The sequence below is a fragment of the Notolepis coatsorum genome (genome assembly GCF_963971535.1).
Source record: "Notolepis coatsorum genome assembly, chromosome: 8".
NCBI lineage: Eukaryota > Metazoa > Chordata > Actinopteri > Aulopiformes > Paralepididae > Notolepis > Notolepis coatsorum.
This window is the reverse complement of record NC_140172.1, coordinates 137367437-137439525: the sequence shown is the minus strand read 5'-3', so window position 1 is coordinate 137439525 and position 72089 is coordinate 137367437. Positions and strand designations below refer to the sequence as shown.

At 42.8% G+C, this 72089-nt stretch overlaps 2 protein-coding genes across 2 annotated transcripts; one reads left to right on the top strand and one right to left on the bottom strand.

Moving 5' to 3' along the window:
• Positions 1–23585: 23585 nt before the first annotated feature.
• LOC311233824 (N-acetylneuraminate-9-phosphate synthase-like) lies at positions 23586–34171 on the bottom strand (the record flags this gene model as incomplete). The annotated part of the gene is made up of 6 exons (XM_084320856.1): positions 33960–34171; positions 33591–33806; positions 32463–32562; positions 31258–31412; positions 29083–29349; positions 23586–23771 (listed from the first exon to the last, which is right to left on the bottom strand). Exons 1-6 carry the CDS (start codon positions 34089–34091, stop codon positions 23586–23588), a joined length of 1056 nt encoding a protein of 351 aa, XP_084176982.1. The 5' UTR covers positions 34092–34171.
• Positions 34172–42717: 8546 nt separating this feature from the next.
• Positions 42718–51447, top strand: LOC311233595 (peripherin-2-like; the record flags this gene model as incomplete). The annotated part of the gene is made up of 4 exons (XM_084320562.1): positions 42718–42726; positions 45952–46136; positions 48528–48774; positions 51244–51447. 4 exons carry the CDS (start codon positions 42718–42720, stop codon positions 51445–51447), a joined length of 645 nt encoding a protein of 214 aa, XP_084176688.1.
• Positions 51448–72089: the final 20642 nt, after the last annotated feature.

The window sequence follows — 72089 nt, the reverse complement described above, 5'->3', positions numbered from 1 at the left end:
TGTTCTGCATTTTGACAATACATTTTTCTCCAAATCAATTATCTATGTATTTCACAGCTTCTTACGTTAGCATTCAATCAAATCATCTTTGTCTCATTTCTTTTTGTGCTGTACTGTTTTACTAGATTCAATATCTCAAGATCAACACAACTACCTCCACCCTTGACAGTGGAATAACCATTATTTCACTTTCAAATACCTTGTTTCCCGACAGCTCCTCGGTCCGGACAGTCAGCTCTAGACGAGGCCAATCACCAACAGAACCTATGTGCATGGTCAACAAACCACAGTCCCTTCAAACACACATCACACACACTCCGCCAGCCTTCAACAAGCCGGTGCAGAGCCTCCCATAAGTCAATCATCAAATTCACATGTCTGCACTCTACACGAACACTGTCTGGCCAATTTGCGACCAAAAACCTACAGAGCTTTCTTATAGACAGAGAAATATGTTTCCCCAACACTTATCATAACCCAAAAAGTGACACAACCCTCCAGATTCTACATCTGGAGTCTTAATGAGCGGAAAACAAACCATGAACCAGCTCCCGTCCATTCTCAGTTTCCAGCTCATTATATCAGACCTCCTACCAGTCTCGCTGTGTCACCACCACCTGCTATCCCTGACTGGCGAGAGAACTCCCCCAGCCAGCCAGTTCCTATAACTATTAGAGTACCAAACAAAAACAAACAAATTAACAAAAAAATTGTGAGTGCCTACATGCTACACACCCATCCAACAGCTTTTTTTTTTTTTTTTTTTTTTTTTTTTAATTCCTTAATTCAACTTTGACCACCCTTTGATCAAGTATTGTAATCACTACTATAAATAGTCCTTTGTTTCTAACCCTGTCTAACATTAAATGTTCCATTGTTCCTGTCTAAAACCAACTGTTTAACCCTTCTCTGACACCGTCTGGTTCAGAGTTCACATGACCACAAGAGCCATTGCGGTGACCATTTTTCTCTCTCTCTCCAATCTGTGCAGCCGGGCCAGGCTGCACAGGTGGGAGATACCAAAAATCGTCCACCATACCATTCTCCCTTACGTTTTCCTCACTGCCACAGCAAGAGTTGATCAGACACACTGTAGCAAAAAGGAAAACCCATGATTTGTCTATTAATTAACTGTTAGTACGATTGGCTCATGCATCTGTCAGTCATTTCATCTCTCCCTGTTAGTTGCACATCCATCTTAGTCGCTTCCACTCATAATCTAATGTACCAACGCTTCTATATATTTTTTATTCTATTTTTTGTTCCAATCAGTCCTTCTTCCCATTTCAACTTATTAATAACTCTACTTTCCCGAGCACTATTAGCTCCGCTTGTGCATTCCTGCCTCGTTCTTAATTAACCTATGACCTATGCAGACACCCCCTCTGACAATGTCCCAACTCTCCACATTTCCAGCAACCCTGTTTGGACTCTCGCTCCTTACTGGACGTTCGCTGAGTCCTCCACCCTTTGTAACATGACCGAGCGAAATGGCCAACCTCCCCACAATTCCAGCACACAGCCGACGCCGGCCATCCCAGGGGTTCCAGTTCACCCAGTTTACCACGACTCCCACAGTCTCTCGGCTGGCCTCCCACAGTCCTCGCCAGGTCCACCCCTCTCCCGTCCTCTGGTCGCATGTCCTGTTGCCTGGAGGAGAGAGGGGCATACCTGTCCTTTCCTGCTGCCTCTCCTCGGGCCTTCTCTTGTTGGGAGGGGCCTGGAAACTCACCCCTCCTGCGGTTCTGCTCACCCTGTTGCGGCCCAGCTCCCTGTCCGGGCAACGGAGCACAGGGCACTCTTTGATCACGGCGGCCTAGGTCAGACGCTCGAAGCATGATCTCAACAGCTGTCGCTTCTAGTAGCACAGTCTTTCTCGCCAGTTCTCGTCCCAGTCTCTGAGTCTCGTGTGCGGCTTGACCGATCTCCAGCTGTGTCTTCATCAGATCTCGATGAACTGCCTCGTGTTGTTCGAACGCTGTCACAAACGCTCTCTGTTGTCTATAGTATGCTGCCTCTTCCCCCATCTCAGCACTGGCGGTTTGACGTCCCATCGTTGGGCTCCGCCTCTCATCTTGGCTTTGGTGCTGAGGGCAGGGTAGACATGGGAAACGGGTGGGCTGTAGAAACTGTTCGTGTATTCCATACCTGCTGTCGGTCTCAGTTCCAGCCATCCGGCCAGAGTGGACTTCGTGGGACTGCTGTAACCTCAGTCTCTTTTTCTGCCCCTTGGTTAAACCGCAGTCGCCTGCAATGGACACTCCAGCTTGAATCGGTTCTGGTTGGAGTAACACCGTTGTCACTGGTTCACTCCCCTGTATTGGAACCAAAGTCAACATTGCAAGTCCTTCTGTCGTACTGGTCACATGAGAGAAGTCCATATCAATCAGATCATCACTGGTAAAGTCTATCTGGGAAATGTCTGCAGAGGCTCTCGGCCTACTCCCCCCAATGGCCCGATCACTAAGGCCCTCCTCCATATCGTTGTTGTTGTTATTCTATTGTTACTGCATTTAACGCTTCAGTTGTTCCTATCAATTTTCCACTAAGGTGAACTTCCTATGTTACTGTCATTCATTCCACTTTCAACACACTCTTGTAATCACCGTTTGAAAAAACAAGTTTCTCTGTCTTCCACTACTTCTACTTACTTGAGTTAAAACACTCACACTGTCAAATCTTTACTGTGCAGACAAGGATTGATAACTGGCTTATCATTCATACTTATACCAAGGCGCATTAAAGCCGTTTTCCCTAGATGGTTATGGAAGTCGTTAGAGCTCCTGTCCGGCCGAGCACCTGTACAGAAAGAAAGCAGAAATATCCAGACTTAATACAGTGGCATTTCCCTTATTATTTCCACTCTTCGTTATGCATTGGAAATGTCGGGCAACACTTATACTAATATATTTAAAGAGACACAGTGTGATTTGTTTGAAAAAATAACGATACAGCTTATCTTGTTTTTCGTCCGTTCCTTCAACAGGAACACTGGAGGTTTCCAATCCCCTGTGTGCTCTCTCCACCTGATTTCCTGGGAAATATAATCATTAATCCCCTTCCTATCCATTGTCTAATAATCCTTTGTAAACCTGGTCTTCCATCCGTTCCAACCTCTCTTTGCTTGATGAATCTGTTCATCCTAACCTTATTTCTTACTTTTAAATGCCCGATTAGCGTATCGACTAAATGTATTATTCGCTTTTGCTTCACTCTTCATACAACATCAATTTCATTCACTCCTTACACACACATACCCCCTCACAACACTTAATAAAAATCAATCAGTGTTGTCACTGCTACCAACCACCTAATCAGGGAAAACAATAAACTTTTAGCAACTTAGATCACTAAAACCCTGACCGACACATAGTACAGCTGGCCACGTTAATAAATTCATGGACACCCGCACCATGCCACCGCAATATCCTTTAGATCCTCGAATACACAAAGAACCGTCATCCTACAGCCCAAAGCGTTTTCCCCCAGTCGCGAATCCGAACGAAAACACCCCAAGCTTCCCTTCCAAGGAATATCACAAATCCTCCTACCACCACCAGCACCTAGACAGGCCAGCGCCCATCCGGTACCTACCTCACATACACAATAACAACGTAGTTCAAATAAACCTACAACCAAATGCCCCACAACATGCCACAAACCTAGGGATGGCGAAATACAAGGAGAGACAGAGAAGGGAAAAGAAAAAAGGAGGGAGGGATACAGGGATACAGGGACTAAGGGGAGGAAAGGGGGGGGGGGGGGGGGGGGGGGGGCACACAATGCAACATTAACTATTACCAAAACCGTCTACACTCAATCAGCAGATTACCCCGTATTGTCTGGTCCCGTTTACTCCAAACACTATCACCATCACCTGCTGCCAACTTTAACTTAAATCAACCTTAACTTCAATCAGACTAAAAGAGTCCGCATGGAGAGACATAGAGGGAGGGGGGGGAGGGCTCCAAAATAACCATGAATATCCTATTTACCCTTACGCAATAATTTAGCAAGTAACACTATTCCAATATAACCACTATACCACGCCCATGATGAATTGAAAATGGGGGACCCTGATGTAAACAAGACGAAAGTCTTTCTCCGGTCTGCATCCCCTTAACAATTGTGTGTATTGAGCTGTACTGTACTGCACCCATTCTACAATCTGTTAATAAAGTACTCAATCAAACAATCAATCAGGCAATCCATCCTAAACAAAACTTCCTTTGTGCACCCGTCATCTCACAAAGTTAAGCTGGGAGACAGGGATGGAGCGGAGGGGGGCGGGGTGGAGGGGGGGGGGAGGGAGAGAGGGAGGGAGGGAGGGAGGGAGGGAAGGAAGGAGGGAGGGAGGGAGGGAGGGAGGGAGGGAAGGAGGGAGAGAGGGAGGGAGGGAGGGAGGGAGAGAGTGTGAACGAGGGAGGAAGAGACAGAGGAAAAAAGGGGGGGGGGGGGTTCACGCCAAATCCCATCAGCGCCATTTCACCTGGCCCATAACAAATACAGATTTATAATCAAACAAGAACTTACATCCATCATCAACAACAGAAAAAAAAACCTAATATAAAGAATTTACAAATCCCCACAAATGGTCGCTACTCCAAACCTATAACAATCACAAACCCTTCTCTACTGCCTACTGCACCTCGTTTTACCTGTAAAGGTGAAACTATAAAAGAGGCAACAGCGCCCTCCGCTGGAACGTACGCTCATCACCACCATTGCACTACAGCACTCACCACTTCCTGTAGGAGGCGCCCACGCCTCCCCCGCAAGTGCGTCATTACGTAAACCACCCCAAGACGTCAACTTGACGTTCTACCTCAACCACAAACTACAATTCCCAGAACCCTCTACACCGGAAGTCCCTGTCCACCGCCCCTCTAAGATCCCGCACTAGCAAAGAGTAGCAACACGCGAGATTCCCCGAGAGTTCAATCATGCTATATTGTTAGCACAGGTAGCTTAGCATCTTAGCTTCGTTAGCTCAGTACCGCTCGCACCAGCTTAGCTTAGCATCCAACATCACTCCTCCTAAACGGCCCCTTCTCCTGTTGATCCGAGCGGCACAACACATTGCGACGTTTACACAACCCCAGCTATACCCCATAACATAACTTTAATCCTATCTAGCCCCCGTTCACAGAACATATATTATTATCTTTATCCCAGTACGCTCGCCCGATTGGCCCCGGCCGGCTCCGTATTTTAAACCTAACGCTCCCGATCCAGCCCCGTATTTCAAATCTAACGCACCCCAAGCTCCGACGCTTCCAGTGACGTCATTAGCTCCAAAATCCCAGTTTTCTTTGATCTTTACTACATTACTTTTAGACTTCTACAGCCCCGATTTAAAAAATTTCAACGAACATTACACATCTCCTAGGTTCCATCTCACATGTCATTCATTCAATTCACTCGACAACGCAACACAGCGACCACACGCTAGTCCCGTCGCGCCAGCTAATGCTGGCAGGACAGGGGTGTGGTTTCTCCCCGCTGCAGCCTTGGCCACCTGGTTCATAATAATACAAAAAATACCTTGACATTCACTCAGAGCTCCTAACATTCATCCATTCAAACACATATACTCAGCAAAACAATGTCTCATTCATACGCATACCATTCATTTATGCACACATTCCTTCCAAACGCATTTCCTTGCTTTTTTCACACAATATCCTCCTATGTTCTAATCCCCTGTGCAATATCTATTTCCAAAGTGCTTCATATATCTACTGAGTCCGACTTGCTATACCCCTGAGAAACCCACTCCATTCATGTATTGTAGCCCGTGAAAAGTTTCAGCAGCGCCCTATGTTGGCTTGTATCGGAGTGTTATATGGCCAAATCGTGTGTTCGACCGTACTCCCCGCCACCCGTAGAGCCCCTTGCATTCATTTCACGCGGCTGATGTTCATCAGATATCGACCTTAGCCAATCTGAGCCTAAATGACATCGGACTAGAAGTGGTAATTCGCTTATGGAACGTCTTCCAAAGTCCATTACTCCGTCGCACCGATTCTAAGTGTGGTTTCTACAGCATTCTAGCCCGAACCTTATAATCTCTTCTCATCTCCCTGTTCTCTGTTTCTCTTCGCGGAACCAGGCTACCCCTGAACTTCACCACGGAACTTTTATTCTACTCTACACTCCGTTTTCTGTTCTCTTCGTGGAACCAGGCTACCCCTGTGCTACACCACGGTTTTCTCATTAAACTCTTTACCTTACCCTCTAATGAACCACTCCGTCACTCACAGTCCCACGTCCCGCTATCTGTGACTAATCTCCGTTCTACTGCTCCTACGCCGGTCCCCTCAAATATTTTACCTAATCCCTAGCCTATCCCCTAAGCTGATATAACTAAATACAGACATCTATTTCCTCTCTTCACTTGGCCTTGTACCAATTATAGGCATCCTAACTGAACATCCCCTTACCCCTTCCTAAGTGCAGCGCTGGTGTGTGGCTGAGACCAGAGCCAGGTTGTGAAACCTGGACCCCGGTATTCCTCCAACACCAATATTATCCTGGTCCATTTACAACTCATTCCTACCTAATGCAATAGCAACCCCAAAATGCGAGACTGCTTCGACCATTTACCAATTTTAAACACATTAGTACTACTTACCTATTCCCACTGGCCTCGGTCGAAACGGTGACGATCCTCAGTCCTCAGTCGTAGAGAGCATCGATGAAGGGGAGAGAACCTCTCCGTGTCCTTGAGAAGTGGCTGCTGTCGTTTTTCAACCGGTACTGGCCGAATGCAGGACGGGTCACGGACCAATTGAAGTGTCTTTTCTTAGCTTCATTTATCTCTATTTGTTCATTGATCGTATAGTCTTCTATATCACCCTTTCCTCTGCATTGGTTTAGGTATTTTCTCAGATGTTCGGTTCAAGTAAGAGGAGACTGACGATATGGTCAAAATCAACGGGCGGCGGTTGTTTATTAATAAAACAGCTTAGGAATCAACCAGTACATCGTCAATCTAATTGTCTCTTTCATTCAGTCTAATCGTCTCTTTCATGTGGCTGTTGTCCATGATCTGATCAGCTAGGGCCGATCAGAGCCGTTTCTCCGGTGGTGGTGTTGTTGTCTCTTTCATTCAATCTAATCGTCTCTCGGTGCTGTTCTCTGTCTCAGGTTGTCCATGGCAACAACGAGTCCTCTCTTAGTGGTTTGCTGGTCTGGTTGTCAAGCGCTTCCCCTGATGCGAAGTGATTTCGTCTGTCATCGGGTCTCAGTCCCTCTGTGTCACGGCTTGGCTCTCAGGATCCTTCTCCGTCTCCTCTGAGTGTCTTGCTCGGCTCTCGAGTTCTGTGTGTCTCTCCAGGTCCTTTCTGGTGTGTCTGTCTCCAGTCTCCAAGTTTCCAGGTTTCCTTCTGGTCTCCTCCTCCCGTCACCGGGTGTGTGTCTGCGCTTCCCCAGGTCCCTTCTGGGTGTGAGTCGTGTGTCTAGTGTGTCGCCATCAGCCCTTTTTATCAGAGCAAGAGAGAGAGAGAGAGAGGGGGAGGGGGAGACAGAGAGCGAGAGGGGGAGAGAGAGAGGGGGAGAGAGAGGGAGCCCTGCCTGCCTATTCACGTTTCACATTCCAGCAGAAGCTTGTCTGCTGGTCTGGTTACAACATGTTACACAATTTCTTCTGCTGACACAACCGTTTTTACCATAGAACCTTGCCGGCCTGTTTAATCATTGATTAGTTTAATGCGTGCCATCTCTTCATGCTTCTTGTGACAAAATGTTTACCTAGTGTAGATAAGAAACAGACTACTTTGTGTCCTGACAACAAACCCTATATATCCGTCCTTTAATAGAACACCTTATTTACTGATTAAATAATGTGACCAATATTTGTATAGTTTTACCTTCTAATATTTAAGAGTTTCTATTCTTTATTGTGACTAAGTTATTCTAATTGTTCTAAGAGTTATGCCTACATGTAACTTATGAAATTGCTAAATCTTTTAGTATATCATTGCTTTGCATTGTTCTTTCAACTAGTGGCAGTTCTCTGTGTAATGGGAAATTTCCAAATAGCCTGTGTCACCTTTCTGACCTCTGGGTTAGTCAGCAGCTGCCGTGTTGTAACCTGAAGTTTCCTTCCGTAGGGTAAATATGACCTTTATGATCTCAACGGTTATTCTCAGTTTGTTTTAGTTCTCAACGATAGTTCTCCTTTCGGCCCGTCTTACTATAGTCCTGAGGGGTCAGTTTTATTGTCTTAAGGTCAGCCATCTGTTTTCTGGGGAGTCAACCTGCCTCTTACCCTCTGTAGCCTAGGGTCTCAGAAATAACTTCACATGGTGTACTCTCAATCAGCATTTTTGTCTTTCTAATCTTTTTCCTTGTACATTTCACTTGCATTTATTCATGTTTTCATTTAGAAATATACGACACAAGCAACGTGCCTCCTTGACAAATGAGCATTTGCATCACTGTTTGCGGGTAGCCCTCACTTCCTATGAACCCTGATGTTTGAGAGTTAAGAGTGGACAATAAGTGCTAATAAGATGCTGTGATTTGCTGTTGTTGCACAGACATGAAGCACTTTTTCAAAAGCTCAGCTGCACTATAAATGTGTTTTTTTGTTCAAGTGTTGATGTTAGAATGTTCAGATGCACATCATGCACTTGTTTGTTTTTTATTTTATTTTTATATTGAAATGTTGAAGAGGAGATGTTGCAGTTGTTGCACAGTCATAAATGAAGCACTTTCTGCAGGAGATGTTGCAGATGTGGCACATAAATGAAGCACTTTTTTTGAAAAGTATACTACTTTTGCAATGTAGTTAAATAAAAGTTGTGAAAATGTGGTTGCGTGTTGTGTCAAGTGTACATATATTCATAGCACGGGGAGGCGCCGTGGCAGCCCGGCCCCTGGCCCCTTGGGTTTCTGACAATGTGGCCCCCTGAACAATTTAGTTGAATAGCCCTGCCCTAGTGTCTCAATTGTTTGAGCATGGACCACACATATTTGAGCATTTCGAGGGGGAAACATAAAAGAGGCAGATAAAATGCTGATGTAAGGACTGCCACATCGCCAGGATGTTGCTAACAACAAGTTATGGTTAGTTGGTTACCGGTGCTGTGCTTACGGTAATGTTGCCAAAGACAGGGCGGTAATGGCTAGAAGGCATCAACAGTACAGCCGACTACGTTGCATTTTGAACTCCTCACATGACCCACATGACGTCACGGCAGCTTCATGGAACTTGACCATTGCTTCTGTCAAGTTTGGTGGCTGGAAATACCCCCATTATTTTCTGAACGTTATTAACTATATTGAGTGATACTCCTTTCTTTTTAGTGGTCAGGACTGAGTTAGACCCCGGGTCAACATTGACCCACTAACAACGGTCAGTGGTGCCAATTCCTAACACAACATGAGGGTTAAGGTATAAGGTCCCCCGAGTACAGTCTGAATTTGTAAAGTCAGCCTTTTATTTTAATGCCCAAACTGCTTGGAATGATCTTCAACACACTTTAAAAATCCATACTCTAAACTATGGACATTTAAAAATCACTATCACAAACCGCCCTGCTCCAATATGTAAGCTTTATTTATATTTCATGTGTTTTGTCTTTTATTCTATATGTAACTGTTTTAACAGATTTCTTTCTTTATTTTTCATCTGTGTTTTCACCTATTTATTTGTACTTGCCTGTAACTTGACATAATTGAAAGTTATGGCAACTTCAATGATTTTTTCCGAGTGCTAATAAAGGTTTGAAATCAAATTAAAGTAAATAATAGCAGTTAAATATCACAATGGTTATTGAATAAATTATTTTACATTATAAATCAAATTCCCCATTCTGACTCTCTTGGGCAAAATAATATTTTCTCTTTTCAGTGTATCCGCACTAAGAATCGTGTTTCTCAGATGTCAGTTTGAAGCAAAAGTCAAAAGCCTTCTGTTACATAGAAACTTAAAAAACGTGATCTTCCTCATCTTCTTCTCAATGGAGGAGTTCCATAAAGCTGCCATGAGGTCAGGATGGTCATGTGAGGAGTCCATGATGCAACACAGTCGACTGTAATGTGGATGCCTTCTAGCCATTACCTTCCTGTATTGGTAACACTTGCCCTAGCGTCTCAATAGTTTGAGCACGGACCACACATATTTGAGCATTTCGAGGGGAAACATAGAAAAGAGGCAGATAAAATGCTGATGTAAGGACTGCCACATCGCCAGGATGTTGCTAGCTAACAAGTTATGGTTAGTTGGTTACCGGTTAAAACCAGAACCAGATTGTACCGGATCTCCTCTCTGGTAAACAAGAATACCCTGAAGACTCTGGTAGGAGCACTCATTCAAGGGTACTACGACTATGCTTGCACCTCATGGTAAAAAGCACCTCAAAGGTGCTAAAAACAAGATTACAAACATCACAAAACAAACTGGTCAGACTTCTACTTGACCTTACCCATAGAACCCACCTCACCCCTGCCCACTTTGACAACCTAGGATGGCTTAGAGTAGACGACAGAGTACAGCAACTTGCAATGGGCCTGGTCTACAAGATACACTATACGACTAAGGTACCCATGTACATGTCAAAATACTTCCCAAAGGTCAGTGAATACCACGACCACAACACCAGAGGAAGCTCAACAAATCATGTTAAACCCAGATTCGGCTCAAACAAGGGACTAAACACGTGTAGTATTCAAAGGGGATCCATTATTATACAGCGACTGGAAACTATCATTTCAAACTCTGATAGATCAGAAGAACATCAAGGAAAATGAAAAGATCTACTATCTCTGCAAGTATGTAGATGGAGATGCAAGAAAAGCGATCAATGGCTATTTCCTACTCGACACAGAGACCGCTTATGTTGCAGCGTGGAAGCTTTTGAACGAGAGGTATGGAAACCCATTCACTATCGCACAGTCCTATAGAGAGAAGCTCAACGAGTGGCCCAAGATCGGACACAAAGACAGCCTCGAGCTCAGAAGTTTCGTTGATTTTCTCCGCAGTTGTGAGGCAGCTATGATTCACATAAAAGCCCTGGAAATCCTGAATGAGAATACGAAGATTATCTCCAAGCTTCCAGTGATGATGGCGCTGCTCCGACCGGCTGCCTCTCTGTTCGCTCCGTCGAGACTGTGTTTACTTTTGTTAATATTTATAGTTTTTAGAGTTTTGTTCGTACCAACTGTTGGTGCATTTAATGTATATGACCGTCAGTCACTCATAGACATTGGATTACGGGAAACTTACCAACTGGATTACTCACTGGATCAGCTTTCCGAACCGCATCAATGGCCTGAAGAAATTCTCCGGAGATCAGGACCAGATCCTTTGTTCCTAGACCGCAGGAACAGAGGAACCAGACGGCGAGGGAAGAGGGCTGGGATCCGTAACAGGCTGAGATCCAGACGCCACCGTACACCACTGCCCAGTATATTGCTAGCCAATGTACAATCAATTGACAATAAACTGGATGACATCCGAGCAAGGATTCAATATCAAAGAGACGTTAGGGACTGCAACGTCCTCTGCTTCACCGAGACGTGGTTGACGCCGGACGTCCCAGACCACGCAATTCAACCAGCGGATCACTTCTTTATCCATCGCAAGGATCGGTCATCAGAGTCCGGTAAACAACGTGGAGGAGGTATTGCCTTCATGTTTAACAAAAATTGGAGCGACCCAACTAACGTGAAGGAATTATCCAACCACTGCTCCCCAGAACTGGAATATATAACCATCAAGTGTCGTCCTTTCTTCCTCCCGAGGGAGTTAACGGCGATCGTCCTGGTCGGAGTGTATATTCCACCGCAAGCCAGCAACAAGGTTGCGCTCTCCAGACTACACGACGAGGTAAATAGAATCCAAGTGGCGAATGTTAACGCCGCCATTTTAGTTATGGGAGATTTCAATAGCGCCAATCTGAGAAAGGTATTGCCTGACTTCTATCAGCATGTGACTTGCAACACCAGAGGCGGTAACATCCTAGATCACTGTTACACGCAATTTAAAGGTGGCTACAAGGCTCATTCTGATAGTGGCTTCGGTAAGTCAGATCACGCAGCCATTTTTCTTTCACCAAAGTACAGACAGAGAATTAAAAGTACTCCCGTAGTCTCGCGAGAGGTGCAGAAATGGGATGTGACGTCAGAGGAGACGATCCGGTCAGTGTTTCACCACACAGACTGGAATGTGTTCCGCGACACAGATAACATTAATGCCTACACGGAGACAGTGCTGGACTATGTTTGTACTAGGGTGAAAGAAACAATCCCCACTACCAAAATGAAAGTTTACCCAAATCAAAAACCCTGGGTAGACAAATCCGTCCGTGAAGCTCTGAGAGAGCGCACCAAAGCATACAACGACGGCCTAGAGGCAGGCAACATGAATGACCACAAGGTGGCGCGATACAACGTAAGGAGGACAGTGTCAGAGGCCAAACGACGCTACAGGGATAAAATTGAACTCCAGTTTGAACAAGCTGACTCTAGAGCTATGTGGCAGGGGCTCAAAACGATGACAGACTACAAAGGCGCCTCCCTCAAACTGAACAGTGACATCTCCTTAGCAAATGACCTCAATACCTTCTATGCGAGGTTTGATGCTGGTAATAACAACACCAGCTCACAAGCCTCGGCAATGGGGGGGGGGGGGGGGGTCGGCTGCTGATGGAGGCGCAGTGTTCAGGGTAACAGAGCATGAGGTGAGGCGGACCTTTAAAAAAGTGAATATCAGGAAGGCAGCAGGTCCAGACGGCATCCCCGGCCGCGTCCTAAAAGTCTGTGCCGACCAACTGGCCCCAGTATTCACTGACATATTTAACCTGTCCTTAGAACAGGCTGTCATCCCCACCTGCCTGAAGAAGTCCACTATTATCCCTGTACCCAAAAAATCCAAGCCTGCTTGCCTCAACGACTACCGCCCTGTAGCTCTCACCTCCATAGCCATGAAGTGCTTCGAGAAGCTAGTAAAGGGCTACATCTGCTCCTCCCTCCCCATCAACATGGACCCCCTGCAATTTGCATACCGCCCCAACAGGTCCACGGAGGACGCCATATCCCATGTGCTGCACACAGCAGCATCACACCTGGACAAGAGGCAGGGGAACTATGTGAGAATGCTATTCATCGACTACAGCTCGGCATTCAATACCATAGTCCCCTCCATACTCATAGCCAAGCTCAGGGACCTGGGCTTGGGCTATGACCTCTGCCAGTGGGTCTTGGACTTCCTGACTGGCAGACCCCAGGTGGTGAGAGCAGGCAACTGCACCTCCTCATCCATCACCCTCAACATAGGGGCCCCCCAGGGCTGTGTTCTGAGTCCCCTCCTCTACTCCCTGTACACACACGACTGTGTGGCTCAGCGGAGTAGCAATACAATCGTCAAATTTGCTGACGACACAGTGGTGGTGGGCCTGATCTCTGCCAACGACGAGAGGGCCTACCTGGAAGAGGTCAAGGTCCTGGCGGGATGGTGCCAGGAAAACAGCCTCTCCCTGAACGTCAGCAAAACAAAGGAGATGATTGTGGACTTCAGGAGGTCGGGGGTCAAGGACTACAGCCCCCTCAGCATCGACGGGGCACCGGTTGAGAGAGTCAACAGCTTTAAGTACCTCGGAGCCTACATATCCGAGGACTTGACATGGACCACACACATTAACAGTGCTGTGAAGAAGGCACGACAACGCCTCTACTTCCTCAGGTGCCTAAGGAAGTTCCAAGTCAGCCAGAAGATCCTTAAGAACTTCTACTCATGTACAATAGAGAGCATCTTGACCGGCAACATCACCTCCTGGTTTGGGAATAGCACTGCACAAGACCAAAGCAGACTACAAAGAGTGACACGTTCAGCCGAACGCACAATTGGAGGGGGGCTCCCCACCCTCCAGAACATTTACTACAAGCGTTGCAAGGGCAAGGCTAAGAGAATCATTAAAGACTCCAGTCACCCGAACAACTGCCTCTTTGAACTGCTGCGGTCAGGCAAGCGATACAGGAGTCTCAAGGCGAGCACAGAAAGACTCAGAAGAAGCTTCTATCCCCAGGCCATCAGGCTGCTAAACGAACAATGAATGAACACTACACAACAACAACCACCAAACGCACATAGCACACACATCCACACGCACACACTCACTTTAAACAAACACACTGTAGCACCCACTCCACACACTTATAGCACACACCCACTTTAAACAAACACACTGTAGCACCCACTCCCCACACTTTATATTTATGGATGAAGGATTGCACTACAACTCGTACACCTTACTGTAAATTGTACCTAAAATTGTACCTCATCCCATTTCTGCTTTGCACTAGATAGTACTGTACATTAGTACACTGCATAGTATTGTGTATTGTATATTATATGGTAACTCAGAACATTGTACATATGTCTATACCGAACACTGTGACCTCATTTTCTTCTTCTAAATTCATGCTATATTATGTTATTATGTTATTTGATACTATCTTGTCTAGCACAGTCTCTGGAGCGTAACAGTAAGAAGCATTTTGTATGAAAGTATTCTGTACTTCTGTATGACAACTATTAAAGAACTTGAACTTGAAGTTGACTGGTTGATGGCCAGGTGGAGTAGAAAGTCTGTTGAAATGGAAGATCGGAATGGCCATTTCCCAACTTTCAGCCAGTTCATCGCATTCCTGAATTACGAAGTAAGGATCGCCTGTCACCCAATTACCTCCATGCATTCAATCAAACAAGGCGAAGCAGAGCACCCAAAAGACAGAAGAAATAGGACCGTCAGAGCAAAGGTACTGGCTACAAGCTTCAACGAGAAGACGGTCATGACATGTGTCTTCTGCAAGATGGATGGACACACCTTGCTCAAATGCATTAGGTTCATGAAAGAAGAAGAACAAGAAAAAACCTCCTTCGTTAAAGAGAACAGGCTGTGTTTCGGTTGCTTTAAGCCTGGCCATCTCTCAAAGAACTGTAGCAAAAAGAGTGAATGCGACGTGTGCCACAAGCGGCACCCTACATCACTCGGATAGAGCCAAGGAATACACGAAACCTACACACGTCAGAAAAAGGGAGTACCAAGATAAAGAGGAAACTAAATCGAAGCCTCCTGAAATACCCATTACAGCGGCTACGACTCACAGAGCTATCGTTGGTAATGTTGGCGCGATCACCTCTGCAATCATCCCAGTCTGGCTCTCGTCAACAACCTGCCCAGCAGAAGAAGTCCTTGTGTACGCGCTGCTGGACTCCCAGAGCGACTCGACCTTCATTCTAAGGGAAGTCGCCGACACGTTGAAAGCCAACAAAGACCAGATCAACCTACGACTCACCACGATGACTGCAACCTCTACAGTAAACTCTCTAAAAGTGAGTAATCTACAAGTCCGTGGCTACAATACAGGCAAGACGATATCCCTGCCACCAGCCTATACAAGAGAGTTCATCCCAGTCAACAGAGCTCACATTCCAACGAGAGAAAAAGCAAAGTCCTGGTCCCACCTGGAGCACCTTCAGAAAGACATAGCACCTCTGTTGGACTGCGAAGTAGGCCTGCTCATCAGGTACAACTGCTCCTAAGCGCTTCTACCAAGGGAAGTTGTATCCGGCAAATCGAACCAGCCCTACGCACAACGGACGGACCTAGGATGGAGCATCGTGGGATGTGGAAGTCCCTGTGTTGATTTCGGAGATACCATCGGAACGAGTCATCATATAGAAGTAAAACAAGTGACACCGGATGTTGATTCTTCAATCAACCTTCGAACAGAAGTACACTATGTAAATCGGCTCAAAGTGAAAGAAGTGACCCCTACAGAAATACTAAAAGCCCTAGAGTCCGACTTCTCAGAAAGGTTCAAAGAAGATAATCCCATCTCACAAGATGACCTGAAGTTCTTATCAAAGCTGAATGACAACATCACACAGAAGGAAAACGGTCACTTTGAGATGCCCTTGCCGTTAAAAAAAAAACGCTTCCGAAAGGGCTCTGTCGCAGTCATGTGCGACATCGAGAAAATGTTCCACCAGTTTCAAGTAAAAAAAGAGGATCAAGATTATCTACGCTTCTTATGGTGGGAGAATGGCAAAATGGATACAGCACCATCAGTCTACAGAATGAAGGTCCACTTGTTTGGGGCAGCCTCGTCCCCAGGCTGTGCCAAATTCGGCCTAAAACATCTGGCAGCGCATGGAAAAGGCCAGTTCAACAAGGAAACCAGACGCTTCATCCAAAGGGATTTCTATGTGGATGATGGTCTGGCAAGACAAGGCTATAAGACTTGTCCAAGAGTCAAGAGAACTCTGCAGCACTGGGAGGTTGAGACTGCACAAGTTTGTCTCTAACAACAAAAACGTCATGGCAAGCATCCCAGAAGAAGAATGTGCTATAGTTAAGGAACAAGACATGGACTTAGGAGAACTACATGTGGAAAGAGCTCTTGGAGTAGAGTGGTGTGTTACATCCGACACCTTCCAGTTCAGAGTCCAAGTAAAGCCCCATCCACTGACAAGACGAGGCGTGCTCTCTACCGTAGCCTCCATATATGACCCCCTGGGGTTCGTGGCACCCTTCGTCCTCCTCGGGAAGCAAGTTCTCCAGCAGATGTGCAGAGACAAAGTCGACTGGGACGATGAACTACCAGAAGCCCTAAGACCTCAGTGGGAGTCATGGCTCAGCGACCTCCCCAACTTGTCCGAGACACACGTACAAAGATGCTACGTACCTCCAGATTTCGGCGATGTCAAAGGCTACGAACTTCACCACTTTGCAGATGCAAGCGTCACAGGATACGGCGGATGTTCCTACCTTCGAACAATCAACGAGTCTGATGAAGTCCATTGCTGTCTAGTAATGGGAAAGGCAAGAGTTACTCCAACGAAAGTTACAACAATACCAAGACTCGAACTCGCTGCAGCAGTTGTTGCCGTTCGAACCAGCGACATGCTCCGGAATTAGCTTGAAATCCAAGATCTACAAGAGTCCTTCTGGACGGATTCCCAAGTTGTTCTTGGCTACATAAACAACGATGCTAGAAGATTTCAAACCTTCGTAGCCAACCGCATCGAAAGAATTAAGTCAAGTACAAAACCTGAACAGTGGTTCTATGTTGCTTCTGAGGATCACGCTTCTCGAGGTTTAACTGCAGATCAACTTAAGTCCTCAAACTGGTTCACCGGACCAAAGTTTCTTTGGCAAAAGGGTCCACTCCTCAGAGAATGCAAGAAGGGAGAGGTCAACGAAGATGACCCAGAACTTCGCAAGGCTCTCGTGTGTAACACTGAGACAAAAGAAGAGAGATCTTTACTAGACAACCTGAAGAAGTTCTCTGACTGGACAAGAGCTGTAAAGGCAGTGGCAAGGTTAAAACGAATGGCCAAAGAACATAAAGGTCTGAAAGAACGCACCAACGAGTTTTGGACAAGATGGAGGTAAGAATATCTTCTCAACTTACAACAGAGACAGAAGTGGTGTAAAACCAGAAGGAACTCCAAAGTCAACGATATCGTCCTTCTCCAAGATGAATTGACACCACGCAACGAATGGCGACTAGCAAGAGTCACTGAAGTCTACCCAGGACAAGATGGTAGAGTCAGAAAGTTGAAGCTGCTAGTAAGCCACACCACATACGATAGCAAAGGGAGAGCTACAACCAGTACGGTGTATTTAGAGAGACCAATACACATAATTACATTGAAGCAGACTAGAGCACTAGTGAGTCATTTAACACTAAGTTGTTTTGGCACTTACCCATTTTCTGCTTGCCTTTACTCTAAAATAGGAGTTTGTTTTTTGTTTTTTGTTTTGCACTAAAGGGAGATACTTACCTGGTTGAATCCAATTGATCCTAGAGACATATTCTTTGAAGTATCCACAATAAGAAATTCCACATTCTATAAGTATGTGCAATAAGACATTCCACATTTATTGGTATGTGTAATTGGTGGGAATGTAACTGCAGCTATGGTTAACAGTTGGTTAATATAGTTATTTATGTTTACAATTTATATGCTTATTTTGTATAATAGTAATAATACACTCAATTGCTTTTCAATGTATTTCTTATTTGTTTTATATAAGATATATATTAGTGGCGCACTGTTTTCTATTTTATTTGTGCAATTACCACATCTCACGAGAGTTGACACACCTGGTATCCGGTGACGTGTTTCCACCTTCTCTCTCTTGCGTTGGACCATGAACTTGAATGGTAATGGAATTACCTGGCGTTCTAATAAGTAAAGAACAATCCATCACGCCAACGTAACAAGACAATCTTCCAAGAAACTGACAGAAGACATACTACAGTAACACATCGATGTTCTCATGTACTGGCACGCAGCCAATAAGGTATTGATTGATGGAGATAATAATGTGGTATATGTTTAGTGACGTTCCGACCATTGGTAATGGACTTGTGATAGTAATAGTATCTTTTGTATGCATTTGTATTTCATACAGATTTTACGGTTTGGATGAAGGTTTGGATGAGGTTGGATCAAGCTTCTTCATTAACATCAGTCCAAGAAATCAACTTGTGTTTTGCGTCGTGCCGAGGATGTCACACCCTGGGTCTCTTCTTTCTTACAGTAGGACTACAACGATTTCATGAGTGTTTTTTCTTCTTGCGTCTAAATCGTCCATTTTCCGGTGCAATGCGCAGAGTTTTCTATAAGCTCCATATTTCCCTAATAACACTTACAATCATTGGTAAACCAATGTAGTGCTGAAAATATACACTTTCACTGCTGTTTTGATAGGGTTAGGGTCTTTACTCTTGGCTACATTTGAAAAAGAAATGCAACATTACTTAATACAGACTGTATTGATCTATTTATGACGTGAAATAAATATCGTACCGGGCCAATCATCTACTGACATTAATATAGCCCAGTCAAATGAAGTCATATAGTTTAGTACATCTTCACTGGATTAAAAAGAATTCGTCTCAACGATTCAACTAAGCAAACTATTATTTAGGGCCCCCCTGTCTCAGGATGGCTGCAGTGCAGGTTGACTATAACTATTATTGTATCGCATGTGGTGAGCACACGCATGCATGCACAACGAAGACAGAAGATTGCGTTGTCTCAATCATTTTAACTATAAAATGAGCTCAAAGTATGAGCTCACTGACTGAAATTTCCAACAAAAAGCATCAATTGTCAAATAATATTGATCACATTAACTAGACTAGATGTTTTTGAGGAAATTAGAAAGGGAACAACAACTTAACCCTTGTGTCTGATCAGATTCTTATTTTTTTTGATAACTTTGCAGTGATTATGTTTGTAGCCAATGTGGCAAAGGTGTGTAATCTTTGAATTATCTTGGAATTATTTTGACTTTCTCTTTCATACATTGTTTATTCAACTTCAGCCCCAATCATAACCACCACATATTGTTTTTTGTAATGTCAGATTTAACAGTTGTACAGTGTTTCCCCCCCCCCAACCCCTCCCTACCCAACCCCCACCACACAACCCCACCCAACCTCCTCCAATGTACAGATTTCACGTCAAATGTATATACTCCCTTTTCTGTACTCTTTTTGTATCACAAACAGTACTGTATTTGCAAATCTGGTATGTCATAAATGTATAGATGTAGCAGTACTGTCTATCTGTATGTCATGTATGTCATGTCCTGATGAATTGAAAATGGGGGACCCTGATGACGAAAGTCTTTCTCTGGTCTGCATCCCCTTAACAATTGTGTGTATTGAGCTGTACTGTATTGTACCCATTCTGCAATCTGTTAATAAAGTTTTCAATCAATCAATCAATCAACAACTCCTTTCAGAAAAGTGGGTGTGCCATCTGCCATTCCATTCGCCGCCTCCGCTGTCAATCAGTTGTATCGCCTAGTCCCGCCTCCACCAATCACAAGCGGCAGCACGGCTCCATTGTGTGTGTGAGAGAGAGAGTAGTTCTCCAACTCTGTCGCAGACAGTGAAATCCTGGTTGTTCCCCACCCACCTAGGTTATCTAACTATCGCGCAGCGCCGCCGCCACAACTAGAAACAATGGCCTGACAAAAAAAAAAAAAAAAAAGTATAATAAAAACATATATATATATATTTTTTTTTATATATAATTTTTTTTTTTTATCTGTGCAGGCCAGGCCACCGGGAAAACTCCCGGTGCTCCCGATGGCCAGTCCGGGCCTGGACAAGGCTTGACAACAGAGGTTCAAATATAACTTCATATTGGCAATTTGTTCATTTTATATCAGCATCCAGAGTCCGCAGTCGTGTTAAGACATTCCTGTTTACATTTTCGAACGTGACATCATCGCCTATGGCAAGCGTAAACGCTCAAAAGGCAAACCGTAAACAGAACCCGAAGCGAACCAAGACTGCAGTGTGTACACAAACTAGAGGGGGGAGAGGGGGGGGGGGGGGTTCGCACTCTGACCCGGAATGAGGGCGGTACGCGACCGGTACGGACAGAATGAGTGAGTGAGAAAGGGCCCTCAGAAGAAGCTTCTATCCCCAGGCCATCAGGTTGCTCAACGAACAATAACACTATGCAACAACCATCAAAAGCACTCACAGCACACACATCCACACGCACACACTCACTTTAAACAAACAACTCAATGCAGCACCCACTCTACACATCTTTAGAACACCTAAACACACTTTATATTTATTGGCCCAAGAGCGAGAGCGCCTTTGTAAAGGAGACAGGCTTTTCCAATTGGAGGAAAGCAATGGAGAAATTACGGGACCATGAGAAATCTCGCATTCATTCAGATGCGAGTAAAAAATGTGCAGCGCTGAAAAGTAAGCCAATTAATGCACTGGTTTCCGAAACGATTGCAAAAAAACAAATGACAGCGAGGAAAATGCTAGAGCTGCAGTTCAGCTGCATACGATTCCTCGGGCGCCAGGGGCTTCCACTGAGGGGTGATGCAAATATGCCCATGATATTCAGCGACAAATTAGAGGCAAAGCATCCTTTGGCTTGAGCGCTGACGGAACCAAGTTCCAACGTGCCTGCCTGCGCGTGATGTAATGCTTAACTAGCCTATACAAAAACCTAGGGGTCCGCAAAGACGACTTCAAACTTGAAATGGTAACAAAAGATGAGGTACTCAAAAAACTGAGCGCCCTCCAACCTAACAAGGCCACTGGCCATGACCATATCCCCTCCAAATTCCTCAGAGACTCAGCAGCCGCCATCACCCCAGTCATCACACACATAATACACCTCTCCATAAAACAGGGACACGTCCCCAAAGACTTCAAAATTGTGAGAGTGACCCCCCTGCACAAAAAAGGCAGCAATTAGACCCAGGCAACTACCGCCCTGTTTCTATTCTTACCTCCATCTCGAAAGTCATCATCATAATTTTATAGTCCAATGGATGGTCCAATGGATCGCAGCAAATAGAGTAAGCAGAAAAAAGGGTTTAAGAACCAAAGAAATGTGTTCTATTTTTAGTTTGAGCTGTATTTTCTTTTCTCCATTTGGCTGTATAGAATATCTATTTACAGTTTAGTAATGTTGATTATATTTACTTCTTGATAACAGACTGTACACTAGTCATTTTGTTCATTGTGTTGCCTGGACTTTGTTCTTCAATAAAATTCATATTTGGTTACCGGGTTTTCTGTGACTGAACCCTCATTTGCTCAATCTGTTTTATGTTGCACCCTGATACCTTGGTCCACCTGGGGGCGTAACATTATTCACTTTTCATGTAATTCACTTCAGATAGTAACAATACATAAAAAGTCTCAACTCTTGTTTAAGATATTGTTTAGATGCAAGAAAACACGCTTAATCCCATTTGGAAGGGTAATGCTGCAAGTTCAGTTTTCTCATATTAATTTGAGGTACAGTGTGGAGAACTTTGGTCATAGCAGGTGTAATACTCTAGATAGAAAGGTCATCTTGGACTTAAATTGAAGCTTATAAATGTGGGAAGTGTTTCATATCCATGTGAGGCAGCAACATGTATAATAAAATACTTGAAACAATTTGTCAGGCAGACAGAAGTTTTTTTGTCTTTTGAGGTATTCTGAGGGTTATATTTGACAATAGAAAGGTAGTAAGCCAGAGAGTATTATTCTGGTACTTTCCCCTGTGTCAGGATACACCATGCAAAGGTTCAGACTTATCTGACCATTTATGCAGTTGCAGTACCAATATTTGCAATTACATAATTTAGCCAGAAGCTTTTCCCAAAAAATAGTTTTTTTGGCCCCTGAGGCCAAACGGGGATGAGTTGGGGGTGGTCATTATCAACTGATGGCCCAATGTATAGGATAACAGGAAATGATACTGAAAAAAAGGTAGCAAAAAACATCCTGAGGGGTGGAACTGGCTCTCTGCCTACTAGTGCTCCCTATTGCTTTGGTTGCTCTCACTGAACTGGCCCTAGTTCATAAGGTATGCGATACTGCCACCTGTCGGGATTCAATTGTCATTGCAGGTCCCAGGCACACCCACAAAGGCCCGCGTGAGTGTTTAGAATAAGAAAATATAAAAAAAAGGAAAAAGGAACGAAAAACAAGATATCTCGTTATTGGCGATCAAGCATTGGCTCTCAGAAACGAGATATCTCGTTATTGGCGCTCAATGAGTTAAGAGGAAAAGAGGCTAGATCAGTGAAAAAAACGTATATCTTTTTTTCTCACAAATTAAAATCAAACATCTCAAGTTGACGCCAGCAATGACAGAAAATTATAATAAATAGGAAACACTGGGGCTCCCCTACCAAGAAACTCCTGAAAACGTACAGGATTTACCGAACCTGCATTATAACATCTCCACAATGCACATAAATGAGACAGGTACTGCATTTTCCTTACATTTCTGACTTACAATATTGAAATTTAAATGGAACTATTTAAGATAAAGTTAAAGTTAAATAAAGTTTGAAAATGCAACTACATTTTTGTCAGTAAGCTACTTATGTATATATATATTTTTTTTTTTATAAAGAAACGCCCACTTGCGGTCATAAGCAGTATGCACCAATTAAACTTTTTAGGCTGATGATTTGTTACATTCCTACAAGATATATATATTTAGATGTTTAGACATGTTTCACTCAAATAAAACTATAATCATTATTATTATTTATTTTTTGAAACTTTTTATTATACACGAAAAACATTTCAGAAACAGAATAAATCCAGCTACTGTATATGGTGAGTTGGGGATTATTACATGTATAATATGACAGTAATCAGTAAAAATAAATAAAAAGATTAGATTGTTTTAGTGCAAAGCTGTGTGAATGTGAAATTATAGACTAAATGTCATCTATCATAATTCATAATTTCACAAAACAAAACAATGGTTGTAGATGGTAATCATTACACAATTCACATTATAGTCTGTAAATAAAAAGAATTGGACATTTGTTTGCAATTCTTCATAAAAAAATTAATAAAAAATTGTCTGTTTTATCTCTGTCTGGCATTCCTTTGTTTAGTTCTAGTTGTCTAGTTCTAGTTTGTTTCTCAGTGTGTGTGTGTGTGTGTTGTGTGTGTGTGTGTGTGTGTGTGTGTGTGTGTGTGTGTGTGTGTGTGTGTGTGTGTGTGTGTTTTGTATCTCTCTCTCTCTCTCTCTATCCCCCGTGTTCTTGTTGTCTCGGTTATTCGATCATGTCAGCTTCGATACTGTCGTCTTCCTCCACGTCCACTTTGATCATTTTGCCGATCATCTTCTCCATGTCCTCTGGAGCGATGCCATTCGGCTCGGCCACCTTCACAGCAAGCATGTCCCAGGTCAGCGCCGAATCCTTAGTGATGGCCATCTTAGCCACCACCGACTTGCCCAGCTGAAGAATTGAAGAGGGGGGGGGGGGGGGGGGGGGGGGGGAGACGGACAAATTCCAGACATTAAGAACAAATTCAAACAAAATAATTTGACGCTGACTTTTTTGACTTGCTAGAAAGAATGTTTGCATCGCAGGAACTTCCCCCTGGAACTACAGTAGGGACATTTTTAGGACCAGGGTATAAACTGAAGTCCTGGGAGATTATTTTACCCCTCAAACTCTGTGTGTGTAGGACTTTTCCGAAGTCCAGGAATTTTGGGGGGTGGTGCTTGCAGGCACCATTCGCAGCATTAAAGGCTATGCATTAATAACATTTTCCCACATTGAGTGCAAAGGCAAGCACCACAACGTCCAATCCCCACCCACCAGCTTTCCCACCCCTAACACTGCCAATTGTGTTAGTATGAACGACCAGCCAAGCTGGTAGCAACGCAGAGAGCTGGGCTCGAACCCAGCATCTCCTGCGTTAGTGGCGAGTGCCTTGCCCACTGCGCCAATTAGCCGCCCTACCAAGACACTTTTCTGATAGCCTAGCCCAAACCCTAACCCTAGCCTTAACCACACTGTTACCTTAAACCAGGGGCGTATCTAGACCCAGCACTTCAGTAGGGCACAGAAGGGCACCAAAAACTATGAAGCGGGAGCTCGTTGCGCGACCGCGAGAAAAATTTGGCCGGTTTTGGCCGGTTTGTGGGCGAAAATGGGTGGATTTTGTAACTATTTTTTTTAAACTTTATTTCGGTTTTAGGGTTAGGTTAGGGTTATGTTATTTAATTATTTGGGGGAGCCAGCCCCCCAAACTCCTGAAATGCATAGAAATCTATGAAATAAATAAAACAATCTGACATTTATATTAAAAAGAGCTAGCCCCCCAAACCCCTAAAATACATAGAAATCTATGCATTTTGGAACAGTTACTATTGTTTGTTTAACCTTTATTTACCCAGGGTAGGTTCGCTGAGCACAGATGCTCTTTTTCAGCTACGCCCTGCTTCACATTCACACAGTTCCATTCATACCTGGGAGCTGCCCAGTACAACCACAGTCTGACACCATTGGCCACTGAGCAACTCCACTGGAGCAGTTGGGGGTTAAGTGCCTTGCTCAAGAGCACTTCAGCGGCAGATTTTTCCTGCCGGTCCTGGGGATCGAACCGGCGACCTTCCGGTCACAAACCCGCTTCTCTAACCATTAGGCCACCGCTGCCCCAAATATAGTCAAGAAAGCATTTAGTCATACTTAAAGTTTAAAGTGCTTTACTTGCATTGAACATTGCATTGAACATTGAGGAGACATCATTAGAAAGCACAATGTATGTTTCCATAGTTACGCAGATTACACACAATTGTACATCTCCGCTGAACCAAATTATCACACAGCTATAAACTCCATTTCCGCCTGTCTCTTAGCAATAAACAAATGGATGACGAACAACTTCCTAAAATTAAATGAGGGCAAAACTGAAATCCTACTAGTCGGTCCTATAACAAAAAGAGAAATGTTACAGCGCAATATGGGGCAACTTACTCCTTGGATCAAACCCAAAGTTACAAGTAAATAACCTACACTGGCTTCCGGTAACATTTAGAATTGATTTCAAGGTCCTCCTCCTTATATACAAAGTATAAACATTGCGATCATCTACTATTGAAGGTTCCAAGCCACAGTCTAAAGAAAATCGGGGATGCAGCCTTTGGTAACTATGCACCAAAGTTATGGAACACACTACCTATGGACATTAGGGAAGCAAGATCTCTTAATATTTTCAGAAATAAGCTAAAAACGTACCTCTTCACCATAGCCTTCTAATACACCCCGCTGTTGATTGTACTGTAGCACTATTTTACTCTGGCCATTCTATTGCATAATTTTACTATCTATTCTACTATTCTATTATTGCACTGTATTATTGGTGTGAAAACCAGTCAACTTACAAAAAAGAGCCTGTTGGAGGATTTCAACAAGATAAATGCGACAACATTGCAAAATATTTCACTATAATATTTCAAAGTGAAGTAAAAAATATTATAATAATTATTTGATCGTGTTAAATGATCATTTGATCATGTTAAAAAAGGGGAAATAAAAATCATTTGTAAAAAAAAAAAAAAAAATCTTTTTTAATCAGTGGGGCACAGATGATCATCAGTAGGGCACGTGCCCTACTGATAGTGGTCTAAATACGCCGATGCCTTAAACTAATCATAATAACCCTAACTTTCTATCTAAACCATAACTTAAAACAAATCATCATCATAGGATTGCTGTTTGTATCAAGGTAAGTGCATGGGTGGCTTAGTCTAGTGGTGAGAGCACTCATCTGCGACCACACAATCATTGTTAGTTCGACTCCTGGTCGCACATGTTTCCGCTGATACAAAATGTAAAGATTACTTGTACAATAAGTAAATATATTACGTATGGCTATAACGTATATTATGTACCTTTTTTCTTTCTTCCTGTGGTCGAGTAGTACTATTTTCTGATGATACCTACGTTTGTAGCCTAAGTATTTAATCAGACATTTAAACGTGACATTTAACGTCCATTTCGCCATATCATCTGCCTTCAACCAGGAAATGTGAACATGGAATGCATATTAAGCTGATATATCTAGTGATATGCACAAAAGTGTTTTTTTTCCTGCAGCAAATCTTAGTTACAATTAGATTGTATGAACTAAGCAGGTGTAGGTCAAGTATTTAAAGATCGTTATTACTGACAACACGGGCAATGACACAACAAGCCCCACATGCATATTAAAAAACTGATAAACTAGTGATATATGCACAAAAGCGATATTTGTTCCTCTTGGTTACAAACAATTAGATTGAACTAAGCAGGTGAAATGTTTGCAGCTCAAGTATTTAAAAATCATAAATTACCTTTCAAACACTACTTTTGAATGAATGAATGAACAGTTGTATTTAGAAAAATAAATATAAAGCAATAACAATGTAAAGAAAATTATATATATATACAAATATATTACAAATATAATAAAAAAATTAATAATAAAGTATTGATTATATCAATGTGGTCTGTGTCTCTAATTATCATATTGACTCATCAGTCTAGTCTCGAGTTCACGAGATCTTCCCTCACTCAACTAAGCCATTCTGATTTCACTCTTTTGCTGACGTGAATAAGGCACTTATTTGCATATCACCGCCCCTGGTTGTAGTCACCTCCACCGCCCACAATCAACCATTATTTAGTGCAGACACCAGAGACCACAAGGGAAGTGCAGTGAGTTAGCCTAACCTAAAAAGTATGAGCAACACGGGCAAGAAATGTGCTGTTCCTGGCTGCCAAGCTGCTAATATGTCTTTGCACACTTTTCCTAATGATGTCGTGCTCCACAAGCAATAGGCCAAGTTAGTTTTTGGATTTTTGCAAAGATGAGGGACTTTATGCTGCCGTGATTTCCTGGCTGTTGCTAAAGAAGAAGGGAGCTAGCCTGTACCAAGTCTTTGAGACAGAAAGAAAGCATCGAATCAGTAAGTACATACAGTACGTCGTAATTAGTTAATTAGCAGTAGGACCTCGTTCATTCATCAGTTTGTGTATTACGGTACTCTTCCGTGTGTGTGTGCGCCAAGACAGTCTAACGTTAGTGCAAGCACAGTGTGTGCATGTGTGTGTGTGTGTGTGTGTGTGTGTGTGTGTGTGTGTGTGTGTGTGTGTGTGTGTGTGTGTGTGTGTATGTGTGTGTGTGTGTGTGTGTGTGTGTGTGTGTATGTTAGACGGAGTGAGAGAGCAAGCTAGCTTAGCTAACGTTATCGTAGCTCTGTGCTTCATTGTATATATGTAGACCTACTTGTGTGTATTGCGAATGAATGATTATGTTCCTTGTGTGTGTTTGGGGGGGGTTATCTTAGCTCTGTTTATTGCGCCAAGAAAATCTAACGTTAGTACAAGCACTGTGTGTGTGTGTGTGTGTGTGTGTGTGTGTGTGTGTGTGTGTGTGTGTGTGTGTGTGTGTGTGTATGTGTATGTGTGTGTGTGTGTGTGTGTGTGTGTGTGTGTGTGTGTGTGTGTGTGTGTGTGTGTGTGTGTGTGTGTGTGTGTGTGTGTGTGTGTGTGTGTGTGTGTGTGAGTTAGACTGAGTGAGAGAGCAATTTTATTCTTTCTTCCTGTCATTTTTCTCTATACCCAAAATGGTATGGCATGGGTACCTGCTTCGGTGTCATCCCTTTGTGGATTGTATTGTATTCGAAAACCTATGCTTGAGCCATATTTGATTGTGTATTAGGTTCACTTTGACGTTAGTAGAGTAGTCTGGGCGGAGCTACAGGTGAGGGTCTGTCACTCAAATCACATTCCGAGGCTGGGCGGAGCCAGGCCAGAACAGCTTGAAATCTTGAAATAGAAAAATGCTGTTTTTGAGTACTTGATTAGAAATATAAAACAATGCATTTTTTTAAAGAAACCTTACAGATGTGTTCCATAGACTCACAAGAATTGTGTAAAGTTGCCCAAATAATGCAAGGAATAGCAAGACATGGGACCTTTAATACAATTAAATACAATTTACCAGGAATCTTTAAAAAAGAATGTAAGTTATATTTAGGTGTTTTGAACCTCCATGTGAAATCTGGTGCAAATACACTTTTTCCTCAGTGACAGTCATTTATTTGGATATTGTTCTGGGCTTTTTTAGCAGACAATGTGAAAATACATACATTTTGGTGTTGCCTTCATATTTGGACCAGTATCTCCCGGTAATTTATTCCCCACACAAAGAAACCTCCATCATATAGCTCTATCCTCAACATCCATAACAAGTTCCAATTTATACCTCTTTGTCTTTTTGCCATTTTATTATAAAACCAGGGACAAGTGCCTCCCTATATCCTCCATTGCACAACCAGCGCAAGTCTGTCTGACGGCCCGATCTGCAGAGCACACTAAACTATTGCGAAACAATAGGAATTTTCTATTGGTTCTCCCAGCCCACTTGACCATTTCAGCTACTTTGATGAACATTGTTATAGAGTTGTGCCCTTCTTGATGACTTGTCGTACAGAACTTGTAAGTCGCTTTGGATAAAAGTGTCAGCTAAATGACTAAATGTAAATGTAAATGTAATGTCTAGCATTTCTATTGGTTATTTCAAGATTATATACCTTACTTAAGTTCCATGCACTGCTACTCGGCCTACAGTCAGTGATTGGGGTGAGAGGTGTCCTTGACAATACTGCGTGCGTTCCTCAGACCGTTTGTGTTGGACATCCTCAATGTGACTAAATGTAAACATAAACTACTTGAAATGTAACTGACTAAAAAGTGGCCTTGAAGCTGAACCAACCTTATCATGGCAAGTCTTCTCACAGGGTAGCATGAATTTGGTAGGGGCTCCAAAGGCCCTCTCCACCAGTCTGATGGCTCGCACCAGCTCTGCCAGCTCTGAGGGCTCCAGGGATGCCTCGTGGTCATTTCCCTTCCAAGACTTGTCCAAGGTCACATGGCGTTCTACAACCTTTGCCCCCATCGCCACAGCAGCCACAGTGATGTAGATTCCCCGCTCATGTCCGGAATATCCGATGGGAATGTCAGGGAATTCCTTATGGTATTCCTGTAGAAGGAGGGCAAAAAGAGTCACATTTCGGTCACTATTGAATGGGAATTAGAAATAACATAATTTGAACATTATATATATGATATTGTTATTTTTTTTGCATTCCATGAGGAATATCATGTAACAACCTTACTGCCCATCACTGGAAGGATTGGCCAAGTGGTTGAATTATAGGAGCACAGAAGTTGTAGACAGTGTTTCCTTTTATTTTTCACTGGTCAAAATATGCAATAAACAGAATGGTTTCCAAAAAGAATTCAATGAGAAACAGATACAAGGCTCATCAAAACACAAGGCAACTTACGTCTCAAACATGACAATGACAAACAATGATCACCACAAAACAGGTCAGGACATGGTTATAAACCAAATGTGCTGTTATTCTTGAATTAAAATTTTGTTTTTAGATTTGGGGTATTATCCCTGAAAACTCAACATAAGATAGATAGATAGATAGATAGATAGATAGATAGATAGATAGATAGATAGATAGATAGATAGATAGATAGATAGATAGATAGATAGATAGATAGATAGATAGATAGATAGATAGATAGATAGATAGATAGATAGATAGATAGATAGATAGATAGATAGATAGATAGATAGATAGATAGATAGATAGATAGATAGATAGATAGATAGATAGATAGATAGATAGATAGATAGATAGATAGATAGATAGATAGATAGATAGATAGATAGATAGATAGATAGATAGATAGATAGATAGATAGATAGATAGATAGATAGATAGATAGATAGATAGATAGATAGATAGATAGATAGATAGATAGATAGATAGATAGATAGATAGATAGATAGATAGATAGATAGATAGATAGATAGATAGATAGATAGATAGATAGATAGATAGATAGATAGATAGATAGATAGATAGATAGATAGATAGATAGATAGATAGATAGATAGATAGATAGATAGATAGATAGATAGATAGATAGATAGATAGATAGATAGATAGATAGATAGATAGATAGATAGATAGATAGATAGATAGATAGATAGATAGATAGATAGATAGATAGATAGATAGATAGATAGATAGATAGATAGATAGATAGATAGATAGATAGATAGATAGATAGATAGATAGATAGATAGATAGATAGATAGATAGATAGATAGATAGATAGATAGATAGATAGATAGATAGATAGATAGATAGATAGATAGATAGATAGATAGATAGATAGATAGATAGATAGATAGATAGATAGATAGATAGATAGATAGATAGATAGATAGATAGATAGATAGATAGATAGATAGATAGATAGATAGATAGATAGATAGATAGATAGATAGATAGATAGATAGATAGATAGATAGATAGATAGATAGATAGATAGATAGATAGATAGATAGATAGATAGATAGATAGATAGATAGATAGATAGATAGATAGATAGATAGATAGATAGATAGATAGATAGATAGATAGATAGATAGATAGATAGATAGATAGATAGATAGATAGATAGATAGATAGATAGATAGATAGATAGATAGATAGATAGATAGATAGATAGATAGATAGATAGATAGATAGATAGATAGATAGATAGATAGATAGAAACTTTATTTATTTATTTTGTCAAGGATAGGAACGAAAAAGGCGCAATGACTTATGCATCGTTGTCCTTGGATGTCAAGGATGCTTGAAAACAATCTGGTTTAGCTTTTGCATTTCAACGCAAAAGTAGGATAATTTCAACATATGAGACAGCTGAAATGCAACAACGCATCGGTAACGGATTCTTTCATTCCAATGAATGAATACATTTCTGTCGGAGAGTAACAACACATTCAGAGTAACTGCCCAGTTTATTAGTCTTTAAATTCTATTCAATTCTATTGTATTGTATTCTATATTCTACTCACCGCAATAACTTTGAGGTTGACATGTTCAGGTTCCAGCGGGTAGGTGCTGGTACACTGCAGGATGGTGAAGTTTTGGTTGTGCTGCTTCACCGTCTTGTAAACCCGACGCATGGTCTCCATCGACTGCATCCCGCTGGACACCACCATGGGACGGCCTGCAGATACAGTAAGACAGGGTTTGCCAAAGACTCAGCCACTACCCATATATGGGCCATAAAATAATGGGCCAAATAATTGAGGTAAAGTGGTCTTCAAGTTTACTGGATGAACCACTAATGGCTTCCACGTCACTGCAATATTTTTATAGAATATTGTAGGCTAGAAAGTAAGAGGCTTGAAGCTGACGTTTTACCAGATTAGCCTGAATAATAACTTTCAACTCCAAGATGTGGGTGAAGAGAGTAGTTATGTTGTAAGTAGGACTGTCAATATTAACGTATACTAACTATTAACGTATTTTTCTTTTTTGGATTCATTTGAAAACCTTAATGCATTACCCTTTTTATATTCAGAGTTAATCATATTGTTTACACTGTTTATTTTTCTCATATTTTATATTCAGATCGAATTCTATATTTATGTCTTTGTACTATTACCATGCCCATACCAGTACCTCCCCTACCTCCTCCCCCATGCTGATATGACGCCCGAAGGGGATCAATAAAGGAACATCTTATCTTATCTTAGTACCTTATCCCCCAGTGTAACGGAGGTACCGCATGTCTATCCACAGTCACGATGGACTGTGATTGATTGATTGATTGAAAACTTTATTAACAGATTGCAGAATGGGTAGAGTACAGTACAGCTCAATACATACAATTGTTAAGGGGATACAGACCAGAGAAAGACTTTCGTCTTGTTTACATCAGGGTCCCCCATTTTCAATTCATCATAATGTATAGTGAAGTGGCTGTGGACGTTAAGCGGTACTGCAAGTAAACTCACTCCCCAGAGGCATCCAGACCCATTACCAAGAGGTGAGTTCACCTCTTGGTATAGTGGTCTGCAATGTCGCCCGCGGCGCGGGAGACCGGGGTTCAACTCCCACTCAGGGCATGTCAAATAAGACCGGTTACACCAGCTTCCCACTTTCCCATGCCTGTGGGGAAGTGTACACCTGTCAGGGGCATCAGACACGCTGAGCATAAGAAAGCCACACCTCATCACGCTACAATAATAATTATCAATAGATTAGGTCAGACCTTTCTTAGCAGTTTTGTCCAGATAGGGAAAGTTGTTTGCATCGCAGGAAGCCACTTTGAAAAAAGGCACATTCAACTCATGAAGGAACTCCACGGCCATCTATGGGAAAAAAATTTAAATATAGAAATAATATGAACATTCATATAAAATAATAATAATAATAATAATAATGCATTTTATTTAAAGGCGCCTTTCTGAGCACCCAAGGTCACCGTACAGGGTTAAAAACAAATACAATTTCACAGTAAAAACACAGTATTACAGAGTTACATAGTTACATAGGGAAGCAGTTGTAATAAACTTTAAATGAAAGTGAGTATGCCAGAATGAACAGAGGTGTTTTGAGACGGGAAACAAAGGTGGGGAGGTTATCTATTTCACGGATTTCTTGTGGTAGGGAATTCCAGAGGCGGGGGGCACAGCGGGAGAAGGCTCTGGATCCCATGGTAGTCAGACAGGAAGGGGGAGTGACAAGTTGGAAGGAAGAGGAGGATCTGAGTGACCGAGAGGGAGTGTAGGACTGGATAAATTCCGTGAGATAAGGAAGGGCTAGGTTATGGAGGGCCTTGAAAGTGAGTAGTAATACTTTGTAGTCAGTGCGTGACTTGACAGGCAGCCAGAGAAGTTGGTGGAGAACAGGAGTGATGTGGTTGGTGGAGGGAGTTCTGGTGATAATTCGGGCGGCTGAGTTTTGGACCAGTTGGAGTTTATAGAGGTACTTGTGTGGGAGACCAATGAGGAGGGAGTTACAGTAATCCAGACGGGATGTGACCAGGGCGTGAACAAGAATAGCGGTGCTGGTGGGTGTAAGTGAGGGACGGAGACGATTAATGTTGCATAGGTGGAAGTAAGCGGACCGTGTGATGTTATTTATGTGGGATTTGAATGACAGTGTGCTATCGAGGATAACTAATTGACATGCAGTATTGACAAATTATTTAAACTTCTTGGTGAAAAAATTAGATTTTAGACTAGACAGCATGCCTGTCTAAATAATGAAAGGAAATATTTATTTTACATAAAGTATTTTAAATGCTCAAGTATTCCCACCTCAAATTCAAAGATGAGTTAAAATGACATTTTTGAAAAGGATCTATACTTTTGAACCAATCAAGTGATTAATTTACCTCATCCATTCCTGAAGCCGTGAAGAAAATCCCTATCTCGTGGGCGTATTTCTGCAGCTCTCTGTACTGCTGGTGGCTGAACTCTAAATAACGCTTGTGTTCCCCATAGGTCTTCCCCCAGGAGTGTCTGGAGTTGTAGGGCCGCTCCAAAGCGCGCTTGTTGAACTTGCACTCCAGTTCACTTTTCTGAAATTTGGCACAATCAGCTCCACAGTCCTGTGTGAGGCGAGTAGATGAGAAACGTTAGAGCAGTGGAGAAAGACAAGAGTCAAGGGGTAGAGTGACAATGACTGAATTCATGTTGATATCAGCCCAAACATAATATTTACAATATATTACATACATGGAATAAATTCATCTATATACTACCTTTGCCATCTTGATCATTTTCTTAGCAATCTCGATGTCACCCTGATGATTTTGTCCAATTTCAGCAATGACGAAGCATGGGTTGGAGCCCCCGATCATTCTACCAGGACACAGTTCAAACTGCAGAGGCATTTTGGTGTAATGTGGTGAATGAATAAGTGATGATACAGAAAGTAAATAGCAAGAATATTACGAGTCTAGAATCTACCAAAAAGGCGATACAGGATTCGTACAGCGGACAGCAGAAAATATTGACTTGACAGAGGCCGCTTCAAGTTCATCCCCATCAAACACCTCCGCAGATACCGAACATATCATCCGGAAAATGGAGGAAATGGGGAAGACAATAATGAAGGAAATGATCCACCAATCACAACTGTCGGAGAAGATAATAACTCAAAAAGTAGATGCTATTAAAGAATCTATTGAAGGCAAAATTGATGCGCTGAGAGCGGACGCCGACGCACAGAATAAACGCACCGAGGCTCTGGAGAAAGTAGTGGAAGCCCACGGAATCAATTTCACTCACATCTACAAGGAAGTAGAGGCTAACACAGTTAACCTAACTGCTGAGATGAAGGGGAACTACAATGAAATCAAGACGGAGCTCAGCGAAATAACGTTGGAGCTCACGCGAATCAATAAAGAACAGAAAGCCAAAATATTCGAGATGGAATATCAAAAACGCAGGCTGAATATTCGTATTGTCGGTCTGGACGAATCAGTGAGATGTGAAAACCCTGAAGAGTTTGCCACAGAATTACAGAAAATCTTGGGAACAGGAATCCTTCCTAAAATACCGGAGGTGGATGAGTGCTTCAGATTGGGTCCCCGCTCCATTGGCAATAACGCTAAGCCCAGAGTGATATTAGTTATACTGCGCCAAGTCAGAATAAAAGAAATGATTATGCGTGAAACTCGCAGGATGAAAGGCAATCTGAAATACATGGAGGTACCAATACACTGCTTTGAAGATTATTGTCGTGAGGTAGTGGAACTGCGTGCCAAGTTCAAGACGGTGATGTCTCAACTATACCTGGGGAAATACAGACCCCTACTAATATACCCTGCAATACTTCGCGTCGTCGACAAACAAGGAGCAAAGGTTCTCCTCAACTCGCCTGAAGATGCAGCCAAATTCCTGTCTGAACAGGAGCAGAATAGTGTATAAATGGCCTTTTAAATTTCAGTTATGCAAGGTCACCATATAGTACAACCTTTAATAACCGAGGATTTGGGACAGAGAGACCTACGTGCTCAGAGTTTTTTAATGCTTTCCCCGACGTGTTTATATTATTGCGGACATATTGGATTTAAGATTGGAACACTCCAGAACATACTGGAACATTCAGACAATGTAAAAATGACATATTGGAATAATCTAGAACATCGAAGCATTCTTTGATATATGGAGCATTCTGGAATATCAGCAATACGTGGTCATTCATTCTACCAGAAGCCCCTCGGGGGAATAATCAACAGCTATCTAGATGCAGAACCACAGAGCCATCATAGCCGGCCGGCTGAAAGATCACTCTACACAACGATCATCGCCCACCCCGGTCGGGGGAAATGCTGCATATACGTATTTAAAAATAGTTTTTTATTAATGGGAAATAATTTCACTACTTCTCCAATTAATACTTTAGATGTTTAAGCATAGCAATGCTCTTTTAAGATCTAAGTTAATGTTCTCTTCCTTTTACTTGTTTTTTTTTTTTTTTTTTTTTTTTCTCATCCGCTCTCTCTGATTTATTGAGGCTCTCTCTTCAGTTCAATACCTTCATATTATTCATGGGTTACTATAAATTACTATAAATTACAAGTTCATATAAAATGTAAGTGATTAAGGCATGACAATTGAAGCTTATTTTTGGTCTTTATTTTTAGTTTATCTCATTTAAATTTTTATTTATTTATTTTTTACGGGTAAGTGGCCAAGCCACAGTCGACATTCTACTTATGGTAGAATTTAGAGTGTTAGATCCTATGGTATACATAGGAATGTTAAGGATAATTGGATCATTCTGGGATATCCGGTGGTGCAAGGGAGAGAGTCATACGCAAAGGTTGTGTTCATGGAACACAATCCTGTACGACTCTCGGTGGGAGGGAAGGGTAGGGGATTTTTATTTGTATATATGTATGTTTTTAAGCTCGGCTCTCAACGGGACCTCACTAGTGGGATGTATATCTATTATTGCCTCGCACTCTAGAAGCATTACCAAAAATTACAATGCAACATGTATAGACTATGGCTAGTTTGAATATAATGATATGGAACACCGGGGGAATAAATAACCAACTCAAACGAAAAAGCGTGCTCACACTGATGAAAAAAGAACATGTGGACATTGCTCTGCTAAGCGAAACACACATTCTAGGGAAAGACATAGGTAAATTAGCGGACAACATATACCATAATATCAGTCACTCCTCTATTGGTACGAGAACTCGGGGTGTAGCAATAGTCGTTAAACGTAAGTTGAATATTGTACTAAAGGGAGTATGGTCTGATGTAGAAGGTCGGATAACTATAGCTAAGATTGAACATAAGAACAGGAAAATAGCGTTGATAGCGGTATACGCCCCAAATTTGTACGAAGAAGATTTCTTCACTACACTAACCAATGCAATGTTAGACATTCCCGATTACTCATTTATAATAGGAGCGGATTTTAATGCCATCTGGAACCCAAGGATAGACAAATCTTACCTCGCCTTTTCCAGCGAACAAAAGAATTCATCGAAGGCATTAAAGGATTGGTCAAAGATTACAGGTGTAAAGGACTTATGGCGGTTACTTAATCCCACGACCCGGAAGTACTCTTGTCGATCTGCGAGACATAAGACACTATCCAGAATAGATTATGTCTTTGCATCACAGAGACTATTTGATAATTATGAAGTGGAAATGATACCCAACGCACTATCAGATCACTGTTATTTACTCCTTAAAGGTACATTTGGTATACTATCCTCCCGAGCCCCAAGATGGCGATTTAACTCGTTGCTGCTTAACAACAAGGAATTCATTACACAACTCAAAGAAGCTCTTATAGTATTCCAACGGGAGAATGCAAACTCGGTGCAAGACCCCAGAATAATATGGATGTCGGTAAAGGGAATGATCAAAGACTTCACGGATAGCTTTTCCTCCAAAATGCGCAAGAATCAAAGCACAAAACTGGAGGAGCTGGAAACGCTTTACTCAACGTTATTTAATTCTCTGAAATACAACAACTCAACTCGACTAGAAAATCAAGTTAACGTACTAAAAATAGAGATCAATGCCATATACAGACAACAATCGGAAATACAAATACGCAGCACAAGACAACAGCAGTACTCCCATGGTTCCAAACCCAGCCACCTATTAGCCATGCGATTAAGAATTAATGCAACATTTGCAGATATAACTACCATTAGAGCACAACAAGTACTTGTAACAGATCCTGTAAAAATAAACGATACATTCAAAGTATTCTACTCCGATTTATATAAATCAGAAATGACCTTCGATCAAAACAAAATGGACACATTTCTTAATCAAATTATTCTCCCTAAACTTTCAGAGGATGACGCTAAACAGTTAGAAATACCGATCACACTAGAGGAACTCAAGAAGGCCATAACCGCAATGAAAAGTGGTAAGGCTCCAGGAAGAGACGGTTTCCCATCAGAAATGTACCTTTCTTGTTGGGACATAATTGGCCCCTTATTACTAAATATGATCTTATACTCAGTCAAGGAGGGGAACTTCCATAAAATTGACAATATTGCACTCATAACAGTCCTCCTTAAAAAAGACAAAGACCCCAACGAGTGCGGTAGTTATAGACCTGTAAGCCTCCTCGGAACAGATATCAAACTGTACTCTAAGGTATTAGCCATCAGATTACAAAAGCATATGACGTCTTTAGTTCACCCGGACCAAACTGGCTTCATAGGAGGCCGCCTGATCACTGAGAACATAAGACGTATACTGCACGTACTTGATGCCGACAAGGAGGACACCATACCTAAGGCGATGCTGTCCCTGGATGCTATGAAGGCCTTTGACAGGCTGGAATGGTCGTATCTGTGGGCAGTGCTAGAAAGGATGGGGTTAGGAAAAGGATTCATCGATATGATTAAAGTATTATACAAAGACCCATCGGCCATGATTACAACAGGCACAATCATCTCTGAAATATTTCCGGTATCACGCTCTGCCAGACAGGGTTGTCCTCTTAGTCCCGGACTGTTCAATCTATCATTAGAGCCTTTAGCACAATATATAAGACAATCCCAATCCATAGAACCTATCGTAATCAAGGGCACACAACAAAAAATTTGTTTATATGCGGACGATGTAATATTGTTCATGAAAAACCCCAACACCACATTGCCTCATCTGCTCAAGTTGATTGAGGACTTTGGTGATTTATCGGGATTTAAGATAAATTGGCCGAAGTCGGCTTTCCTTCCACTTAACACCCCTGCAAAAAAAGATACAACCCTCCCAGGACAGATACCGATGGTAAAACATTTCAGATGCTTGGGAGTGGAAATATTCCCTACCATAAGACAAACGGTGAAGCACAACTACACAAAAATCCAAAACAAAATCAAAGACGACCTTGATAGATGGGCAAAACTTAAGAACACAGTACAAGCACGGATATCAATAGTTAAGATGGATGTACTACCTAAAATCAACTTCTTCTGTTCAATGCTACCGTTACCCCCTCCAGAGGGTTACTGGAAAAGATTACACTCCTCCACATACAAATTTATTTGGAATAACAAACCACCACGTATAAAAAGATCCACCGCACAGAGAAATAAAGCAGATGGTGGCATGGCATTTCCAGATTTTTTCCTATATTTTAAGGCGTACTCATTAAGTCCATTGACAACATGGTTTGACTCCCAAGCATTAGCATCTTGGAGAAAAATAGAAGAAAACATAGTAGCCCCACATAGACTGAAGGACATAGCATACACTAAACTACCAATCAAGCACTGTGAACGAAAATTTGGCCCCATAATTACTCATGCGATCCGGATATGGCGTGAATCACAAAAAAAAAATCCTAACCCACAAGAATGGCACAATCATACTCGCTTATTCAATAACAATGCTCTCTTAATTGGGAAACGACCTATAAGATTCCCTATATGGGAAGAGCAAGGCATACACTCATTAGGGGATGTTTTTAACAAACAGGGTTTTTGTAGTGATAAAGAAATACGCAAAAATTTTTATCTCACCAAGTCCACATGGCTTTTTCACAAACAGTTAGAGCTATGTTTGAAGTCTCACGGTGTTCCATTAGACAGACCAATTGAACACCACAGATACCACAAATTCTTCTACTCAAGAGAGACATCGAGAGGTTTTGTTTCAGAATTTTATCATCAATTACTAACGTCCTCGTATGAAACCCTCCAACTTGACTCTGTCTGGAGGAGGGATATACCAGACCTGGAAAATGACTTTGATTGGCAAGGAGCCTGGGCAAATGTCCGACTTACATCAAGGAACCCGGATCATCAACAAATCAATCTTAACTATATTCACAGGACATACTTGACTCCTATAAGACTGTGCCGAATGGGGCTCAAACAAGATTCCAAATGCACCCAATGTACAAATGGGGACGAAGGGACATTTATGCACATGTATTGGGACTGCTCACCAGTTAAGGCATTCTGGAAAGATGTGACCCAACAAATATCAAAACTCGTATCTTGGAATATACCTGTACACCCCTCGGTATTGCTGTTGAATGATGTTTTTGAGTTTGCAGTGAATCCACAGCTAAAGAGATTGGTTTTATCGGGTATCACAGTAGCCAAAAAGCTGATCGCATCACGCTGGTTTCAACCGGAAAAAATGTGCCGTAAAGTTTGGTTTCTTACATATCTCGATGTAATTTACCATGAAATATCTACAGCAAGAATTCTGGGTCTCAATGAATCCAAAATGTCAATGTGGTTAGAAGTGGTGGAGAGAATAAAAGCTAGCTTATAATGGTAGTGTCTGGTTAGGTGCGAGGGATAGTGGAGGTACTTCTCAAGGTGGGGTCCGGGAGGGGGGGGGTTCGAGCTGAGCATATGTGTGTAGGTTTTTTTTTTAGATAACAGGTATTATGGGTATATCTTATATAAAACAACTAACCAAAAGGTGATCTCATTGGATGTGCCCTGACAATTAATGCTTGTATATCTTATCGTGTGTTGTCATGTTTGTTTATATGTTTGTTTAAAAAATATATATATAAAAAAAAAAAAAAAAAAAATACAAAAAGGCGATAAAAAAGAGCAATTTAAAGATGGCCAAATGCTTGAAGGAAATGATACAGGTGAAAGGGGCTTGAATGATGTTAGCCGCCAACCTTTATAGTGGACAGGAGTTCTGCCGACCTAGCCAGTCCATCCAGTTTCACCCAAAACCAGGCACGTTGGAACTTTAAATTGGCAGGGGGTGCGGCCTTTCTGAGATTTTTTTTTCAGTGTGTTGCCGTACCATACAGTGATGGATGATGAAATAATGTTTTGTATTATCGCTGTGTAGAATTGTACCATTAAGTTCTTCCTAACCTTGTATTTCTTGAGTTGTCTCAGATGAAATAGTCTTTGATTGGCTGTTTTGAGTAGATGAGTGGTCTGATGGTCCCAGTTTAGTTTATTGCTGATCCTGTTCCTAGGTATTTGAATGTGTCTGTGGCTGAAATGGGTTGATTGTTGATGAGCATGGGTGTTTTAGTGTGTGGTTTTCCTAAAGTCAATGATGATGTACCCTGTGATCTCTCTTGTAATGTGATACTGAAGTGCATACATTGTCACACCGGCTTCCTTGATTCTAAACCTCTCCAGAACACTACAAAGTAAAACATTTTCATTCAATGATAATCTGACAACATTTTACAATTATTAAAATGATAACTTTTATTTAAATGTTTTAACTTGAATTAACATTTAAAATTTTAATATATCACAGTTATATACAGGATGTATAATAACATGAGTAGCATGAGTTATAGGCCTACAAAGTGTGTTATCCTGAAATTACAAATGCTAAACAAATGGCTGTAACACAAGAAAATGCATAAATTGTAGGCCAATATAAATTGCACTTTCATTACTCCTCCCAAACCTCCGAAGGTTCCAGCACCATGGAGAGCACCATAGGCATGCTCTAATTATCACACTCCTGCGCCAGGGGCGTCCATTTGGTATGGCAAGGTATGGCACTCGCCATACCTTGGCAAATAAAAATGTAAAAAAAAAGAAAAAATGGACATAGGGACGTTTTTTTTTTATCAAAGGGCAGCAGAGACAAGTGATACAGGGACACAGGTAAGGTCTGGCTTAGTGATTATAATAGTGCAGTTCAGCATTCAGTAACCCATACTTTTTGTGAATGTGTTTTTGATACTACATTCTGTTGAACACACACCTCAAAACCGTACCTAAGGAAAATTGGCTCAATTGCAAGAAAAGTAATAGACAGTTATGATATTACATTCTGCATAATTCGTATGAAAAATATTGTGGTTCCCTGCTTTAGTCTGTTGACACATTTCTATACTAAAAATGCTTGTGTAGTCCTGTGTCATACCTAAATGTCATATAACTGAACTGTATAGAAACAACTCACCAAAAGTGACTATTGCACAACTGATTTGACAAAAAAAATCCACCAAGGGGGGGAAACCGCCCCTTCACCCCCCCCCCCCCCCCCCCCCCCCCCTCTCCTCGCCATACCTTGCCTTTTAGTGAAAGGACGCCACTGCCTCAAACTATCACAGCTGAGATGCCGCGATGAGGAATGTCACCGTTCTGAAACATGAACGCGCGTCCCCCATCTAGGTCATTTGCATACAAAACAACGCCTCCAGAGCTCCTTATAAGGCAGGCTCTGTGCCGTGTGCAAATGAAATCGAGAAAAGTCGAGGGTTTAGACACACCTGTCCAGCTCATTAAATGCAACTAATGATGCAGCCGTGTGAAAATGGTGGCGGAAGCGCTTTGCGACCGATCAAAATGAGATTAGATTAATGTATTGTCATCATATACAGAATACAGGCTACTACTCGTGACCACCTGCCGCAGCGGGCACACCCCCCGCCCCCACACACACACACACACACACGCGCTCGCAGTACTGTATAGTCTATGTGCGTAATGAATGAACGCAGTAGGCTTATATTATTCTAATGACTTGTTTTATTAGGAGATCGCAGATACAGTCCACCAGTCTGCTGCCCGACTCTGGCGGCCTTAATATGTGTACTGTACTTACTGTATAGGGCAGAGCATATATAGTATCTACTAAATCCTAGTGAAACAAGTATTTAGAATAATATAAGTATACTGTTCATTCATTAGACACGTAGGCTATACTGGCGCACACAAGACTTATGGAATATTAATGCAGTAATTAAATGTATAATTAATCAATAAAACAGATATGTAACAAATAAGAAATACAAATTCCACAGAAGGCATTAAATAATAATTATTTTCAATAATTTCATAATAATTGCATAATATCTGAGTAATTAAAGTAATTATACATTTGTCCAAAATAGCTGGTTCAGATATGGTTAATCCAGCTGCCCTTATCATACAAATATTGTCATATTTATTTGAATTATGATTAAGTAATTAATTCCAAGGAGGCCTGTAGGGTTGACATGAAGGAATCACTATGATTCCTCCCAAATAAAGCCATTAACTCATTCAGCGCCGGAGCTTAATCCGTGAGATGGCGCTAGTACGCCACCACTGTAAGTCAAGTTAAATTATAGCTATGGGTCTAATACACCCATCGATTATCAGTGAGTTGCTTCCAGTCAACATGTACGAAACTAACGTTACAACTAACCTAAAGTTAGTTTAGGTTCGTGTTAACGTTAGATAATGTACAAAATAAACGTTTTCTGCTGCTATAAGCGTTGCACTTTTATTTTGAAAACCCCAGAAAGGAAGTCATTATATTTGCTTTACCATCCTGTTCTGTGTTAGCTCCGGTTAGCTCCGAGCGTGCAGTAGTTAGTATCAATACCAGCCATTGGATTACTGTTTTCTAAATTGGGGAGACTTTTAATTGTCAAGGTAAGAGGATTTTAAGTCATGGTATCCATAAACTTCAATCGGTTTGGATCCTTTGAAGGAATGAGAATATCAACAAACACGGCTTCACGTTGAAACCACTGACTGCGCCCAGAGACTCGAGTGGTTAGCAAAAAATAGTTCTGAGTATATTTGCTTATAAAACGTAATTGTCTAATTCAATTATTTTTTATTTCTCCACGTGGTGAATACACAGGTCACAACATGTTTACAGGAACGTTTTGGAGTTGTATTTGGTGACTGTAAGACCCTGTAGGGAACGTCAGGCTCCGGCCCCCCCCCACTTCCAGTGATGAAGCTAAGCTACGCTAATGGAGCGACTGTTCCCAAAGCTAAATGCACACACAGAGACAAAAAAGCTATGTATCTTCTTGTCTAACTCCAAGGAAGATGTTAAATAAGCTAATTTCCCAAAATGTTGGAGTTTTCCTTTAAATCGGCAGAAATTTGCCTGAGAGCAAATTTCTTGTCGTAAATCCATTCAGGAATGAGACCCAATGTCTCTTTCAACCAAGAGAAGGAAAGTATAATGTAAGAGGGTTATGTATTCTTAAAACATGTAAAAAGGTAAGAACTAATGTAAAAGCTAGATTTTGGGAATTCAATTATGGGATAGCCTTAGTGACGGGTTGAAGTTGTGTACTTCTCAGGGGAGATTTAAAAAAGCCTTAAAGGGGGGGCTGTCAGGTGGCGTAGCGGAGATTGTGCTCGTCCCCAATGCAAGAGGCTGCGGTCTCGACTTCCGGAGAGTCAGCATTGCCTTGGCTCGGGCTGATCGCTATACTAACTCGTTTGGCTGAGTTAGGGGGAGGGGAGCCGTGGGTGGGTTCTGGGCGTTGTGGACAGCGACCCCTACAGTTCGGTCGGGGCGCCTGCTCAGCAAGGGTAGGATCTGGAGAGAGGTAGTGCGACCTTCCACACGTTACACTCTCCCGGTGAGAATCTGCGCGGCCAGGCTGGCTGCCGGCTGGCTGCACATGCGTCGGAGGAAAGCATGTGACAGTCTCCGGCCTCTCGGACCAACAGTAGGGGGAAGTGCGCAACAACCAGGAAGGGGGTTGGGAATTGGCATAATGACTAACAGTGGGATGGGAGAAAAATCGGAAAAAGAAGGAGGGGGGAAAAGATAATAATAATAAAAAGAAATTAATAAAAAAATAAAAATAAAAAAATAAACTTGTAGGTTAAACCCTACTCTTCAATTATGGGTAGTTTACATCATTGGTATCTAATTTAATTATTTATTTTTTTCCATTTGACGCTGGAAATGCCACTCCGAAAGGGGTAAAAAGGTCCACGCACGAATAACATGCACGCGCGAATCAAAAAAGCTTATCAGAGCTATCAGGGCCATGACGTCACGTCGGGTATCTTTCCCCTACTTCTGATCCACTACAAGGAGTTTTGACGAGTGCAGAAAGCTATTTCCTTGATCCAAATGGACGCCTTACAAGACGCAAATGGGTTTAATCGTCGGGAGACTTTGATGGACCAGCTACAACTGGTTGAAACAAGGTAGTTATAATGTTTTTAATGTCGTAAAAAATAACTACATTTACCACTAGGCAGCCTGTTGTTCAGTACAGCAGCGCTACTGGTCTGTGGGCTGTCGCCGTATCCCCGACCCCGGGTCATATATCAAGCTGGCTATATAGCTGTGGCTAACGTTACCCCGCTAACGTTAGCATTATGTCTACTGTCGTGCATGTAAAAGAGTTTTGGGAACGAGTAAAATGTGTAGGTCTTCTTCTCAGACCTGTGAGGCAAAGCACTGCACACATCCACACACATCCTGCCGGCTAGCAAGCTATGCGCCCCGGCATGTTGATACGATAGTAGCCCCTTTAGCTGCACTCGGTGCATCAGTGACGATAGCTATGAGCTAACTAACGCTACAAGCTCAAACACCTTATAACTACTACTATTGTCGTGTCCATAAGTTCCTTGGCAGAATACTTGTGATGACAAAGGTATACAAAGAGGAGAGAACCATTTTAAATCGGGTGATGTTATGAGTTTCGGCTACCAAGCTAAGCTAAGCTACGTTAGCTAACTTAGCTAGCTTCTAACGGTGTATACACAATATGTACAACGACACAATGATTTTCATTAGTACAAATATGGTAACATGGTTGTGGCTTTTATAAATAGTGGTTCGCTTTAGAGATGGATGGCATATGATCACGGAGCAATAGTGTTGTTAGGTGAAACAGATACTTTTCATTCATTACTCCTCGGCTAGTAGTAGCAAGGCTCTCTGCCTGCCACTAGCTGTGTGTGACTCTCAGACTCTCTCTGTGTGTGTGACTCTCAGGTGCCCTGCACCTGCCGTGACGACATAATTTCGATTACACGTGCACGTTATGAACCATTGATTAAAATATCCACGTGCGTGGTGATTGTGTTGGGCAGACAAAATCTTTGATAAAAACGCTAAAACTGGGTCAATTTCAATATTTTTTTTTCCTTCTTCATGAAAGTCACCGTTGGCCTAGTCCACATTGTTTATTGAACAAAAATACAACCTGCAAGTTGGCCTTTAAAGGATAAAATCATTCAGGAGTACAGTTTTGAGTAAAACATCAAACATTTGTTTTTTTCTTTCAAAGAATTATATCTTACAGCATATTTTTAGTTTTTCTTTCTTATATTAAAATATATTTCGTTTTTAAGAATTTGTAAAGGACAGGCAAAAATAAGCATGTGCTTCAGCCTATTCCTTTTCTTCTGTCGTTGATTTTGGATTTTGTGTGTGAGCTTGCCTTGAATATATGTACATTAGTGATTTTTTTCTTTTCTTTTGCAAGTCCACACGGGTGTGTTTGATTTGTCTGTAAGAAAAAAAAACTTCATTCATTCATTCAAGGTGGGCCTGAAGAACGGCATCCGCTTCTACAGGGACACAGACACCCCGGGCCGCTGCTTCCAGAAGCAAACCATCGACCGGCTGCAGATGGAGTTCCACTGCTGCGGCAACACGGACTACAGGGACTGGTTCAACGTCCAGTGGATCAGCAACAGACTGGACTTCAACTCCGTGGAGGTGAAAGAGTGAGTGAGTTATCATTCAACTCTGAGGGGGTGAGAGAGTGAGTGAGTTATTATTCAACTCTGAAGAGGTGAGAGAGTGAGTGAGTTATTATTCAACAACTCTGAGGAGGTGAGAGAATGAGTGAGTTATTATCAAGGAGGTGAGAGAGTGAGTGAGTTATTATTCAACAACTCTGAGGAGGTGAGAGAGTGAGTGAGTTATTATCAAGGAGGTGAGAGAGTGAGTGAGTTATTATCAAGGAGGTGAAAGAGTGAGTGAGTTATTACCAAGGAGGTGAGAGAGTGAGTGAGTTATTATTCAACAACTCTGAGGAGGTGAGAGAGTGAGTGAGTTATCAAGGAGGTGAGAGAGTGAGTGAGTTATTATCAAGGAGGTGGGAGAATGAGTGAGTTATTATCAAGGAGGTGAGAGAGTGAGTGAGTTGTTATCAAGGAGGTGTGAGAGTGAGTGAGTTATTATCAAGGAGGTGAGAGAGTGAGTGAGTTATTATCAAGGAGGTGAAAGAGTGAGTGAGTTATTATCAAGGCGGTGGGAGAGTGAGTGAGTTATTATCAAGGAGGTGAGAGAATGAGTGAGTTATTATTCAACTCCGTGGAGGTGAGAGAGTGAGTGAGTTATCAATGAGGTGAGAGAGTGAGTGAGTTATTATCAAGGAGGTGAGAGAGTGAGTGAGTTATTATCAAGGAGGCGAGAGAATGAGTGAGTTATTATTCAACTCCGTGGAGGTGAAAGAGTGAGTGAGTTATTATCAAGGAGGTGAGAGAGTGAGTGAGTTATTATCAAGGAGGTGAAAGAGTGAGTGAGTAATTATCAAGGAGGTGGGAGAGTGAGTGAGTTATTATCAAGGAGATGGGAGAGTGAGTGAGTTATTATCAATGAGGTGAGAGAGTGAGTGAGTTATTATCAAGGAGATGAGAGAGTGAGTGAGTTATTATCAAGGAGGCGAAAGAGTGAGTGAGTTATTATCAAGGCGGTGGGAGAGTGAGTGAGTTATTATCAATGAGGTGAGAGAGTGAGTGAGTTATTATTCAACTCTGAGGAGGTGTGAGAGTGAGTGAGTTATTATCAAGGAGGTGAGAGAGTGAGTGAGTTATTATCAAGGAGGTGAGAGAGTGAGTGAGTTATTATCAAGGAGGTGGGAGAGTGAGTGAGTTATTATTCAACTCTGAGGAGGTGTGAGAGTGAGTGAGTTATTATCAAGGAGATGAGAGAGTGAGTGAGTTATTATCAAGGAGGTGAGAGAGTGAGTGAGTTTATTATCAAGGAGGTAAGAGAGTGAGTGAGTTATTATTCAACTCCGTGGAGGTGAAAGAGTGAGTGAGTTATTATTCAACTCTGAGGGGGTGAGAGAGAGTGAGTTATTATTCAACTCTGAGGGGGTGAGAGAGAGTGAGTTATTATTCAACTCTGAGGGGGTGAGAGAGTGTGTTAGGAATCCAGGTAAGAATGTTGAGTTCAAGTGTGGCACAAAAGAATGGAGACGGAGAGGGTGCTGCTCTTCTCGAATACGTGTTATTTTATTATCAGAACCACTTTGAGCAATAACAATACTTTACAAGGTAAAGCAATAGTAATACAAGGAAAGATACTTAGATAAACAACTTAAAGAAGCAAAGAGAGAAAAGGGCGGTGAGAGATCCGACTTCTCGACCTTAAGCGAAGATAACTTCATGATAACCGGCGAGATATCCGACTTCTGCCCATGGACGGCTGTTCCCAGTAACACTGCTGAAGAACCGACAGAAAGAGAGAGGCAAAGTATTACTATAAAGGCCTCAATACAGCCAGCAGACCCAATCAGAACCAGTGACACAAACACAGGCAGGTGACAACAATCAGGGTAATTACAGAGACAGCAGGTGACGACAATCAAGATAATTACAGAGACAGAGTGAGAATTCCAGGATGACAGCAGAGCTTCCAATCCTGAATAGGGAGAGAAAGCCCAGACGTTACAAGAGTGAGTTATTATTCAACTATGTGGAGGTGAAAGAGTGAGTGAGTTATTATTCAACTCTGTGGAGGTGAGAGAGAGTGAGTTATTATCAAGGAGGTGAAAGAGTGAGTGAGTTATTATCAAGAGAGACAGAGAGAGAGCCATCTCATTTAAATGTCACAGAATAACCGTCACAACTAATGTCACACAGGGAGGTTATATGTCATGTTCTTGTTGTCAAACTCATGGATGTGATTCTTTCCTCCTCCTCCTCCCCCTACTCTTCCCTCCTCCCTCATCCTCCCTCCTCCTCCTTCTCCTCCTCCTCCTCTTCTCTCCCTCTTCCTCCTCTTCTCTCCTCCTCCTCCTCCTCCCTTCTCCTCCTCCTTCTCCCTCCTCCTCCTTCCTCCTCCCTCCTCCTCCCCCTCCTCCTCCTCCTCCTCCTCTCTCACAGTCGTATCAAGAGTAATGTAGACGGCCGTTACCTGGTGGACGGTGTTCCGTTCAGCTGCTGTAACCCTGGCTCCCCGCGGCCGTGTCTCCAGTACCAGCTGACCAACAACTCTGCCCACTACAACTACGAGCACCAGGCGGAGGAGCTCAACATCTACCTGCGGGGCTGCAAGGAGGCGCTGGTCCACCACTACATGGGTCTGATGGTCACCATCGGCCTGGTCGTGCTCACCGTGGTCCTGATCCAGGTACAGTAGCACCTCCTCATCCAGGTACAGTAACGCTGTGGTCCTCATCCAGGTACAGTAGCACCTCCTCATCCAGGTACAGTAACGCTGTGGTCCTCATCCAGGTACAGTAACGCTGTGGTCCTCATCCAGGTACAGTAACACCTCCTCATCCAGGTACAGTAACGCTGTGGTCCTCATCCAGGTACAGTAACACCTCCTCATCCAGGTACAGTAACGCTGTGGTCCTCATCCAGGTACAGTAACACCTCCTCATCCAGGTACAGTAACGCTGTGGTCCTCATCCAGGTACAGTAACACCTCCTCATCCAGGTACAGTAACACCTCCTCATCCAGGTACAGTAACACCTCCTCATCCAGGTACAGTAACGCTGTGGTCCTCATCCAGGTACAGTAACACCTCCTCATCCAGGTACAGTAATGCCTCCTCATCCAGGTACAGTAACACCTCCTCATCCAGGTACAGTACCACCTCCTCATCCAGGTACAGTAACACCTCCTCATCCAGGTACAGTAACACCTCCTCATCCAGGTACAGTAACGCTGTGGTCCTCATCCAGGTACAGTAACGCCTCCTCATCCAGGTACAGTAACGCTGTGGTCCTCATCCAGGTACAGTAACACCTCCTCATCCAGGTACAGTAACACCTCCTCATCCAGGTACAGTAACGCTGTGGTCCTCATCCAGGTACAGTAACACCTCCTCATCCAGGTACAGTAACGCCTCCTCATCCAGGTACAGTAACACCTCCTCATCCAGGCACAGTAACCACGGCGACAGAATCCCTTTTAGACTTGAGCCACCGCAACAGTTTGCGGACACTTTTCTGCTTTTCTTTTTTGGAGTGAGGTTCCACTGTAACACTTCTGCACTGGAGTGAGGTTCCACTGTGACACTTCTGCACTGGAGTGAGGTTCCACTGGGACACTTCTGCACTGGAGTGAGGTTCCACTGTAACACTTCTGCACTGGAGTGAGGTTCCACTGGGACACTTCTGCACTGGAGTGAGGTTCCACTGGGACACTTCTGCACTGGAGTGAGGTTCCACTGGGACACTTCTGCACTGGAGTGAGGTTCCACTGGGACACTTCTGCACTGGAGTGAGGTTCCACTGGGACACTTCTGCACTGGAGTGAGGTTCCACTGGGACACTTCTGCACTGGAGTGAGGTTCCACTGGGACACTTCTGCACTGGAGTGAGGTTCCACTGGGACACTTCTGCACTGGAGTGAGGTTCCACTGGGACACTTCTGCACTGGAGTGAGGTTCCACTGGGACACTTCTGCACTGGAGTGAGGTTCCACTGGGACACTTCTGCACTGGAGTGAGGTTCTACTGGGACACTTCTGCACTGGAGTGAGGTTCCACTGGGGATTCCCCCCATTTTAGCCACACAGTGAAGATCAGTGATTATTACAGACAAACGTGTTTCATATCATAATATTCATTTGAACATTTAATGGTTATTATGGTTAGCGGTGGCACCAAGCGGTAGAATAGGAAGACTGCAACAGATGGAATAAGCTTTCATGCATTAGAGTTTCAACACCGATGTGTTCGGTATGACTCATAATTAATCATAGGTAATTGTAATTACATGAGTGTAATAGCATTTGGAATAGGTCTTTCAAAATATATAACCTGTCCTCTGTAGCTTTATACTCTGTATATAACCTGTCCTCTGTAGCGTTATACTCTGTATATAACCTGTCTGTAGTGTTATACTCTGTATATAACCTGTCTGTAGCGTTATACTCTGTATATAACCTGCCCTCTGTAGCTTTATACTCTGTATATAACCTGTCCTCTGTAGCGTTATACTCTGTATATAACCTGTCCTCTGTAGCGTTATACTCTGTATATAACCTGTCCTCTGTAGTGTTATACTCTGTATATAACCTGTCCTCTGTAGTGTTATACTCTGTATATAACCTGTCCTCTGTAGCGTTATACTCTGTATATAACCTGTCCTCTGTAGCGTTATACTCTGTATATAACCTGTCCTCTGTAGTGTTATACTCTGTATATAACCTGTCCTCTGTAGCGTTATACTCTGTATATAACCTGTCCTCTGTAGCGTAGTTATACTCTGTATATAACCTGTCCTCTGTAGCGTTATACTCTGTATATAACCTGTCCTCTGTAGCGTAGTTATACTCTGTATATAACCTGTCCTCTGTAGCGTAGTTATACTCTGTATATAACCTGTCCTCTGTAGCGTTATACTCTGTATATAACCTATCCTCTGTAGCGTAGTTATACTCTGTATATAACCTGTCCTCTGTAGCGTTATACTCTGTATATAACCTGTCCTCTGTAGCGTTATACTCTGTATATAACCTGTCCTCTGTAGCGTTATACTCTGTATATAACCTGTCCTCTGTAGCGTTATACTCTGTATATAACCTGTCCTCTGTAGCGTAGTTATACTCTGTATATAACCTGCCCCCCCCCCCCCCCCCCCCCAGGCCTCGGTGCTGGTGAGCCTGCGGTACCTGCAGACAGCCATGGAGGCCGTGTCCGGCGAGGAGAACGCGGAGATGGAGACGGAGGGATACCTGCTGGAGAGAGGCGTGAAGGAGACCCTAAAGGGGTACCTGGAGCCCGTGCTGAAGTTCTTCCTGCTGGGGGGCGAGGAGGTCACCCCCGAGGCCCAGTCTCCCGCCAGCTAGGAGGACAGGAAGCGAACCTTTGGTTTTTTCCGCAGATCGAAACCCGCTGTGTGCGATGTCCTATTGTTCAGAATGAGGACCGTGTGTGTAGACTCAGCCGCTCACCATCACGTTGGAACAAGCGCGGGAATTTAGCGGACGCAGGGCCGTGTCGAATGAGGCCCATGTAGACTCGACCACTAAATGATGCGGTTATTCCAACATAATTGTGGTTGAGTCTACACACGGTCCTCATTCTGAATGGTTGCATTTTCTACACAATGCATTCTTTTTTATTGTACGTGATTATGTGAATGTGAGAAGAACACATCAAGGTCAATTCACTTTCCATTTAATCAAGTCAGGAGGAGTAATGATGAATGATCTGTTCATAAATAGCCATTTCTGTTTACATTTCTGATTGATTGAAGTTCAAAATGGATAAGATCCCTGCAGTACATTCTATTCTGAGGCTCAAGTATATTTAAATCTTAACCCCAAACATGAGTCACGACATGTGGTCCATGACTGACAAGTTACATGTCAACCCTTCAAATGGACAATTGACAAGTTACATTTAAACCTTGACAAGTTACATTTCAACCATTCAAATAAACAATTGACAAGTTACACTTAAACCCTTCAAATGAACAATTGACAAGTTACATTTAAATCCTTAATTGACAAGTGACAAGTTACATTTCAACCCTTCAAATTAACAATTGACAAGTTAGATGTCAAACCTTCAAATGAACAATTGACAAGTTACATTTCAACCCTTCAAATGAACAATTGACAAGTTACATTTCAACCCTTCAAATGAACAATTGTGGTAACAAAATAATTAGTACACTGTATCCACGTTTTACTTTCACATGCATTTATGTAATTGAATAGTTCTATTTTGTTACAACTTGACATGTGTCTACAATAACATTATTTTGGTATGGTAAATAAAGGCACTGCTATTTAACGGCAAGACCCTACAAACAAAAAAAGTATTTGCCTGTTAATAACAAATAATGAGATTATGTTTGAAATTGTACAGGGTGAAGAACACAAGCTCGTTTACAATGAGAGGAGATCCACCTCTTAATTCATGTTTCAAGTTCAAGTTTCTTAAATTATACCTGTTATTAATTTAGCATACAAAATAAGGCCACTGTAAAAAGCTGATTATAGAGAGATGAGGCACAACTGCTCTGCATTATGTAAAAAGGACTATATAGAGTGTCTGGTCAGTAACATGGGTCTCCCAGTCCCTCCTGCTCTGCAGTAAACAGCCATCACTGATATAGAGTGTCTGGTCAGTAACATGGGTCTCCCAGTCCCTCCACTCTACAGTAAACAGTCATCACTGATATAGAGTGTCTGGTCAGTAACATGGGTCTCCCAGTCCCTCCACTCTACAGTAAACAGCAATCACTGATATAGAGTGCCTGGTCAGTAACATGGGTCTCCCAGTCCCTCCACTCTGCAGTAAACAGCCATCACTGATATAGAGTGTCTGGTCAGTAACATGGGTCTCTCAGTCCCTCCTGCTATGCAGTAAACAGCCATCACTGATATAGAGTGTCTGGTCAGTAACATGGGTCTCTCAGTCCCTCCACTCTGCAGTAAACAGCCATCACTGATATAGTGTGTCTGGTCAGTAACATGGGTCTCTCAGTCCCTCCACTCTGCAGTAAAAATAAATAATAATAATAATACAAATAATAAAATACATTTCCTGGTATCCTGCTCCCACGGTATCCAATCAGGAGAAAACTCCACACTGCACAAATGGTCTGACAAAAATAAGAAATACAAACTAGTTAAACAAGTAGAATATCTAGGGTTCTCTCTCCTGATTGGATAAAGTGGAATGGGATACCAGAAAGTTTTTTGTGTTTACTGCAGAGAGGAGGGACTGGGAGACAGGACTGCGTTACTGACCAGACGATCTATACCAGCGATGACTGTCAGAGTGTAGAGCTATCTAACTTGACCTTACAGCACCTTTAATGAAATGTTTTCAGATAATCTTCTAACTTGCGTTGCTAGGAAACAGCTGGATTTACAGTTGATTTCCTGTTTGCCGCGTTTGCTAATATCAACAACTAAGAGGAGATCAAATGTAGTCTGTTCTACAATGTTTGTGTTTTTTTCAGTATCTGTTGTGACGCCATCATAAGAGTCTAATCTCACGTGTGAGTACTTCATACACTTGAAAGGGATTAATACAATCATGTAGTTTTGCAGTTTATTTATAAATGATGTAAATAAAGTCAAAGCTCAAGTCAGAATTGTGTAATTTTTAGTATATGTGTGTTGGAAGTATAATTGTAGTGTACTTTTCTGAGAGTATGTTTAGTGACTAATGACTAATGTTTAGTCATTAGTATGCCGTCAGTGTAATCTACAGTACAGTAAGTACACTTAACAGAAAAGACAAAAAGGATTACTCTCTGAAGTTGTACTTCAGTATAAAGTATTAAGCAAAAGTAACATACATCAAAAGTATACATTTCAATATATCTAAGCACATCTTAAGTACAACTTTTAACACACTAACTACAACTTCAGTGGTTTCAATTTAACATGACTTTAGTCAACTTTCTGAATACATAAAAAGTATACAAACGTATACAAAGTACACTTTCAGAAAATATACTTGAAGTATACATCCGACACGTTACTCTTTAGTCTATTTGCCAACACAATGAACCCGGAAATTTTGGAACCACCAAACTTTTATGATAGATATGGATAGTATGGGTCACCAGCACTTAGAAACTGCCGGATGCTAAGTTGTACATGTTGGGCAACTTTTTTTATTTGCATAATTAGCTACATTTGCATAATCACCTAAATGGACAAATCTCGGAAACTACTTGATCAATTTCAACAATGTTGGAGTGGTTTTGGGGGTTATTCAGGATGCTGAATCCATTTATGATACTCAAGAGTTTCGGAATTGCAATATTTACTGGAGTTTACCAAATTTCAATTTCAAGAGAAATTCTGCTGAATAATATTATGGGGAAACTTACTCCTTGCTTACAAGTCTTGGTTATCATAGACTCAGGTCTACTGTAAGCTTTAAGTCCCACATTAACAAGGTGACAAAAACATAATTCTTCCACCTTAGAAACAAAGCTAAAGTACAACCATTTATAAATCAAAAGGATGCTGAAAAACGGATCCATGCCTTTATTCCAAGCCGACTGAAGAAAATCCTTCAGCTTATTCAACTCTCAGCTAGGCTATTACACTGGCTTCCGGTAACATTTAGAATTGATTTGAAGGTCCTCCTCCTTATGTACAAAGCCCTAAATGGAACCAGACCAAGCTATATTGGCAATTTTCTTGTCAACTACATGCCCCCAAGAACACTACGATCATCTACTTCTATCATCTTGTATTTTTATTTTCTGCATTGCATTTATTCTGTCTATTTTATGCTCATTTGATTTATTCTAGTGTATTTTCTGCTGTGAAGCACTTTGGGCTGCAATTCTTGTATGGAATTTGTACAAATAACGTTTATTATTATTATTGCCATCCTTAGAGTTATTTGCTACCTCTATCTAGCAGGGCTCAAATTATTTGAAATGGTTTTGTTAACCCTCGTGTTATCCTCAAATTGACTTTACACTCTTTATCCTTGGGGACATTTTGACCCCAGCAGTTTAAACCTCCAGAAAATGATCATAATCAAAAGTGTTACCCAAATGTATGTTTCAAGTGCTTCATGTTACTTAGTTGATTACCTAAATAACCATTTAAATAAAACATTACCCCTACTCCCCCCCACCCACCCAATTATACATACATAATATATATTATGTTGTTCAAGTGGGGAGTGGGCCCATGATAACTTTCCGTTTTTGGAAAGTAACGTGTCTGCTTGTGGTTGAGAGACAACAGGAGCATCTGCACTAAGGGTCTCATTCTCATCAGAGGAGGACGCCTCATAATCAGGGTCTCAGACACATTCTCTCCTATGTCACTTTCACCGTCAAATATCTGTGACAAAACTTCACTGGCAGAAAACTTTTTCTTCAAGGTAATTTTCAAATGAGAGTTTAGAAGGCTGCTATGCAAGCTATGTTTGCTCCTCCCCTATGTTGCGTAAAGTTTAGGTAGTCAAAAATCACAAATAACAATAAAAATACAGTCCGGGATATACATTCTAAAAATTGCACAGTGTTTAGAATGCCCATTTCTCCTTGTTAGGGACCAAGCCGTGAGACAATGAGGAAACAGGAGTTGTAGATGAAAACTGGGTTTTTATTTACCCACAAGGTGCAAAACCATTGCAAACCAAGAATTTGATAACTAGGCCTATAGATAGGTTTCTCGTCCACGTCAGCAAGGAGGCCAAAAGGAACGTAATAATCCTGTCAGAACAATGGGGCACTGTATAGAGGATACTTTGTAGGACATGACCTCGAGAACATTTGAACCTGTTTGGGGAGATATTTCACACAGACACAACCAGGAATGAGGAAGATAGTGGTTTACCATTGTATCTTTGTTCCTGGATTGTAGCCAGCTCTTCATAACAACTCATCAACAATAGTCTTCCGGGATTCTGAAATCGGGAGGAGATTGCGGGGGGAGCAAATGAATGAATGTGGATGAGAGCCATGATGTAAGTGATTGCAGCTACGGCTGTGTGGGTGCTGGAGACATGATCGAATAGACTTGTATGCGCCTGAATCTCCTGAACACGGCGCGATCCATTCCTAATCGATCAGAACTAAATCGGCAGAGAAAAAGCCCATTTTTAAGCACCTATTCGGCTATTCCCCATGCACATGCGCAGATTGCCCACGGATTGTGACGCCACGCACACCCACCCTGGACTGTTCCATCAGAGCGGGGAGCTTCGGTGGTAGTCTGAGTGGCTACAGACCACTGCACTTAAATATAAACAGTCTACCTGGAGACTCAATGAGGTAATTGTAGATGTCGCCATATGACTCGTCTGGCCATTTAGTGGGATCATTGTTTCATTATCCTGTTCGGCTGAAAGGACACTGGCCACGAAGCTCACCCCTCTGATGGAACAGTCCAGGGCGGGTGTGCGTGGCGTCACAATCCGTGGGAAATCTGCGCATGTGCATGGGGAATAGGTGCTTAAAAATTGGCTTTTTCTCTGCCGATTAGGAATGCAACCACTTACATCACGGCTCTCATACACATTCATTCATTTGCTCCCCCCGCAATCTCCTCCCCGATTTCAATGTAACGCGGAAGTGTAGTGGTCTATTAGGCGCTCTACAAATTAAAGTTATTATTATTATTATTATTATTATTATTATTATTATTATTATTATTATTATTATTATTATTATTATTATTATTATTATTATTATTATTATTATTATTATTATTATTATTATTATTATTATTATTATTATTATTATTATTATTATTATTATTATTATTATTATTATTATTATTATTATTATTATTATTATTATTATTATTATTATTATTATTATTATTATTATTATTATTATTATTATTATTATTATTATTATTATTATTATTATTATTATTATTATTATTATTATTATTATTATTATTATTATTATTATTATTATTATTATTATTATTATTATTATTATTATTATTATTATTATTATTATTATTATTATTATTATTATTATTATTATTATTATTATTATTATTATTATTATTATCATTCTGTTTACAATTGAACAGTCCATGAAAATTATCTATAAATTCTGCATCTTCTGAAACATTTATAAACAGAAAATTCAAAAAGAAGTTCACCAAAATTTGGTAAATTCCAGTAAATATTGCAATTTTGAAACTTTTTTCTTCTCTTAAGTATCATACAACTGGATTCAGTATCCCGAATAACCCCCAAAACAACTCCAACATTGTTGAAATTGATCAAGTAGTTTCTGAGATTTGGCCATTTAGGCGATTATGCAAATGTTTGCTAATTATGCAAATAAAAAAAGTTGCCCAACATTTACAACTTAGCATCCGGCAGTTTCTGAGTGCTGGGGATCCGTACTATCCATATCCATCATAAAACGTTGGTGGTTCCGAAATTTCCGGGTTCACAATGGGGCTCTATGGGGTGGCAAATAGACTACTTCCCCCTCATGTCCTCTCTCTCTCTTTTGTCTCCGTCAGTGGCTGGAATAGGATTATATGCAGCGCAGTCATCGGGGTGATTAAGTAACGTGTCCTTCAGAGAGACACTGGTAATCCTGCTGGTTAAGACTCAGACCTGCTGAACACAGCAGACACACACACACACACACACACACACACACACACACACACACACACACACACACACACACACACACACACACACACACACACACACACACACACACACACACACACACACACACACACACACACACACACACACACACACGTGCAATATGAAGCTGAGGTTTACCATGCAGTATAGTCAATCAAATAGGTTGATCATGTCGGAACGCCATGTTGTCCATTAACTCTAAATCCACAATTGTAATTATTTATTTGTTTATTTGTCAGGGACAATGCAAAAGAAAACCTTGTAGCGAGTTACAATAACAAGATACAGTTGCATTGCATGGGGGCAAGGAGATAGAGCTGTCGTCTGGTAATTCCGGCAGCATGTCGAAGTGTCCTTGAGCAAGACACTTAACCCCTAACTGATCCCGATGAGCAGGTAGGCACCTTGCATGGTCGCCTCTGTGTTTGGTGTGAGTGAATGGGTGAATGTGAGGCATGGGTTTTACATTTAGTCCTTTAGCTGACGCTTTTATCCAAAGCGACTTACAAGTTCTGTACGACAAGTCAGCAGGAAGGGTACAACTCTTTCAGCCGAGTAACAATGTTCATCATACAGTGCTGAAACGTGGGTGCTGCAGTGATGAGTGTATAGCTAACATACAGTATTAGTATAGTAAGAACTAGGAAGAGTGCAAGATAGTATAAGACAGTAAGAAGGTTATTATTATAAATTGTTTTCTTCATTAATTTCCGATATTGATTGAAGAAGTGTGTTTTTAGTCGACAGCGAATTTTATTTATTTATTTAAAGCGCTTTGGATAAAAGCACTATATAAAGCAGTCCATTTATATGTAGGATTTCTAGCCAAGGCTAATTTGTGACCCCTGTTCCTGGGTTGGCTCTTCTCCTTAAAAGTGGTCATTACACATCACCATTACCAAAAGTATGAAAGATTTACTTGCAGGACTGTAGAGAGATGCATTATTGGTATATGTAGGTCTGAGAGTACATGCATATTCTACAAAGAAAGAAAGAAACATTTTGTCTTGGGGTGAAGTAGAAAACCTCCTTAAAACACATTTAATCTTTAACTATATGTTTAGATTAGATTCGATGCAAATGTATCATACAGCACAAGTACAGTACAACGAAAAGAGGTTATCCCTAATTCGGATAGAGATACGGTTGAAAATCTGCGAAGTGGTCCTTTAATTTTAAACACCTTTAAAACTCACATTTCACCTAAAATGTAGTCAATTGTAATTTTACTCAACATAAAATCACATTTCATAACTTTTTTTGTAGCTACTTTAGTTGCTGCCATCTTCAGTGTTACAGATTTCCCCCATTAAAAACTCCCAGAGCTCTGTCCTCATTAATTTAATTATTAGGCTTGAATGAATGATTGATTGATTGAAAACTTTATTAACAGATTGCAGAATGGGTACAGTACAGTACAGCTCAATACATACAATTGTTAAGGGGATGCAGACCAGAGAAAGACTTTCGTCTTGTTTACATCAGGGTCCCCCATTTTCAATTCATCGTAACATATATGACATACATGACATACAGATTGACAGTACTGCTACATCTATATATTTATGACATACCAGATTTGTAAATACAGTACTGTTTGTGATACAAAAAGAGTCCAGAAAAAAAAGTATATACATTTGACGTAGAAACTGTACATTGGATTGGGTAGGTGGGGGGGGGGGGGGACTGTACATTGGAGGTGGTTGGGTGGGGGGGGGGTTGGGTAGGAGTGGGGGGGGGGGGCGGAGGTTGGGTAGGAGGGGTGGGTGGGGGACACTGTACAACTGTACAAACAAAACTACAGTACATTGGAATATTGACAAGACCATACTTGGTAATTTACTGTACATTGGAGGGGGTTGTGTTAGGACATTTACAGGGGCCAGTTTCGAATTGCAGTCTCCCGTAGAGTGTTTTTGAAAGTGGGTAGTGTAATGTATTGGATATTACATATAGCCTCTAGCTAGAGTGTCAGCACCATCTACTGGCCACTATTATCATGCCCTGTATGACGTGCAGTCTAGACCCATTAAACCAGCTATAAGCACGTATATGTCTCCAGAGTATTCTTATCATAAGAACCCTAATATGTTACAGTGGCGACGAGGACGGTGAATTCTAAGAAGAATACACCTGGGAGGAGACACAACATGCAAACTAGCAACTAAGTTAGTTAATTCCGTGGACTTTGTAGCTCTGAAGAAGAGGAGGCTAACGGAGTAAGCTAAAGCTAGCTGACGGAGCTAACAAGCTAACAAGATGGCTATGTTTAGGATCGGTAACTTATCGGAATATAAGGAGGGACAAGAGGATTTCGAATCTTACTTGGAAAGACTGGACATGTGGATGTTGGCAAATGAAGTGGATGAGGAAAAGAAGGTCAGTGTGTTCCTAACAGCCATTCGAGCAGAAGCATACAGACTTTTGAAAAATCTACTCAGTCCTGACAAGCCAAGTGCAAAGACGTACAAGGAGCTATGTGATATGCTCAGTGAGCATTACAAGCCAAAGCCAATCGTGATTATGGAAAGATTCCGTTTTCAAAAGAGAAATCAGCAGGATGGTGAGTCAATTGCGGAGTATGTAGTAGCATTAAAGCAACTGTCAACTCACTGTGATTTTGGTGCACATTTGAACGATGCACTTCGCGACCGTTTTGTGAGTGGATTAAAAGCCGAAGACGTGCAAAGGAGACTGTTATCGCGGCAAGCGCTGACATTCAAGGATGCATGTGAGACTGCATTAGCAATGGAGATGGCATCACTCAATGCACAAGAATTTTCAAGCAAGCTGAAGGAGACGGGGAATGTAAACAGTGTGAGGGAAAATGAAAAAAGGCAGTGGAAAAAGAAATCTGAGCCACACCGTACACAAAAGAGCTGGCAACCAAAACAAGATGGTGACCAGAAGGAGTTTAAGCCTTGCTACAGATGTGGGGGTAAGCAGCATTCACACGAGGCATGTAAATTCAAGGATGAAAAGTGCCACAATTGTTCGAAAGTGGGACATATTGCACGGATGTGTAGGAACAGGAAGACTCATTATGTACAACAGGAGGCTGGGGAAAGCGATACAGATGAAGAGCTTTCTGTGTACACAGTGTACACTGCTGCTAACAAAACACATGGCATTCACATCCCTGTTACAGTTGAAGGCAGGGTGGTGGATATGTTACTGGACACAGGAGCTCAAGCAACTCTAGTGTCAGAGACTGTTTACAGAAAGTCGTTAGCTCATCTAACCCTGAGGAAATGCAACACAAAACTTTTTTTTACGGGAGAGAGAATCCCCACGCTAGGAGAAGTGACAGTGAATGTAGAATATGAGCGGCAGACAGACAAGTTGCCCCTGGTGATTGTGAAGGGAGACAGACCAGCGCTGCTAGGTTGTGACTGGCTGAAGATACTCAGGCTGAACTGGAGAGAAATATTCACAGTGAGAGCCAGCAGTGACAGTGATGGAGACATGGAGGCTGTGTTACAGAAACACCAGGCTGTGTTTGAGGAAGGCCCCAGCACAATCCGTGAGTTCAAAGCCTCTATCAGAGTAAAGCCAGGAGCCCAGCCCATCATCAGGAAGGCTAGACCGATGCCATATGCCCTCAAAGAACCAGTTGAGAAGGAGCTGGATCGACTGGAAGGACTAGGCATCATATCCAAGGTTGACAGAAGTGAGTGGGTGTCGCCCATAGTCATAGTCCCAAAGGCGGATAAGTCGATCAGGATCTGTGGTGACTACAAGGTAACCATAAACCAGAGTGTGGAGGAAGAAACATACCCACTACCGAACACAGAGGATCTGTTCGCAACATTGGCTGGAGGAAAGTTGTTCACCAAATTGGACTTGTCACATGCATATCAGCAGTTAGAACTGGATAAAGACTCTGAAAAATATCTCACGGTGAACACACACCGGGGACTGTATGTGTATCACCGTCTCTCATATGGAGTCTCCAGCGCGCCATCCATCTTCCAGGGAGTGATGGATCAAATCCTGCAAGGGCTAGACCATGTGACATGTTTTCTGGATGACATTCTCATCACAGCGGAGTCTAAAGAGGACCACTTGAAAATGCTGGACGAGGTCCTGAGTCGTCTGGGGAGATATGTTGTTAGAGTGAAACGTGCCAAGTGCAAATTCATGGAGAGCAGAGTGGAGTATTTAGGGCACATGGTGGACAGCGAAGGACTCCACCCCACCAAAGAGAAGGTGGAAGCGATACTGAATGCTCCAAGCCCCACAAATGAATCGGAACTCCGTTCATTCATTGGATTATTGAACTACTATGGGAGGTTCATAAAGAACCTGTCTTCTCTGTTACAACCACTGTATGCGCTACTGAAGAAGGACAGACCTTGGAAGTGGACAGCGGAATGTGACCAAGTGTTCAAAAAGGCGACAAACCAGCTGTTAGAGAGCACAGCGGTTGTACATTATGACACCAAGAAGCCAATGAGGCTAGCATGCGATGCATCACCCTACGGGGTAGGTGCGGTGATATCGCACATCATGGAAAATGGAGAAGAAAAGCCCATTGCATTTGCGTCACGCACCCTGACGGATGCAGAGCGTAATTATGCGCAAATAAATTTTTGGAGTGAAGAAATTTCATAAATACCTCTATGGAAGAAGGTTCACCCTGATCACGGATCACAAGCCGCTCTTGGTGATCCTGGGCCCAAAGTCAGACATTCCTACCCTGGCTGCTCTGAGAATGCAGCGGTGGGCACTGATACTCATGGCGTATAATTATGACATTGAATATCGCAGATCTGCCGATCATGCCAACGCTGATGCGTTATCCAGGCTGCCGAGACGTGACAAGGACAAAACGGCTGAAGATAAAAACATCTTCTACTACTCAGCAGTAGATGACCTCCCTGTGCATGCAAGCGACATAGCACGGAGCACTCGCAAAGATCCAGTGCTGAGCAAAGTCAGAGAGATCACTTTAAATGGTTGGCCAGACCACATTGAGGATGAGGCTCTCAGACCGTTCTTCATTAGGAGGACAGAGCTATCTGAAGAGCAAGGATGTGTTCTGTGGGGCAGGAGAGTTATTGTTCCTGCAGCACACAGAGCCAAACTACTGAGTGATCTACACACTGGACACCCGGGGATCTGCCGTATGAAAGCATTCGCAAGATCGTATGTGTGGTGGCCCCACATGGATAATGACATTGAGAAAACAGTACAGCACTGTGGAGCGTGTCAGTCAGAGAGAACACTGCCCGCCGCAGCCCCGCTGCACTGTTGGCAGTGGCCAGCCCGTGTATGGCAGAGGATACACATAGACTTCTGTGAGAAAGACAAACAGTACTTCCTGGTACTCGTTGACAGTCACTCAAAATGGCTCGAAGTTGTTCCCATGACAACCACTACAGCAGTGAAGACCATTGACATGCTCCGGAACATATTTGCTTCTCAGGGCCTACCAGAAGAAGTGGTTTCCACAATTTACATCCTGTGAGTTCAAGCAGTTTCTGAGGAGCAACGGTATCAAACAGACATGGTGTCAGCATACCACCCCGCCTCGAACGGGGCAGCGGAGAGGTCCGTACGAACCGTTAAAGCAGCACTCATGAAACAGGTTATTGGAGAAGAGGTTCTGCAGACCAAACTGTCACTACAACACAGACTGGCAAACTTCCTGTTGATGTACAGGAGCACACCGCACTCGGTGACAGGAGTCACACCAGCGGAGCTGTTCTTAAAACGTCAACTGAGAACCAGATTCAGTCTACTCAAACCAAGCCTGGCGAGAACAGTTGAAGAGAAACAACTAAAGCAAAAGACCTACCATGACAAAACAACAACAAAGCTGAGAGACCTACAGCCAGGTGACCAAGTGCGTGTAAAAAACTTCCGTGAGGGAAAGGAAAAGTGGTTAAGAGCAACAGTGGTAAAGCGTCTCGGACCAGTCAGGTACCTGATCGACGATGGAGGGAGACAGCGCTCAGTCCATATTGACCACTTACTGTTCTCCAGAGAAGAAACACCATACCAACACACCAGTGAAAATGTGACACAGACTCTGGATTGCACAGAGCCGTCTGTCAGACCAACCGCTAAAGAGACTCAGATCACCAGGGAGTCCACACCAGGACCAGCTCACACTCCGAGGAGGCCTGCAAATGACAGCCCTGAACCGCCACCACCACCGCAGCTGCAGCAAAGCCCAACACAGCATAAACCATCGCAGAGTACAGCTCAACCCAGAGACACTCTGCCGACACCTGTTAAAGCAAGCAGTCCTACCCTGCGCCGGTACCCGCAAAGAGCGCACAGGACACCAGCAAGGTTCAAGAATGATTAGATGAGACTCAAGCGGGTTAAAGAGAAACTAATGTTCTTTCGTATTAGTGATGTTATGTTCTGGGAATGTTTTAATAGAACAAAAGGCACTTTAAAGATACGGGTGTTGTTATAACGTATTAAGTTATGCCAGTAATTGTTGAAGTGATTTTGGTTATGGGGATAACAAAGGAAAAGAAAAACGAAACAGTACGAGTTTGTATTTACAGGGAAGGAGTGTAATGTATTGGATATTACATATAGCCTCTAGCTAGAGTGTCAGCACCATCTACTGGCCACTATTATCATGCCCTGTATGACGTGCAGTCTAGACCCATTAAACCAGCTATAAGCACGTATCTGTCTCCGGAGTATTCTTATAGATCATAAGAACCCTAATATGTTACAGGTAGTGATTCACATTCCTTTACAGCGTTGGGTAGGGCGTTCCACATTGATGTGGCATAATTGCTAAACGTGTTTAGTCCCTTGTTTGAGCCGAATCTGGGCTTAACATGATTTGTGGAGCTCCCTCTGGTGTTGTGATCGTGGTATTCACTGACCTTTGGGAAGTATTTTGACATGTACATGGGTACCTTGGTCGTGTAGTGTATCTTGTAGACCAGGCCCATTGCAAGTTGCTGTACTCTGTCGTCTACTCTAAGCCATCCAAGTTGTCAAAGTGGGCAGGGGTGAGGTGGGTTCTAGGAGTAAGGTCAAGCAGTAGTCTGACCAGTTTGTTTTGAGGTTTCAGGTTTCAGGTTTTTATTTAGACTCCACAACATAAACAGATCATTACTCCAGCTTACATTGTTGTCAAGGATAGAAACGTATAAGCCTCTTGACTTCATTCCATCGTTGTCCTTGGGTGTCAAGGATGCTAGAAACACACAACTCATTACAGAATTAATCACAATTATTATCTTTGCATAATAATAATGGCACAACCCTAAATTAATACAAAACAAAGCACATTTGTTGATGCAATGTTCATTTATGCCGAAAGTCAGTGAGCTTCAGGAAGCACCCTCGGGGGAGGGAATTTGGGGGATGGGAGGGAGGGCGGAGAGTGGGGGGTGGGAGTTAAGGAGAGGGTAGTGGCTTAGGGTTTTGGGCGTGTGAGGCAGTCGAGGGATCCGCCCCTCCTTCCGTGCACGTCGCCAGTCGTGCTCGTGGGGGGGAGGTTTGCGTGAGGATGGGGAGGGGGGGGGGGGGGGAGGGAGGCCATCCATCTTATCTTCAGACAGTCAGAGACTGTCCCGTCCTGGTTGCGATGGGTACGGACGTCATAAACCAGGTCTTATCTTGACTTCTTCTCCTCGGCCTCTTTCATTGACCTCGAAACATTCCTTCTTTTCTTCCACAGACTTGAGTACGTGGCGGGGGGGGGGGGGGGGGTGGGTTGAAACAGGTTACAATGATTCCTGTAATGCTTTAATTTAATTTAATCCAGATCTTTTATCTTCTTTGTCGCGGTCCTAATGTCCTGCGCGACCCCCAACATTACTTGACCCCTACATTGTTCATCGGCTGAATGTTGAGCGAGCCGCTTGGTCAATTCAATGTGGGCATTTTCCAATCTTGCTACTACTTGAAGGCAGCAAATCCAAATCCAAATTGCGATCGCTCCCCAACCGATCAGGAAGATGACGAGGAGATATAGATCTTCAACATCTTCAATCTCAATAGAATATAGGCATATTGATCGCCAATTATTCCAGCTGTCAATTGCAAACCCGGCCTGGAATGTCCCTATCGGACATAATGGTTCGGTCGCACTTTGTTTTCTTGAAGAGAAGATTCGATCCACTGCTGCAAAACTCCAGCTTATTAGTTGATCCATTGATTGACTGAGTGGGAAGTCAGGAATATTGAAGAAAGGGTAGAATGTCCACACCGTCAAGGAGGCAGTTGTAAGGCAGTTGTAAATAGGGATCCACACCGTTATTAATTGCAGGTTAGAGTCCACACCGTCGAGAGAAGCAGAAAGACAGCTCTGGTGTACGGAGATAAAGGCGGCTGCAGGGAGGAGGAGAGGAGGCCTTGGAGGGCAGGGAGGAGAGATAAAAAATGCGACTGCTCTCTGGGGAGGTTAGAAAGGAGATGTTTGTAATTTTGTTTTTAGCGCCTTTGAGGTGCTTTGGTACCATGAGGTGCAAGCATAGTCGTAGTACCCTTGAATGAGTGCTCCTGCCAGAGTCTTCAGGGTATTCTTGTTTACCAGTGAGGAGATCCGGTACAAGAATCGAGTTCGTTGGTTGACTTTTTTTATTACATTGGATGCCATTTTGTCACAGGAAAGATTTGCCTCTAGGATGGAACCCAGGTAGGTAATATCTTCTTTCCTCGTGACAATATTGTCACCCACTGTAACTGAGAAGCCGTCGGTCTTGCTGAGTTTGTTATTTGAACCGAAGAGAATGGACTCTGTTTTGCCCATGTGTAATGATAGTTTGTTATCAGCGAGCCATATGCAGATTTTGCCTAGTTCTGAGCTGAGGGTTTTTTCAACCTGTAACTTGTTCTTGTCAGAGACCAGCAGGGCTGAGTCGTCCGCAAACAGGAACAAGTTGCAGTCACAAGCTGACGACATGTCATTTGCATAAATTAGGAACAGTAGCAGACCTAGTATGCTTCCTTGTGGAACACCACAGCTTACTGTGAGGGGGGGGGATAGGGTACCGTTTACCTCCACCATCTGCTCTCTCCCCTCCAGGTAGGATTGCATCCAGCTCACTGATAGACTATCAAAACCAATTGCTTTTAGCTTGTCAATCAGAATGGTGTGATTGACAGTGTCGAAGGCCTTTTGTAGGTCCAGCATGACCATGCCGCAGTATTTGCCCGCGTCCACCTCTTGTTTGATGTGGTCGTTTAAATAGAGAAGGCATGTGTCAGTGGAATGGGATGTTCTGAAGCCAGATTGGAATTCGTAGATTAGATTTTTTTCCGCGAGGTATTTTTCGACCTGTTCGTATAACATTTTTTCCATGACTTTCGAGATGGAGGTAAGGATAGAAACAGGGCGGTAGTTGCCTGGGTCTAATTTACTGCCTTTTTTGTGCAGAGGGGTCACTCTCGCAATTTTGAAGTCCTTGGGGACGTGTCCCTGTTTTATGGAGAGGTTTATTATGTGTGTTATGACTGGGGTGATGGCGGCTGCTGAGTCTCTGAGGAATTTGGAGGGGATATTGTCATGGCCAGTGGCCTTGTTAGGTTGGAGGGCGCTCAGTTTTCTGTTGTTACCATTTCCAGTTTGAAGTCGTCTTTGTGGACGCCTAGGTTCTTGTAGTATGCTACTATGTGTTCTACCCCACAATGCCCTGAGTGGGAGGGTAGTTTGTTTACCAGTGTTGTGGCTATGTTTGTGAAGAAACTATTTAAGTAATTGGCTACATCCAGCTTTTCTGTGATGAGCGTGTTGTTCGTCTTTATGTTTATGTTTGAGAATCTGGTTTTAAGTTTTTTACTGCAGCCTAGTTGGTTATTGAGTCATTTCCAAAGTTCACGTGGTTTGTTTTTGTTTTCCTCGGTTTTGTCATTGATGAAATTTTTCTTTTGCTGTTCTGATCATGGAGTTTACATCATTTCTTAGTCTGTTTCTTTCCAGTTTGAGTTCAGTCACGTGGGCTTGGAGTTCACTGCTCGTGCTTATGGTAAGCTTTGACTGACTTTTACGAAACTCAGAGCATTTTTTGTCTCTGGTTTTCATAGTGGTCAGTATTTCAGCGTGCATCCACGGCTCCGCACGATTTTTTTTACCCTGGTGGTTCTTAGGGGGGCCATGTTGTTTAGTATCGTTGAAAATTTCGTTGAAAAACGAATGACACCAAATATGGATAAACAAATGTAACGTGTATATACTTTATGTCCCCGGACCATTTTATTAGTGGTTAAGATTGAAATTATCCCAGAAACAGGATCCCACTGTTGTTATTTTTATCATATTCGCAAAACTCATGGTAACTCAGAGCCTGAGGTATCCCCCCACCCCCCGTTACCTCCAGGTCCAGGTCCGACTTCCTCTGCAGACTCCGAGGCTCTCTTCTCCTCACCTCATCTCTGTCAGCCCTCCCTGCACACACACACACACACACACACACACACATACACACACACACACACACACACACACACACACACACACACACACACACACACACACACACACACACACACACACACACACACACACACACACACACACACACACACACACACACACACACAATAGCAATATCAGAAGTTGTAGAATACGATTGAATAGTGATAATAACCCTCACCCTGTAAGACTGAGTTTAAAATGTCCCTCTAAAAAACGACTACTACTACTACTATTGCTGCTACTACTACTACTACTACTACTACTACTACTACTACTACTACTACTACTACGACTACTACTACTACTGCTACTACTATTGCTGCTACGACTACTACTACTACTACTACTACTACTACTATTGCTGCTACGACTACTACTACTACTACTACTACTATACTATTGCTGCTACGACTACTACTACTACTACTACTACTACTACTACTACTACTACTACTACTACTACTACTACTACTACTACTACTATTGCTACTACTACTACTATTGATACTACTACTACTACTATTGCTGCTACTACTACTATTGCTGCTACTACTACTACTACTACTACTATTGCTGTTACAAAGGGTCAGATTAAACCGAATATATATATTTATTACTTGAGATATATTGTATAATATTTGTATATCGTCTGATATCCCTTGTATATTCTTTGTATATATACACGGAATATCCCTTTACCTAGGTACAAGCCAGACCATAATATTCGTTCTCCTATTGGACAGCGACCCCTAGGCGCCAACGGCCATACCCCCAATGGCAAGTTCAAAGTCACCGCCAAGACATGTCTCAACATGTCCAGGTTTGCGCAGTAATACGAGACAGAACTGAGGTTGGCACTAGATTATTCACCTTACGTATAAATACGTCGCAGGTGGATACAGCAGCACTTAGACCCAAAACGTTGAAGCCTTCACCACGATACAACGTGCCGTGAAGTGGGCCCCTTTGCCCCTAAATAGAGCCTTGAGAACCGCGTGCGAATAGATAGCTAAAGTTTCAGAGTTTAACGCTGTATCGTCGAGTTCGACTTATTCTATTGTGAAGTAATAGTCTATTTTATAGTGTATCGTGCGGCTACCGTTCTACAGTGACCAGCATTACCACCGGTTCGTCGTACTCTAGCTAGTGCACTTATCCAGGCTGGGCGGCCTAAACTCGTGCCGCCATCCGAGGAGTCCTAGACGAGAACCGTTGGATATGTACACCGGAGAACCTACACCGGCGAATGCAGAGCCTTTTCCGGCTGGATTATATTGCTTTGGTACTGTGGCTGCTGGAGCAGAGAACCGTCTACCCCACTGCTGTGTGGGCTCTACCCTGTGAGGAGCACCATCGAGCCCGCCTCTAGGACCACAGAGGCTGGCTAGCTTTCATCCATGCTGTCGTGCATACTGGAGTATAGCTGTTGCTTTGTCTACGGACCAAGGGATTACTGCACTGGCTCCTGTATCTGGAGCCTCGTTATTCCGCGTTGATCCAGACTTTGCTCCCGAACATTCCTCTACCCTGCTGGCTTACAACCGGAGGGAACCCCTTAGTATCTCCAGCTGACTACGAGTGTGCCTTATGTAATTCTTATGCTACAGGTGGTGTCAGTTATACCCATCTTACTATGCTCATGGACTTACGCTCTTGACCTACTTAAGTGTTCTTCGCCTTATAAGCGCAATCATAATTCTCAATCTGTAACCTATCGTTGCTGCTCTAATAATAAATGCCTCTAAATAGAACTTTCTTTGTCAAGCCGTATTCTTGTGTGGGTGTTCACCAGATATACCGTGTACTGTATGGCCAGTAATTAAAGTACATAACTAAGTAGTGGTTTAATGATACCATACTCTCAATACAGTCAGGGAATTGTACCCCTCAGTTACAATTGGTCCTTCGAGCCGGAGGAATATCAGTGTAATATCTAAATATAATATTGATATTAACCATGGCCAGCGGTGAACACTCCACAAACGGCTCTCCTAAGCTAGAACGCCCGCAGCGCAGACGTCAGCCACCTCCTTACCTAGAGGACTACGCTGCCAGTCTAATACCTAGCTTTATACAGACGTTAAATGCGGGAAAAGCGGATAGTAAAAGCATGTCAAATCCTACCGACCAGGCGACCTTGCCAGTAGAGACCCTAGTGGGTTCTAATGTAACTGACCAAGCTCACGGGGGGGACCAGGAGGGACATGACATGACTATACCCCCAGACAACGTCAACGGGACGGTCCCCGGAGAGCTCCAGGATAAAGAAAGCGCTCCAGGGACGGAACCCGACCCACTACCAGAAGAGAAGCGCGTCCATGAGATAGACCTCGGGGCGCGCCAAGAGAACAGATCTCCAACGAGCACTGTCAGAAGCCGATCACCTCCATCAGTGTCTTCCCCCAGCGAAGCGGACAAGATGCTGGCGCAGGCATTCATCGCCACCCTGGCAGCCTCCACTGAACGCGATCGACTCCAAGCACAGACGCTTAGCGAGCGCGAACATTCTTCCATGGAACAAGAGCGCCTCCGGGCGCAACAACTAAGTGAGTGCGAACACTCTACCATGGAAAGAGAACGCCTGCAGGCTCAACAACTGAGTGAGCGCGAACAATCTGCAGACCAAAGAGAGCGCCTTCACGCGCAACTCCAAGCGCAAGCCCTTAGTGAACGCGAACACTCTGCAACCCAGCGAGAGCGCTTCCAGGCGCAGCAAAGGAGTGAAGACGACCGCATACGCCTGGAGACCAGACGCCTCCAGACGGAAGAGAATATTGAAAGAGACCGCGCCGATGCCCAGCGCGCCGCCGCCGATGCACAGCGCGACGCCGCCAATGCACAGCGCGACGCAGCCCAAGCCCAGCGCGAAGCAGAGCGCGACATCGCTCACATCAAGCGCGAAGCAGAGCGCGACCGGCTACAGGCGCAGATAATGGAGCAATTGATTGCCAGGGCGACACCCCCTCTCTCCGCACGGAGCTCCAGGGCATCATCACGACAAGGGTCTAGGGCACCTTCCCCTACCCGACCAAGGGACCCGGAGCCCGGCCAACAGAAAGAGCCTATCCATGTCTCCGAACCCCCTCCCCGACCGGTCCATACGAGACCCAGCAACCGGGAAGAACCGGCCTATGCCGCCGAGAGACTGAATAGACGACTTCAAGACCTAGAAGACCTAGCAGAGGAAGAGGAAGAGGAGGAAGGTCAAGCCCACCAGCAGCGACGTACTCCACAGGACCAGGAGGTCCAGTACAGCCCAGACTTCACCCCCGAGGCACTGCGTTACAGACCCCCGACTCAACTCAAGGGTGAGTTTGACGCACAGCCAGCCCCGAGGAACAGCACCTGGGTACCTGGGCCTTGGTACCCACCAAGTACCAGCCCACGACAACATGTACGGGGAGACTCGCCCAGGAGGCCTCTCCCCCAACGCTCACCGATGTGCCAGCCATCCATGGCATCGCACCTTGGCACACCGACGTTCCCGGATTTTACGCAGGAGGACAGAGCACAGTACATGGAATTACGGATGTGCTTAGAGACTATGATGTCCGACGTCCCTGATGAGTCGTACAAATATGCTATCCTCCTCAAGCATCTCAAGGTGCCCAGAGCGCATAATATAGCGCTGGCATATTCCAACTCAAGTACCCCATACACCGCGGCTCTAGTAGCCCTCGACCAGCGTTATGGACGCATATGGGACTACGTGATACAAGAAATAAGGAATATTGACCGTCTCCCCCCAGCCACAGACAATCGATCATTGGATGACCTCTCTATCAAGGTACAATCCCTGGTAGGGATGCTGGGGTCTCAAAGGGAAAAAGGTAGACACGAACTGTATGCTAACTCTAATGTAGAAAGGATATTAGAGAAGCTCCCTCCAGCCCGCCAAGAGCGCTTTAGGCGGCAGAGAGACCACCGTGATCCCGACGGTCCCGAGCCATCCCTCCTAGACCTGGC